This window comes from Accipiter gentilis, chromosome 29 (genome assembly GCF_929443795.1).
Source record: "Accipiter gentilis chromosome 29, bAccGen1.1, whole genome shotgun sequence".
Taxonomy (NCBI): domain Eukaryota; kingdom Metazoa; phylum Chordata; class Aves; order Accipitriformes; family Accipitridae; genus Astur; species Astur gentilis.
The window spans coordinates 20,829,606-20,901,388 of record NC_064908.1 but is presented as its reverse complement, the minus strand read 5'-3'; positions in this window follow the sequence as shown (position 1 = coordinate 20,901,388).

The following is a 71,783-nucleotide window of genomic DNA, read 5'->3' as shown; positions in this document are numbered from 1 at the left end:
TGTGCGGCAGGGCAGCGGGTGCGAGGTGTCCCCGCGAGGCGACGTGAAGCGGGGTGCCGGGAGACCACTGGCCCCGGGCCCTTTCCAAACGCCTCCATCAGGTTCCTCCCGCGGTCCCTGCCGGCCATCGCCGCTCTGACTCCCCCCTCGCTGCTCATTATCATTATTTATCTGTTACGGCTGCATCTGGAGGCCACAGGAAGGGTCAGGGAACATTCGTACAGAGAATTAGCAATAATATTTCAGGGGGGAAATATATATCTCCCGTTTTAAACGGAGCTAGGAGGGGTAAGTGGGCTCCCCGCGCCTCCCTCCACCCGGTCCATCTGTCACCCCGATGGCTCCCCCAGCACCGCGCTGCACAGGGAAACACGCTTCACACCGCCGGCGCTTTTCCTGATGCCGGTTAAATGGATGACTTAAAGTTCCGATGCTTGCATGGGCGACAATAAACACTTATGATTGGAAAGGACCCTCGAGATGCTCCCGCTCTCCGGGGGCGGTGGGCGAATGCGTGTTTCGTCAACGCAGAAGTCCCGTCGCTCTGACCCCCGGGAGCCCCGCCCAGCCGGGCCGCCGGCCTCCGCCGGCGGAGCAGGGCACGGGCCGGCGGCGCCAGGCTGGGCGAGCACCGGGCTGGAGCCAAGCGGGCGTGCGAGGGTTAATTTGGGAAGATCTGTGTTGATAATAAAGCTGCTTTTTTCCTGGCGATGATATGATCGGAGCAGGGTTGCTATGGCAACGGTGGCTCTAGAAACCCCCGACCGCTGGCGGCGGCTGCCGGGCGCTCCCAGGCCGGGATGTGCCCACTGCCCCATCCCCTGCCCGCACCGCCGTCCCCTGCCCGCACCGCCATCCCCTGCCCACACCGCCGTCCCCTGCCCGCACCGCCGTCCCCTGCCCGCACCGCCATCCCCTGCCCGCACCACTATCCCCTGCCCACACCGCCATCCCCTGCCCGCACCACTATCCCCTGCCCACACCGCCATCCCCTGCCCGCACCGCCGTCCCCTGCCCACTGCCCCATCCCCTGCCTGCACCACCGTCCCCTGCCCACACGGCCATCCCCTGCCCACTGCCCCATCCCCTGCCCACTGCCCCATCCCCTGCCCGCACCGCCATCCCCTGCCAGCACCGCCATCCCCTGCCCGCACTGCCATCCCCTGCCAGCACTGCCATCCCCTGCCCACACCGTCATCCCCTGCCCACACCACTATCCCCTGCCCACACCTCCACTCCTGCCCACCACCATCCCCTGCCTGCCGCTCCATGCTGCACCACCACCCCGTGCTGCACCACCACCCCACGCTGCACCCAGCAGCCCATCCCTCACCCACCACCCCACCCTGTTCCCACCGCCCCGTGCTGCGCCCACTGCTCCTTCCCCTGTGCACCTCCCCATCTCGCACCCACGACCCCGTCCCGCAGCACTGCCCTATCCCCTGACCACCGCCCTGGCCCCGCTCACCCCCTGGGGATGCCACCATGGGATGGGCCATGGGACAGACCCCCCCACTGCTGCCAGGGGAGGGGGCTGCTGCCGGGCTGCTCTGGGACAGGCAGCCCTGTGCCACCCCCTTCCCACCTGCCCTGCCCCTACCCCCCGGAGCTGTTCTCAGGGCATGGCCATGCCCAAGCCCCCCTTCCCCATCCCCAGGGGGTCCAGGCTTTGCCATGTCACCCACTCCACAGGCGCTGCTGGCAGGGTGCCCGCAGGGGCCTGCAGTACCCACGGCAGCCCTGGTGGCCCTCGGCGGGTGGGACCTGGCCAGGACCCCCAATCCGGCGGGGGGCTCAGCATGGCCCCACGCCCCTCGGGGCTGCCTCGAGGCCACGCTGGCCCCTGGGTCCGGCTGGTGCGGGTGCTGACACAGCACGTGACATGCTGCTCACTAAATCACGCACCCTCCTCCCTCCTTTCCCTCCCTCCCTCGCCCATTAATGAAATGAAATAAATTTTCCGTTTTTAAACATGAAGTTTTAAAAAAAAAGCTGCAGTTCTGCGCACAAGCAATTCCCACCGGGAGGGGAGAGCGAGGAGCGCGGGGCCCGTGTGCTAAATACAGAACAAAGCCTTCTGTCTGAAAATACCTACGAGGAGCTAACAAATGCTAATGACAAAATAATGTATGGGGGGTTTAACGCTGGATGCTTTTTATCAGCAAATTAGCACAGTTATTATGCTGTAAATGCATTTAACAATAATTTGTTTCAATAACTGTAGAACTGGTATTTTAAAAAATATACACCATATTTAGAGCACTTCATCCATGAAGGACCATTATTGTTTTTTTCCTCCCAAGAGAGTTATAAAGGTCTCTCTTACAAGTGAAAGAAATACAATCATCACCCTTCACAGTTCAGTTATTCTCTTTTATTTTATTCAGAGCCATTTAAAGTTTGTGTTTTTAAAGGAAAAAGAGAGACTGTCTTTAAAGGGTCAGGGCTGGAGAGGGCTTGGGGACCCGTGTGCTCTGCTCGGGTTTAAATGGGATCGCCGGGGCCGGTGGATGGGGTGAGCCGGCGGCACTGCACGAGCGGGATGCTGGCACGGGGCCTGGGGCAGCCGATGGTTGCCAGCACCTCGGGTGCTCCCGCGGGGGCTCTGCCCCCGCCGCTGCTCACCTGGGACCGCTCACCCGCAACGGCAGCTCCGGCGTGGGCTCCGTGGGAGCCCCACGTGCTGGCGGCCATCCCTGCCGGAGCCGGGTCTCCAGGGCCTGGGAGCAGGGCAGGAGCAGACAGCGGTTTCTGGGCAGGGCAGGTGGGTGCACGCTCCTGCCCACGCTTTGGCGACCTGGGACTCGCTTGCTGTGGGGCTCAAGGCAGGACGCGTGGCCGGGATCCCTGGTGAGGTCACCTCCCGCAGTGCCCCAAAGCAGGCAGGAGGCACGTCCCCTGGAAGGAGCGCATGAAGGAGCAGAGCAGCTCGGCTGCAGACATGAACATTTATGAACTGTTTGCTATAAAGAGTATTAAATGGCAACGTCAGCCTGTGGATCCCTTATTCCAGGGGCTGTGCAGGTAGGTGAGTCACCAGGATGATGCAGGCGGGATACCAGGATGTCCACTCTGCCCGCGGGAGAGCGGGATGTCCCAGCTCCTGCAGCCTCTTACGGACCGCTGAGGACGAAGAAGAAACGCTCTTCACCGTTGAGACAGTACCGCTGGCCCAGCAGCCCCCACCTCCGTCAGCGTCCTGATGCTGGCCCTCTCCCAGCGTGGCTGCACCCTACGTCCAGCAGCCGGTCACAGCCCTGATGGCCGCTCTGCCCGCTCTGCCCACTCTGCCCGCAGGCTCTGCCCGCTCTGCCCGCAGGGTGGTCTCGGCTGCCGTGCAGGCAGTGCTGCTCCACGCATGGGAGCCGCTTGTTTACAGCCCAGCTCTTCAGTCACAAACCATTAAGGAAGAGAAACAGCTACATAGACACTTGCCGAGAAATGGATTCATGTGTAAATCAGCTGCTTTTAAAATTTCACTGAGCATGAAAGTTCACCTTTAAAATCTACATAAACCACAGCTGTTCCCAGGGCATCCGAGGCGTAATCCTGTGCAGGAGAGGAAACATTTACATGTTTAACACAAGTACAGGATTGTCAGAAAGCCGAGCCTGCATCCGCACCTTTAAATCCCTTCTGGCACCCAGGGGGGGTCAGGATCCCGCTCTGGCCGCAGCACCCAGCACCCAGCACCCAGCACCCGGCAGTATCGCGGTCTCCAGAGCCACTGCTCGGCTGTGCCGCTGCCAGCCGGGAGAGCAGGCCAGCCGGCCACGTGCCACACGGACGCATGGGGAGACTGCACCATGATCTGGAAGCTGGTCAGACACGGCTGCACGGTTTGGCTTTCTGGGAGACGCGAACAGGATCCTCGTCTCCTCCAGGCTGCTGGCACCGCCAGCAGACGCAGCCCAGCCATGTGCGAGTGCTCCTCTGTTCAGCGAGGCCGTGCCGGGAATTCCCGAGAAACACAACCCTAGAAATGCACAGCGCTTGCTCAGGCCTCAGGATGAGCTTTGGCTGTGTTTCAGCCGGAGAGCCAGCTCTGTTCTTAGCTCACCCTAGCAAGCACTACTGATTTATAAAATCAAACAATAACTTTCAGGACAGTCTACTCACACCATAAACATCTGAAAGAAAATCCATCTCTTCTCCATGCAAAACCACTGATGAGTTCATGAACTGTACTGTGCAATAAATCAGTTTTGCTTGTGCAGGAGAGCTGAGGTTTTTTAGGTTCCTAATAGGCACTCTGACAATGTGATTGCTCCATATTTCTTTGTAGCTGTCACCTTTGCAGGCCTGTCAATGCTCCTAATCTTTTTTCATTGCGATGTCAAGTTTTGGTAAGTGAAGAGGTGGGAGGTGGGATGGGATGTGAGCGATACTGGGACCAGTTCTCCCAGTCACTCCTGAAGCCCTGTCCCTCCTGGTGGGAGCCCACCCATGGGCTGCTGCCCTGCAGAGGGGGCTTGGGGTGGCTGCAGCACCAGGGCAAAGCGGCATCGCTGCGTGCAGGTCCGGCACCGGAGTGTCGGGACGGCCGCCCGCCCCAAGCTCCCCTCCCTGCTCCCCATCGTCCTTCCCCTCTCCCTGCTCTACCCTCACCAAAACCATTCTCCACCTTCTACCCCTCCCACCAAACTCGCAGATGCAGAAACGCTGTTCCTGGGACAAGACAGCCAGCTCTGAACTACTAATGCATACAAGAAAACATACTTTTAATATTCAGCATCTGGATAGACAATAAAAACTGGGACAAATAATCTAGTTGAGGCAATTACCTTAGCATAAATGTATATATTATTTATAAATGGCTTTGAATATATAAATAATATTGATAAAATTTGCATGAGTAAAAAGAGACATAATTACCAAATGATGCCTCAGAGCAGAGGATCTTGCTGCCTGCTTGCTGCCCTGATTCTCATCCTGGGGGATCCTGCCCCAGCCCTCTTATGGTACTAAAAATACAACATACGCATTAAACTGAGCTAAAAAATAGAGTCTAAACCAAGTAAACCGGTTTAGAAAAGTCAGCGCTGCCCACATGGCCTGTCCGAGCAGGTTTGGCTGGGGTTTGGGTGGGATTTTAGAATTCGGCAGGGTTGCAATTCAGGACAGGCATCACAGCTCTGCAGAGGCGAAAGCCCCTCGTCCGGCAGCCCGGAGGTGCGGGGCCACGGCCCCCAGGACCGCGGGGGGGTCCCCGCCTGCTGCCAGTCCCTCGGTGCCGCTCATGCCCCGGCCTGCGGCCGCCGGCACACAGGGTTTGCCACGCGTCTGGCTCCGGCCAGTCCGGCCTGGAGCAGTTGCCTCCGTGCTGCCTCCGTGGTGATTTACTGCCCGGGCACTGCCGGGGGGACCACGGCGGCTGCGCTTACCTGTCTCGCCAGCCAGCACTTGCTCGCTGCAGCCCTATTATCCCCAGCCAGCCCCTACCTGCTGTCCCCCTTCTCTTCCTGAAAGGGCCAGGAAACACCATGGGCTTTTACCGCTTTCCAGCCTTCACTGAAACCCATGAGGAGCTTTTGTAAAGTTAAAGTCGCCAGCAAAGTGAAAACATGAACGAGAAGAAAATGAGCCAAGCCCTTTCCTGGTTTCTGAGCTGCCGCTAGATGAAGTTGTCTGAGCCTGGCGCGTCCCACACACCACACGCGGCTCTTTAATAAAATTGGCTGAGATTTGTTGATAAGCCTGAAGCAAAGTCAATGTGAAGTGTCAATCCCGCCGTTCGCGGGAGCCTTCGGGGGTCAAGCTGCTTCCTCGGTATGATCGTCGTATCAAAGATATGTCAGCCGCGTGTTAACTGTTTTCTTATGAATCGCGCTCGAGATCAGACACGAGACGCAGATAAACCAAAGCAAAGGGGCTGGAGCTCACTTGTGCTTTGCCAGCCGAGGCTCGTGTTGGTCCGTGGGGCCTCTATAGCCTCCGACCTGCGGCCGTGCCACCCAGGCCAGGGCGGCAAAGGGCAGCTGGCGGCACAGGGGCGTCCGGGGGGGGGATGAGCGGGGGGGGCTGCAGATGCTAAATCCCGTTTAGCCCCGTGGGTGCCACTGCGCGTGCCAGGCTGTTCTTTGCGGGATGAACATCTAATGGTTGTACAGTCCGCACTAAGTGAAGCTGAAAGAGAAGAAATCAAAAGAAGTGGGGTTTAATTAAGTATCAACCAAGATTTATGCAACTTTCGCTCCCCATCATAAATATTAATAAGGAGCAAGCAGTGGCTCCGTGCGGCAGGCACTGTCGAGCCATGAAGGGATGTTAATTCCAGGCTCTTTGAGATGGACTAAGCGTGACACAGAGCCTCTTTGATTTGGAATATTCCTTGGGTTTAAAAGTTAAATAACATGAAGGGGGATTTAGTGGGTAGTAAACCATTAGTGAGTCCAGGATTTAAACTCCAGTACGCATGTAGTGTATTTCACGATTGCCAAACTGATTAATGGAAGCGTTGCCGGAGGAGCTCCCTCACCAATGCCGGGTGCACGCTGCCGGCAGGGTCTGCATGGCCAGGCCGGCAGCGGCGGCACGTGGGGCTGCTGGGGCACAGGTGCCGCGGGGGGCGGTGGAGGGGACCTCCCGGGATGGGGAACAGGAGCTGGGGTACCCAGACCCTCCCCCCCATCCTGCACACCCCGCAGGCAGTGATTAAAGGTGACACAGCCAGCCTAAGTAAGGACTCGCAGAGCCCACTAAATCTCTAGCCATCCCTTAAATAAAACTTTATGCTGGCTAATAAATTTTAATGCCACTTGTCAGTGCTTGATAACTGCAATCATTTAACAGAGGAGGAGAAACCCCAGTGCTGGAGCGCGGCGGCTGTGCTGTGCACGATGCCCACGGTGCCCGTGGTGCTGCCCCTCCACGTGGCTGCTCGCCATGTCCACCCAGGGAACAAGCAAATCCTGCCAGTTGTCTTCCTCCCGACAGCAAATAGGCCCTTCCCGGCGTGTGCTGAGGAACAGACATCTTCTAGGGCTGGAAAACAACTGTGGCCCAAGGAGAGGAGCAAAGGGCTCTGCGGGTGACGTTCACACTGAAGCTTAATGACAGCAACACAGCTCGCTGTTTCACATGCACCACATCTGCTCAGATGATGTCTTGATTTTCTCTTCCCCAGACTGCGCTGCCTGGTGCAGTTATGAAGTCTGCTGGCAGCTCTGACGATCACACAGCACAAACCCGCAATTTCAATGCCGCGTTTGTGTCCAGCTGAGGTTAAGAAGTGTAAGAAGTGTGTCTGTGAGGGTGAGGACTGTCCCCTGGCATAAAATGCACAGTGTGGCTCTGGCCCTTGGCTGCAGCTGCTCAGCCACACTGCAATAATCAATAATGATAATAATTATTACAGGAGCAGCATGAATTTCCTATCAAATTAAATCACACAATGAATAATTTTCATGTTTTATTAAACAAAAGCCTCTCTCTCAAGAGGTTTGATGGTGCCACAGTGTCTTTGGTTTGCCTCAGGAGGGCATCGTGATAGACCAGAGCACAGAGCACAGGCCTGCTCTGGAGGGACGGGGGCTTCCCTCCCTGCTCCCACACTGCGCTCACGGTTTGCACAGACCCGCAGGCAGGCACAAGGACACTGCGGGACCCCTCTGGGCAGAGTTGAGCGGACCCTCCCCTCCCGCACGCCCCTGAGGTTCTGCAGGGCAGTATGGAAAGCTCAGGTGGGAAGAGGGGATTGTCCCCACGCCAGCGGCCGGAGCCGTCACCTCCAGCCAAGCCTGGAAGAGGCTCAGAGCAGGAGACCTGCTTAGCCGTGCCTGTGAAATCCGGGTCTCATTAGCATGGCTTTAAGCCGGTCTGAATTTGCATGGCTTTAACCCACTCATCCTCTGGCCATCTATTTTTAGGAAATATATCAAGCTAGGAAAAAAGTAGCCCTACATGGCCTCCAAGCTGAGCCACCAACACGTGGGTGTAGTCCCCTCTCTGAGAAGGTTTCGCAGGACTTCACAAGCCCTGTGGGCTGCAGGGGATAAACCTCATGGCTGGGTGGCCCGGTAGTAACTTGGCTCGGTCCTACACTGTACCAGCCTGGTGCTTGAGCCCAGCCACCGAGTTGGGCAAATAATTGGGTTTTTTTTTTTAATTTGCTGGTCGAATAGGGAGCGAGGAGAGTAAAAAGCAATTTATGCCATCTCAAACCAGTAATTTTCAGTGTGTCTGGGGATAGAAAATAAAAGCATTTGCTTTTGGAAGAATGAAATGTCGTGTTTGGGATTTGGGGGGGAATTGTAAGGAATAATCAAGAAAGTTTTCAATTTTCAGAAAACCGCTTTTGAGGCCCACACAAATTTGTTGGATTTCACAAAAAGATTCAGTAGTCCGGGAGCTGTGTTTTTCGTCACTAGTTCAAAACACTTTCCTGGCTTTACTCAGGACCCCGAGCCCGGTTTAACACCGGAGTTTATCCAACTGCAGCATCTCCCAGCCTCCTCCCACAGAGGCAGGAAGCCGCTGGGACCTGGCTGCTTGGCCGAGGTAGTGACTGCTGCTGGGAACGGCAAATCTCACCACAGCCCCCTTCGTAACCCTGCTGACGGATGCTCTTCCTCATGGGGTATTTCATTTTTTTGTCCGCGTTGTACGGTGCAGTAATGGTTATGGCTGAGCGGCTGCAGGGCCTGCCCAGCAAAACCAGGTGAGAGGAATCACCTCTGAAGGTGGCGCGTGGGAACAGATTCGACGGAGCTTGCTGGACAGGGAAGCGTCGTGCAGGCAGGAGATATGCGCGGAAAGGATCAGCTCGCTTTGCATAATAGCATTTCCTTCCTCCGCTCGCCTCGCGTGCCGCCGTGCAGCACGGCTGCACACTGAGATTTCATGTAATTTTGTTTTAGTGCAGAATTTAATGTTAAGTTTAAATATGTAATTATCTTTAATTGAAATTACATCCATGCTTTTCATTAACAAGATGCAAAGAGCGAGCAGTATAAGGCAGAGAGGAGCGAGAGCCAGGCTGCACGGCGCCCCGGCCCAGGTTGCAGGGCTGCCGCGGCTCTGCCCTGGGCGAGGTCCCGTCGACTCTCGCCACGAGTTTGGCGGGCGCCTTTGCCAGGGTGCCCGGCAGCGGGGGCCGGGGGGGGCGGGTCTGCGTGCGGAGCCCCCCGGCCTGGCAGACGGGCCGCGCAGCCCCGGCCGGGCCCCCGCTCCCCGCGTGTGCAGGCTGCTCCCGCGCCCCCCGCGCCCCGAGGGGGGGCCCCGGCCGGGCCCTGCCGGTGCTCCTGCCCAGACCCCCCCCCGCCCACCGCAGCCCCGCGGGGCCGGAGGAGCCCGGCCCGGCCCGGCGGAGGCGGCGGGGGCCGCCCGGCCCGGCCCGGCCCGGCCCGGCCCGGCCCGGCCGCCGACGGCAGCGCCCGGTAGCGGGGCTGGCGCGGCGGGGCCCGGCAGCCGGGCCGGGCCGGGGTCCGCGGCGCGGAGCCGCCCCTGGGCGCGGGGCAGCGCGGAGCGTCGGTTCTGGTCACCAGGGGGTAGCATTGGTTCGGCGCTGCCGCTCCCGCCGCTGCGGCGGCAACACGCACACAATGGCTCCGGCGGCGCGGGGGTCTCGGGCGCGTCGAGCGAGCGGAGATGCCGGTTTCCTCCTGCGAGCAGCCACGGCCCGGTGCGTTTCCGTAAGGGGACGTAAAATCGCATTTAGAAGCGACCGCAGCCCCCTCTGTCACGTTGCATGGAAAAAAGCATCCGTTTTTAGATTTAGTCCTCTTCAGAGCTTAAGGTCAGTGATTCAAGGGGACGTTAAACTAATACAGCGAGACAACGTTGTTACAGTTGTCTGGTGGCTCTTCCGAAAACCTATCGGTCCTTTCAAATTCTCCTACTTCATTTAGAGCCGCTCCTCAGCCGGCTTTGTTCCCCCGAGGGGCTCACCAGCACACCTCAGCCCGCGCCTCTTGAAAACCAGACTGATCCGTGATGTATTCTGCATCTTTACGGTTCTGATGGGATAATCCGGTCGAAGGGGCACGCAGGTGAACCGGCCCCGGTCCCGGCGGAGGGGCTCCCGGTCCTGGCTGTTATTACTTAGGAGCCCCGGTCGCTGTGAAGAAAAGGCTTGTCGGAGCCATATCTCAGCAGCCGGCACTTGCCGCAGACCTTGGTTCAGGCTGGGAAAAGCATTCTACATTTTTGATGTAATGTTTCCTAATGTTTCACCCAACAACCCATAAATTTCACAAGAACAAGCCTATAAAGGGTTTGTTTGAGGAGAAAAGGACAGATTGCTACAGGCTGTAACTCTGCAGAGTGAGAGGCCTTTAAAGAAGCTCTTGACAAACAGCAAAAGAAGTAGTATACGTGCACAGGACCGTTCGTCAGGGAACGGAGCCTGCCCACCAGGCACGTGGGCTGGATCCTGCCCTCCCCGCTCGAGGCCGGAGCGGAAGGCAGAGCCCCGTCCTGGCTGCTCCTCCAAACCTGCCTCCTCTCACCGGGCTGCTGCTCCGCATGGCACGGGGACAGATCCTCGGTCTGCACCAGTGCCCCCATGGTGGTGGCAGCGCTCGGATAATGCACCTCCCGGGGACAAAGAGGGCAGCGCAAAAATGGCACAAACGCTTCAGAGGAGCTTTCCGAGTAGACAGGCAGAGCACAGCACGTTGCTGGGGCAATTGAACTGAGGACACTTCTTACCCCACCTAATCAGCTAAATTTAAATTTCTCTAAATAATTATTTTAAAAGCGAAGAGGAAGACCTTTCTGTGTGTGAATGATTACATTGCTCACTGACCGTGCTCCATGAACTCAGGTCTTTGTTGCCACCAAAGCAGTTTCTGTACCTTTTGCATGCACGGTTCCTACGGATTTATACTAAATGCTCTTCAGACTTGTTAGTAACAGTCAGCAAGACAATCAGCACATGCTAAAGTCTTGCTCTGACAGTGCAATCAATTAAATATCAATTAATCAGTTAATCAGTATAGAGGATACACAGAACAACGCCAGTGATGGCTAGCTTCTAACCCTGAATGTTTCGTGCCAGTTCCACATATGTAGCTTGACAGGTACGTTATTTTTTTGAGAGAGAATTTCAGACAGTGGGGTTTCCAATCTGCGGGGCAGAGTTGGACCAGCGCTGCAAATGCTTTCCCATGTGTACTCATTAGAACAGCTAAATAACTCCCTTCCTCCACCTCACCTGTGTTTGCATCTTCTGCCATGGTCATTTTCAGCCAATATCCTTGCAAGTGAAATTTAGTAATGCTCCTGAAAAGCGCTTTTTAAACTAAAATGCTCAAATATTCTCATAGCTGCATAACAGATCATCAGTGTGAAGTTGACACTCGGATGCATAATTATAATGCCGTGTCCTTGTTGTTACCTGTGCGAGGCAGGAGGAATGAGAAACAAACCATGCGTCCTGCATAACTCAACACCCGTCAGGAATTCCCACTGCTGACCTCAAGCTTTCCTGTCCTGTAGAGCCAAGGCTTTATCAATGCAGAAAATCACAGAGAACTTGGAGACAAAAAGTGTTCAAGAATTTAGGAATTTGCTTCTAAATAGGAAGAAACTAAATTTGCCATGGAAGCTGTCACAAATTCCTCTTCCAGCTGTGGAGAGAGGAAAGATGCCAAGATCCTGGCGTACCAAATCTTGGCACTTTCCAGGACTCTAGCTGATACGTGTTTCTCACAGGCTCTGCACAGCTGAAAGGATCTGGCAGTCTCCGTCACAGCCACCCCAGCACCCTGCTGCCCGTTCCCTCTTGGGGACACGCTCTGGCCCTGGGAGCAGCCGCCCCATGGGTCGGCGCTGGGTCTCCTCCGCCTCTTGTGCTGGAGATGGCTCCTCCTGCCCTGGGGACCCTGGCGTCAGTGGCTGTGTGAAACGGTTCCTCAGCACTGACATTTGTGGCACTGGTGCTTTGGTCCTGGGGGAGTTGCTTGAATGGTTCTCTTTCTAGAGCACTCCTTCTTACTCTTCCTTCCTTCCTGACCGTTCGCACTAGAAAGTCTCTCCATCTGCATCCTTTCGCCCTGCGAACCCCCGAACACTTCTCACGGTAAAGCCAGGACAGGTGGCCCCAGAGACCTTTTCACCTCAGGCATGTCCTGCCTGTGCCTTAACCTGATTTGGATGTGTCTGTGATGTGAGTGATACACCTACCCAGAGCCTGAGACCTCCAGAAGCCACTGCTCGTTTCCATAGACCCCCATAAATGGATAACTGGCTCTTTTAATCTTGTTACTAAATTGTAATGGAATTATCCCTCTAATCCTTTGGAGCAAGAGCAGAACTCAGCCACCAATATAAAATTAAAAAAAAAAAACCCTACAGTAATCATAGATTTTAAAAGTATTTATTTTGTGCTGCTCTCAGATAGGCTGTATATAAAATTTTATTTCAGAGGAATAATGCCATGTAGTGCACTTTGTGGCTGCACTGTGATTAAGTCCTTTTTAATCTGCTGCGTATGTTGAGGTGCAGCGCTTTCCCAGCACAGCTCCCTCCATGCCAGACTCTCTATTAATGGGGTTACCGGCTTATCGGAAAGAGGCAGAATTACCCAGCTACAGGAGGTTTTTACTCTGATCTGCTTAGAAACCCGGGCCATTTCAGGGCAGGGAGGGCTCAGGGATGGTAAGCCTGTTTCTTCCTCAGGACCATGTGCCCCTCACTGCTCTATTTTCTTGCAAGGAACTTTCTAGCTGGTAAATCTGTTTAGAGTGATTGGTTCCTGCTGCTGCTCTGTCTGTCTGTCTGTCTGCCTCACCACGGGCAGTAACTGGCCGCTGCCAGGACGGGCAGCTAACACTGCTGACTGTGGGATGGGGAAACAAAGACGGAGCCAGCAGACAGGTCAGCAAGTGCCTGGTAGCTGAGATTGCCTGGACACAGTCAGAGCGAGCACAGCAAAAGCATGTTTGATAGAAGAAATCATTGGCAGGAAGAAATCATAGGATGGGGAAGTGCAGTTGGCTCTGGAGCCCGGGGTACCTGGTGCCATCAGGAAAAGGCAGCTGGTGCTGCCACGGTGCAGTGCACGGAGCCACCCTGCTTGTAACCCCGCTGCAGCATCCTCCTCCTCGCCAGCATTTTGCAGTAACAGGTCCTGTTCACTCCTTTTCAACCACAGCTCCCAAATCTTGACTCCGAGAGGTGGTGGTGAAGTGGGGATGGGGACTAGGGCAGTGGAGGCTGCCATCAGGACAAGCAAAAACATGGCAAGAAGGGCTTTTTTTCATGCAGCGCAATCCCGATGTCGTGGGGGCACGAGGAAAATCATCTGGCCGATGCAAAAGCATCCTCTGGAAACAGATGGGGTTACAGACAGAAACATGTCCCTGCCTGCGCGGGCACGGGGGCTCGTAGCAGCGTTTGTGCGATGTGAAGGGAGAAACGTCGGTGTGAGGGACCTCAAGTCCTGGTTTGCTCTGCGCCTGGCATGTGGGGTGAGGTAGGGAGTGAGAAAGGAGTAGGTTAGGGATGTGCTAGCGTCTTGTCACAAAGCATTTGCTGACCTTTCTGTAAATATTTCTCAGAAAAGGCTAAATGCCTGGGTCAGTTCAGAGGGTGCTGTGCTGTGATCAGCACTTTGCCTGGGGCCACGGCCACGGCTGCCTTTGACAAATAGCAGTTGACCCGAGCCACTGCGGGCGCAGGCAGCCGCGCGGCACGGGGGCAAGCCTGGCCCGGCAGCACGCTGCCGGCTTAAACACCATTGTGTGTGCCTGCTGCCTGCCGCTTTGGAGGGTCTGTTTCTAACGGCCATAACTTTGTGTAGTGGGCAGATGATGTTTTAGGGAAACTAATACAATTTAGTCCTTAATAAAGTGAACGCTGCAGAACACAAGACATTTATGAAATGCCACTTCTCACGTGATGACTTTGCCTGGATTTTCTAACCCCAAATTAAAGAGGCCTTATCCATTCACATTGCAAACACCAGATCTGAAATGGAAAGAGTAATTTCATGGAATTTGATATCATCTGACTTAAAACAACATTACACGAGGGCAAAAAAAGGGTTTCACAGGGATGATTTTAAATGTGAAGTGTATTCCTTCTTTTTTTGTCATTTGACAGCAGAAGCTCCTGCATGGAAATTAAAGCTTGGAGATTCATACAGTGAATTCTCATAGACCAGACTCCTGCAAGCACTACGCTGCTAAATACAAACAGCTGGAGAAACACCCCACAAACACCGTCTATCAGAAGGATGTACTGCGGCCGGCACAGCATTTTGTCAGTTCTACCAGTCCACGAAAAATCTGCCCTGGTTTCTTACCTCAGTTTAACTTTGGATCACATTGGACCAGCTTGCACTGCTGAAAATGAAGCCGATGTAATGGAACCTGGTAACAAATCTTCACGACAGCGTTTGAGCACAGGAGGCTGCACTAGGCTGGAGTTGGGCTGGAGCAGAGCGCCTGCGCAGAGCAGCCCTGGGTCCTGTGCAGGCTGCTCTGGCCCCATCTGCGAGAGAGCAGTCCGGGGGGAGGCGAGGGAAAGACTTGCTGCACAGCGAGCCTTCAACATGCTTTCCTTTCCATGCCAAGTACCTGGCATGCCAGTGCTTTCCTGAGCTATTTTCTGCTCCCACTCCAATCCAAATGCTGTCTGTGACTGTGCACGACTGCTCCCTGCTCGCGCTCACCTCCGGCACAATTACTGCCTGCTAACATCCACCTCCTGCTTCCCAGAGATGCAGACACAGAGAGGGAATTTGCTAAAGGTGGTGTCAGAAGTTCAACATCCCTATGGCATCTGAAATGCCTGAGAAATGCTCCGGAGGTTGGCACGAGCGTCAAGGATTCGGCGTGCCTCCCCAGTCTGACACAGGAGGCTCCGTGAGCGAGTTTGCACAGTGGTTGTTCCATTACGCGTGTGCACAGGAATGTGTGTGCATGTGTGCGTGGGAATGCCTTAGGCCCCCAGCCTGCAAAGATTTATGTACGTGCTTAACTCTTAGCAGATGAGAAATCCCACTGAGACTATGCATGTGCTACAGGTTAAAGACAGGCATAAAGCTTTGAGGAGTCTAAATCTTAGATTATAAAGATTATAAATTTTAGGAGGACAAGGACGGCCTCTGTCTATACAGCAGCAGTGTCCTGCAGAGGAGAGACAGCTTCCGCCTGCTGTTGTACCACCTCACGTTCATCCACCGTGTCGGTACCAGCACGGCAGGACCGCACCGGCGCGGCCCCTGTGGGTGCCAAGCATGGCTGGGGGAGGGTCTGGGCAGGCTGGTGGTCACGGTGTGGGCGTCAGGGGAATACACTTCTCAATGCACTAGCTTCAACAACTCAAGGGAAGGGAATGCAATGGGAAACAGATGATACATCCATTCCTTTTCCAGCACTGGAGCTCCTACACTCATAAACGGGACCGTGGAGCGAGTCGCAGGCTGCTGGCAACACTCGCCCAGGTCCGGGGGCTCCTGGTGGGCATTGGCCCCTCTCCTGCTGCCTCAGCAAGACCGCGGGGAGCTGATGTGGCAAGAACTGAACGCAAAAAATGGGGACGCGCCTGAGCTTTGCCAGAGCAGCTGTGTTCAGGTGGGGCTGGTGCTGGGCGGCAGAGCTCGCTGTGCACGGCTGGGGCTCTGGAGGTCCCTGCTGGCCACCAGCAACCCAGCCCCATCACAGGGAATGCCGCGGCACGCAGGTGGCACCAGCCATCCGGTTTTGCTTGGTATAATTTCAGAAAGACAGGGCAAGAGGAAACTATTTCTTCCTACTCTGTATTTTTAATTCATATTTTCACAGCTCTGCCTGTCCTAAATCCCAAGCAGATGGTGTAACTCAGCCCGTCTCCTCCAGCAAGGATGATCCCCGGGGCCTCCCTGCAGAGAGTGTACATTTCAAAGGATAATTCCACAAGCACTTCTTACCCAGATCCGGAGCCTTCTGAGCATCCATATACTTCATCACTCTTCACACAGACCTGCCCCTGCCTTGCACCAGCTCCCACTGGGGTTTCCTTTTCTCTTTTAAAAGGTAAGCAGAGTCACAAGCTTCGATGCGGCCGTGGAAGCAAAGGTAGGTGTGAAATGCAAGAAACAAAAGTAAAAAACAAAAAGGAAAACAAAAAGAGAAAAGAAGGAAAATCCCTGTATGACTTGTCTGATTTGTGCTACAAAGATGGGAACCGTCCCCCCACCTTCCAAGCGTGGAGGTGACCCCAACCTCGGGCAAAGCGGGGCCGAGGGAAGCCCTTTACAAAGCAGCCCCTTCCCTGCACCCGCAGCACCTTTTTGTGCTCGTGAAGCATTTCTGCTCTAACAAATCCCCTTTGATAATTGTGTTGCAAAAGCCTCACTCTGAATATTTAATAGAATTATTGCTAGTTATCAGCACAAGTAGGTGATAAATCACAAGCCGCCTTTACCCAACACCAGGCAGAGGCATTAGGGGGTTTCAATCACGTTTCCCACCCTGCCCCCATATCAGAATGACCATGAATTAAAAAGAAAAACAAACAAACAACCTGCCCCCACCTCCCCGGGTTTCAGCCCCTTAAAAAATAAAAAGCTAAGGAAGCTCTCATAGGCTCTGGCCTGGGCCCAGCTGTCCCCAGGTGCCACGAGCCCAACTTTGCGGTGCCCTCGACCCCCTCTGGCGCTGCCTCCCCGGCAGAGCCCTCTGGCTCTGCCCCCCTCCGCCGTGTGTGAATGAGGTGATCTTTTAGCTGCCCTTTGTCTTGGAAAAAAATTAATTCTCATTTGCATTACCTCGACTAAATGTCACCCACCGATATTTTGTTAGACATTAGCAATGCTGGCAGAGAGGGGCACGGGATAATTGCGTTCTGCCTAGCGGTGGGATTTACATAATTTCAGACAGCAATTAAAGAATCCCTGGGAATTTTTTTTTTCTCTTCCAACCTCTCCTACAAAGAAAGTGTTCGTTTACATTAAGCGCTCAGCTCCTCGCTGTTCATTTGCATAAAATTAAAGGTTTTTGTGTTCTGGAACAGCAGGGTAACATTTAAAATTCCGTTTCAAAAAGCTCACCTTAGAATAATAAAATGTTAATATCATTTCTCGGGCTGGAGAAGGTTGCCAGCTGCCTTTCACTTCAAACTTTTATCCAATACTAACTGTTTGGGTGGGTGATATTATTAATATTTTTTTTTTTGTTAAGATATAAACTTTCTTGAAAAAGTGCAGGGATGTAAATGTGCCTGCTGATGGGTCTCTGCAGGGCTACTCCAGAGCAGAATGTTTGTTTACTCCATAGTTTTTTAATTAAAAAATCATGCAAAAGAGCAGCAGTGGAATATTACAGGCTTTAATGTGCCGTCATACTCCAGACTATGAGAGGAAATGCAATTTGGATCAAACCCCTTTCATTTGCTTTCATGGAAATGGAAGCGGCACTCCAACGCGAGTCTGTAACACGAGTTAACTTCCTCTCTGAGACTGCATTGCCCTGCCCAGAGCAGGGCCCAGCGCCCGCGCAGGCAGGGAGGCAGGAGGTCCAGGCAGCAAAGGTGGCACCGTGGACGACAGCCGAGACCCAACCCCTCGCTTCCAGGGCTGGCGGGGTGCCCCCCAGGCCCCCTCCCTCCCGCAGGCTCACCCAGAGCTCCGGGTTGTTGAAGGGCTGGCGAGGAGCAGCTCTTGGTGCTCGGGTGCCCACCCAGCCGCCCGCTCCCACCCCCCTCGGCACAGGCACCACGGGCAGGGACCCGCAGCCCCTCGCTAACAGCCGCTGCTCCTGCCGGGAAGGGAGCGGAGAGCAGTCCCGCAGCTGCTGAGGAGGAGGACGGCAGCTCAGGGGGGCTCTGCGCCACGTCGCCTGCGGGAAGGGGCCGGGAGCAGAGGCCGGAGGCTGTCCGACCTGACACTTTCCCAGCCATCAGCTGCCTTTATTCTGAGCACTCTATCAGCACTGAATAATAAAAAATGACATTTCCATTTGAGGACGACAGTGTTGAGGTCTCTGAATGACCTTTCTCATATCACCAGGGTCTCTCGTGCCTGGGAAGAGTTGTCAGCAACGTCGCCCGTCCCATGCACTAAGGACAGAGCCGCCGGCAAGAGCCTCCCTGGCAGGGGAGGGCAGGCTCTGCGGCAGAGGACAGGCTCTGCAGGGCTCTCCCACCGCGGCCAGGCAGGGAACATCCCGCAGGGCTGGCAGCCACCAGCAGGCACATCCCCTTGCACAAGCCCTGGAGACGTGGAGCCTCTCCCCTGCCCCGTGACAACTCCAGAGTAGAGGTGGTCCCAGTGCAGGCAGGGGGACCGTGGCTGGGGGGGTGCAGGTCACCCATCCTGCATGGCCGTGGGCTGGCACAGGCTCTGCCAGAGGAACAGCGGTGGTGCTGGTGCCGGGAGGTGGGACATGAGCGGAGGCAGCTCTCATCAGAGATGCAGATTCACCCCCAGGGCAGCAGCACGCTGTCACCTGCATGGTCCCATGGTGGCTTCAGCAGAGGAGCGATGGCAGCAGAGAGAAGCCTCAGTAAATCATGTGCATGATGCACCCCATGTGGCAAACTGCACCGCTTGCAAGACAGGAGCAGCGCTGCTGGGACATGAGGACGAGGGGACAGTGGTGCTGTGTGACTTTCGCCGCAAGATGAGGTGGCAAATGTCCCACAGTAAGGATGGGACCCGGTCACAGCAGATCAGGAGCACCTGGGGGGCTCCGAGTGCCCAGGGAGGGAGGCTTGGGGCAGCAGGTCCCATGCTGGCTGGAAATTCAGGTCAGGAGGAGAGCCTGGCCGAAGTCCAGCCTCTCTGCCGGCTATGTTGGCCAGGGATGGCAAAGCACGGGTGCCATGCTTGGCTGGCATGGCCACAGGGACCCACAGGCTGGAAGCCCCTGGGAAAGGGGCTCCGGAGACATACATCTGTGTGGTTCCTCTGTGCCAGGCGATGGGGCAGTGAGGATTCGGCAGTGATCCCTCCGACAGCCGCATCCAGCTGTCACAAAGATGCACGACGTGCTGGAGCACGTGGTGCAGCTGGCAGCACCGCAGCCCGTGCCGTGCCAGGAGCGCGCAGCGAGGCCGGCCCGCGCCAAACACGTCCAGCGACCGAGCGAGCCAACGCGGGCCGGGAGCGCGGCCACGCCGTGGGCCTGGCAGCCACGTCTGCCTGACACGTGGTGACAGAAGGGGCCGGTGGGCTGCAGGGCCGACCCTGCCCCGGAGGAGCGGCACCGGAGAGTCCTGCAGGCCAGCGGGGCAGGCGAGGGTCCTGCGTGGCTGCCGGAGGCTGCAGCCAAACCCAGGGCAGGGTGCGCCCTGTTTTAAGGCAGCGTGCCAAAAGCACCCTCTCAGCCCCTGCCCCGACCCCGCGGGTGCCAGCCCGGGCACAGGACCGCAGAGGGCGAGGGGCGTCAGGCTGCCCTGCCCAAGCACTCATGGGGTGAGGGGGTCCCCGCCGCACCCACGCTCACCGTTCCCCGCCTTTGGCAACCTCACGCCGCTCACCGGCGCCGACGCTGCTCCTCTGCGGCCGCCGGCGGCCGCCAGCCCTCGCCCCCTCCCGCCAGCGTCCCTCCCCACCACCCCCATTGCCGCCGCACCTCGCAGCCATCGCTGGGGGCTTCCCTCACAAAGGGCTTCATGAAGCAGCTGAGGCAGAAGGAGATCTTCCACCTGGCAGTCCTCTTATCTGCCACCATTTGGGGCTGCTGTAGGATTGTTGCAAAAAGTGTTTCATTAAAAACGAATCCGAATCCCAGCCGTTCTGTTATCTGACTGGTTCACAGGCAGGAGAACACCGCACACAGTCTACAGTCCCTGGTGCCCATGTTTGATTCCTGCTTTAGTCTCCAGGCCACTGAAACTCCTACCTGCCTGCCAGCAAGTGGCGTTTTTTCTTAATGATTTGCACAGGGAATCTAAGCCTTTGCAGCTACATCGGACACGAGCACAGGACAGACTCAGGCTTGTAAGCATCCAGCTCGCCAGCGACCTGTTATGAATGTTTTCCAAACTGTTTTGTGTCTCTGGGAAGTGAGAATTATCATTGTATCCCTGTAAAAATGAATATAAATTAGGATCGGCATGCTGCATACTTCACATGAGAAGCTCACGAGTAAAACATATGCCAGTCTGGTGTCAGCGAGCATCTTCATCACCCGTGTTGCCTCGTCTGCCAGGACATGTCTCCGTTCTCCAGGGTTTTCTGTGCTCTCCACACGCTCCTCCTGGGAAGTTTTAAAAGCCAACACACAACATGACTGTATTGTGGGCAAGCAAAGCAATGAGCAGGCAGCAAAGCAGAGGATGAAGAATAAAATCTTTTACCTGGGAAAAAGTAGACTGACCTACCCGCTCTGTGAATGCCCAGAGCAAGCGGCAGCAGAGCTGGGAGCTGCCGGGCAGAGGTCCCCAAAGAGCAGGGTACCACACTCCCAAGGAGACAGGGACCATGCACCCGCTTCTCCTCTACCACCCCAGCCCCTATGACTGAAAGGATGGGATGCTTTAATTTATAAAGCAAAAAAATTTGCATTTTTCTTTTGTTGTGCTTTTAATACACTGAATATTTTTCCACATCTGTTGTGTTGGGACTAGCAGGACTGACATTTTTCTGCTCAAAACGACCTGTTAAGACTGCTGTCCCACAACACAGATGTGTTTGTTAGCATGCATCACCCGGCCTTCCTACTCGTGGGACCCCAGAGCATCACACACGAACATGGTACATGTGCAGAAGCACCAGACATGCCGCCAATGTGCCGGGCTCATGGACGCCAATAGGCACATGTGGACCACGAGAAAGCTCAATGCTGAGGAGCGAGCTGTGGGTTTGTGAGCTGATCAAAACCCAGGGCTCCATCCTTATGGGAAACATTAACCCTTCAGAAGCCATTTGCTGTCTGGATGAAAATAAAACAAACTTTAAAAATGGAAATGAAAACGATTTGCTTGGGAATTTCTCTTAGGAAAAAGTCATGAATTCATTTTAAAATTTTTCACTTCAAAATTTGTTTTCATTACTTTTACATTATTTTATGACATCAATAGTAGCGCATAATGTGACCTGTCATATCATGTCAAGTCATGTCATAATATGCATAATAGTAGAAGAAGTGCATAATATTACATGTCATATTGACATAATCAGAATATTCTATTATTATTGACTTTGTCAAACTAATCACAACACAGGAAATACTTTCTCTAGAAAATAAGATCAAGAAGGTGCAACCTATAACAAATAATAGTTATTTCCCTTTGCAACTGTATTCTTATGTTTCCAATGTATTTGTGTAAAAATATTTAGACTGGTATATTACATCACCTTATGTACTGCTAATATAATTCCATGAAATAATGTAATAAGAAAAATTAGAACAGTCCAAGTAAAATTTTCAGTTTGAAACTATTTCAAGTTTTCATAATAAACAATTCCTCAGAACAAAAATTAAGAAATCTTTCTATATATGAGACTTAAAAGTTCCCATTATAAAACACCTAACATTAAATTAGCTTTGTAAATGGAACCCTTTCAGCAAAAAGTCCCCAGTAGCTCGGCAGTGTTTGCAGAGGAGCAGTGCCGGCAGTGCTGCCCTGCAGGGTTTGAAGCACCGCATCACGCTCATCTGTGCAACAGCCGTGCACCAACGTGCTCACACCCGCTTGCGTACGCACGGCCATACCCGCTTCGTCAGAGCTGCCCCCCTCCACACTTGGGCTCACACTGAGCCCGCTGGGATTTCTAATTGACTTGACATGTTATAAATTGCCTAACTTGGTTGTGATTGCTGTGAAGAATGGTACTTTAAAGGACTCAATATCTGTATATCTCCCTTTGATAAACATTGGCTTGCTGAGCTTAGATCTTATTTATTTACCCTTGGAGCAGGTTCATTACTATGTATTAGGTAGATATGACATATTTATGGAAATATGGGGACTCTTTGTGGAATATATTAAGATTAAATAAATCATTGACTATGTGGTCAAGAACTACAGCAATCCTGATGAATGATTCCATGATTTTTTTTTGATCCTTGTATAATTTTAAGAGCCATCCCCTTTGTCTTCCTGGACTCCTGCAGGATTTCCCACACTGGGAAATGCAAGACACACACCTTTGCTTGGGAAGAAAGCCACGTGGCCTATGCCCTGCATGAAGGGCTGGGGGAAAGGTGCCTGGGAGACCCCCAGCACGTCCAGATACCGAAACCCAGCCCCCAGGAACCTGCTTAGCAAGCTGAGAAATGGTTCCGATTTCGTTATCCCACGTCATCCCATTCACTGTAATCTGCCGCATGCAGCCATTAGCCAATGAATTTACATATTTAATGGCACATTTTCACAAATTAGTGGTAATTACATTTAAAACAGCTATTTTGATACAAATCAATGAGAGCCACGGCTAATGACATAAACGCTATTTCACATGTCCCTTGGCCTCTTTACAAACATCGGAGGAGATGCAGAGCACAAACTGCACAGTAGCAGCCGACAAACTCAAAGCAAAAGGCTTTTCTGGTGGGCTTAAACCGGCCAGGCTTAAACAGAACAGAGCTACCATGAAGCCTTCACAGCTGCCCTTAGCCCTGTGGTGCTGGAGTTCTTCTCCCCCCTTTTTTCCCCAAACCTGCTTGCGTTTTAACAGTTCGTGTTTGGTAATGGTGACGCCAGCCGCAGCAGAAGAGCAGCATTAGCGTGTTAAGACCCGAAGGGCCCCTGCTCCGGCCGTCCCCGTGCAGGCAGGGCACCGCGCCAGCCCCGGCAGAGCCTGAGCCCCGATGCAAACACCCGCCCCATGGGCGCCCACGGCACACGTGTGGGGCCAGAGCTCGCGGGGAGCTCGCCAGGGCTGGTCCCCACCGCGGGGAGCACCGCACGCATGCATGGGAGCACCTCAGGCTCTTCCTCCCGCATCAGGTACATTTGTTTTGCAGCACATTTGCTCCCCTGAATCGTCTGCTCCCCACGCTGTCCTCCCAGGTTGCCGGTGGGCCCGCAGGGGTACGAGGCAGCAGGCACAGGGCTGAACACAGCAGCGGCTGGAATACCTCTGCAGGGCATGCGCCATGTTTTTCCTTTTGGCTCAGGACAACTCATAAAAGCCTGTAAATACCAGGGGATTCTTAAGGATAGTTAAGTAGCAAACTATCTGTTGATAATAAAATTTGCTTGCTTCTCACAGATACCCAATTTGCCTACTATCCAAAGAAAGGAATTGGGTGTCTGCTTCCTAAATTGTTTTAATCTCTGGCAAAGAGTGCTTCTGGCAGAGTCCCTCAGCTGGAAAATAGGAAATGAGTTAGAAACAATAGACAAACGTGAATAATACAGAGCTTAAGATGTCTGATCTCGATCTTGAGAAGTGAAGTTTAAATAGATTCCTCAATTCACTTGCGTGTGACCGCACTGGGAAGGAGAGCGCCCTTCCTGGGAGGAGCAGGGATGCTGCATCAGGTCTGGCAGCAATGCACGCTCCCACCCGGCTACCCAGCACAGGGGCAAGAGGGGACATGGTGCCACTTTGTCAGGCGCAGGCAGATGCCCTCGCTACTGAGGACTGATGCGGTACCGTGGGCTTTGACAGCTCGCCCAGCCTTTAACACAAGCGATCTTTTCTCTTAGCCTTCCCTTCCGAGGCATTTACACGCACCCCGCTGCCCTGACCCCCCAGGTACGGGCCACACGCGGCGCTGCCAGCGAGGGTCCGTGTGAGCTGCTGTACCTCCGATACACCCACCTGGGCGCTGGGTGCCCCCACCCCTCACCTGCCCTCCGCACGGTCCCCCCCCGCCTGCTTGTGCTCCTGCCACCTGCACATCTCTGCTGTCAGGCTGCACCTTTGCTTTATCTTTACAAAAAATGTTCAATAGATCTTCAAACATTTTTCCACAATAGCCTTAAAGGATTTCAAGAAATCTTAAAACCCTGGGGAAAAAATAACCTTCTGCTTATCTCCCGGCAGAGCCGCTCTTTCTTTTGTAACCCTGTTAATAACATTCACATCACTGTGACACTAATTGAACTTTTCTATGCAAAGAGGCCCCTGGGCAAAAAGTCGCCCCCCGCACACCAGGCTAACTCCTGCGGTAGCCTCCTCCCCAGGCTGGAGCTGGTCCCGCACCCCCGGGCTCGGGGCCCTATGGAGACCGCACCGCGCCGGCCAAACTCGCCTCTGGAAAACGTCCCTGTGCCTTCTCCTGTCGCAGGGCAGAGAGATCCTACAGAGCTGGCATGCGATTTTTGGAACAGATACTGTATTTTTTCTTCTTAATCACAATCTTTTCTGCAAGGACAGTGCTCTCGGCGTCGCACACGAGTGCTGCAAGTGCTGCCCTCAACACTAAAGGAAATGCTCTTTTCCATCGCACTAAGTGAAACAATTCAAACCGGGAAAATCTTGATAAAAGTTTAATTAGGAAAACGGACTCCATCTGTAACATATCCTCATTCTCCCCATGTATTAACCCTTTTGCCATAAATCTGCCACCCTTGAAGAAACCTGCCTTCCTCACAAAACCTACTCAGGGTTCACATTATTTTAATCAGTTAGAGGGGTTTAATACATTATTGATTTTTAGGAGAATTGAAAAAGCTCCCGTATTAAGTCCAGGTTGCTTATTCTTTCTGTATATGACATTCAGGTACTTGTGAAAAATTATACCAATTATGAAATCAGCCATTTACTGCTTCAAAGTGCAATCAGTTGTCACACTGGAAAGCACTTGCTCCTGAATATTATTAGTTGGGCTATGTGCACAGGAAAGTGCTGAGAGGAAAGACTTTAACCAAAGGGCAATTGCATGAAATTTACTTAGAAATAGCTATTTATCACCCTTGGATTTCCTACTGTTCAAATCCACTGCAGACACTTTATGGAATGAAACAGCCATCTCACCAACGTAACTCAGCCAACTGAGGGGGCTTTTTCCTCACTGACATTAAATGAAAAATTTAGAAGTCATTGTAACAGCTTAAAGATGCATTATCCTTTTTGATGTGCAATTTTAGCTTCATATCAAAAGCCATATAAAATAACCCCCGCACAAACACAAAAAAGGAACTTTTAAAAGTTTTATGACATGTAGTTCATCTTACCTTTTATGCATCTAACAGGCACCGCTTCTCCTGCTGTTCTCAGAGACCATTGCATGATTACCACTATGGGGGAGAAAATATTGCCATAGCAGCAGCAAAACCAGCCGAAGGAAGGATTAGTCTCTGGAGCCTGGGAAATGGAGGGGGAGAAGCTGAGCACCACAATGCCAGCAAATTCCTCCGAAGCCAGAGCGCAGTGGAATTGCAGGAGAGCTGCCCATTAGAGAAGCCTTCAGTTGTGTCACAAACTGCCACCATTAATGGGTTTTGCTGCAGGCAATGAAGTGAAAGAGAACATAAATTAAAGAGGGTACATTCAAGAGAAATTTCTAGCTCAGTAAAGATGTCTTGTCCGCTTGTTTTCCAGAGTGGACAAGAATTTTAGAAGGTAAGGTCAACTTCTTCTCAAAGTAGGAATGGAGCTGGTCAGCCTGGGAGGGCTGGCACAGCACCATTAACATGCAGGACTAACATGTTTGATTACTGATAGATGTGACCGCTGCTCTTTACCTCTCCAGGCGGCAGTGCACAGCGCAGGGTGAGCACAGCCGCCTCCCACACTTTGTGTGCAAGGTGACAATTCTTCCTCTTCCAGTTTCTCCGGGTAAAATACACAATAGGAATGGAACAACGGGGCTATTTCCATGTTGGAAGCATGGTCAGGTGGACAGTGGTGAGTCTGGACAGAGACCCACTCACCATGGGAATACAAATAGTGTTCCCATAGGAAAATGGGAAAGCAGCTCCTGACCCACAGGGTCTTGAAGACCTAAACAAGGAGCGCACTGAAGCTCCCATACCTTTGAATATGGTTGGCTTGTCCACAGCAGCAATGCCCAAACCAGCCCAAGGCTTAGGACACAACGCAACATGCTTCCCACCTGCAGGTCTCTCCCGGCTCATCTCTGGAGAGGGTCAAATCTAGGGATGAAGGAAGCACCAAACGAGAAGAAGTCTCATCCTCCTCTATACAGCCATCAGATCTCCTGTCAGGTGGGTTAGGGACCTGCTGGTCCCACTGGGGAGGGCTGCGCACCCACCGTTTGTTATCAGAGATGGGCTGGATGAGCCAAGGGACCACAGGGATCGCTTCTGCTGCCCAGGTCAGCACACACATCGCCTCGCTGCAGCTCGCCAAGACAAATCCAAACAGGCTTCCTGCAAGCATGCATGCTCCTGGCGAGGGAAGTCTGTCTCCATGCATTTCAAAAGCAGCTGAACCTGGTCCCCAAAGCATTCATCTCTGCTTCCTATGGGGCCTGGCATGTGCCACCTTTGCTTAAGCAGCCAAACATAACATAAACTTTGTCTGTGATTGTATTTGCCGCAGTCAAAGCCCAAGAGAGGCTTGGGAAAGGCTCTTGGGCAATCAAAGCCCAAGAGAGGCTAGAAAAGAGGCAACTTCAAAATTATTCTATTCTAGAATTTCAGGTCCAAATCAAGAAAGGGGAGAGGAGGTGCCGAAATGAGCTGCCTTTCTGATATCCTTCAGTGTGGCATGGGTGCCTCAGATATCTAAGACACAGCATGTTACAAAATGCACCAACAATAGTCTTAACATGTGACGGCAACCAAGATCTAATAGCCTGCTTTATAGCACAGAAATAATGCAAAAACAGAACACTTACTATATTTTAACTTAGCAAAAGGATTGTTATAATACCATTTAATTTAATAAATAGTAAAGTATTTATAAATGAACCATTTCATAAAGTGTTACCAATTTCTCCATACACAATAATATGATTTGCACAAACGTTTGTCCTTGAGGCAATAGAAATTTTCTTTGCAAATCAATCCTTACAAGGATTGTAATTAGTATCTGTTAAGGCAGCTAGCAGTACCTGTAGCTGTATTTCTCCCATAAAAGCCCTGATTGCTGCAAGCTCTCACACAAAGCTAACGACACAGAAGGAAAATGCACACGTCGCCTAGACTATTCATTTTAATCAGGCAAGAGTGATTTTTTGTGGCCCATTTGATATGACTTTTACACAAGATACAACCTCGCTCCACAGGGGCTGGCGGAAAAGGTCAACACTGCTGTATAAAAATACATTTAAAGAAGGAGTTTAGAAAAGCGAAAACTACAGATAAGGACCAGCAATGTTCAGGCAGGGCTGCAGGTGTTACATCCATCCAGTGATTTCTGAGAAATTTATAAATCTACTAGTTTGTTTTAAATGCTCAGAAATTAACAAGTCAGGGGCTTATTTTCTGTTAGCTTCTTTCCTTAGCGATGGGATGCAGAGGAGAATTGCTGCGTGATGGTACACGTTTGAGTTTAGGTACCATCGCTTCAGAAAAGATTTTACACCCAAAAGCAAGTCCAGCACAAACTCCTGCACCCTGCCCGGCTGGGCGGGGAGGGCAGAGACCCCACAGCCTCGGCGAGAGGTATTCAGGGCTGCTGGGTCCCAGTGCCAGCGCGGATGCTTGTGCCCTGCAAGGTGACTGAGCCAGGTGGCTGCTGGCCGAGGAACACGGTCCCCGCAGGGGCCCCCCACCTCCTGAGGGGGGATCAGCTCTCAGGCTATCTCTGGCCAGCACCGGTGAGTGAGGGTGCCGGCCAGGAACCTGCAGGAGCAGACTTTGCCCGATACCTTGTGTTGAAGCACAACCACATTCATGCACAGCTCGAGGTCCCCAGAGGATCTGGATTATGACGGGGAGCAGGACACGAGGGTCACCGTGCTCGGGGGTGCGAGTGTCCTGGGAGCACGGCTGTGGGCAGGAGAGCAACCCGTACCCAGCCCATTTGTGTGCTCTCGCTGGAGCAGCACACAGCCTTGCCAGCTCCCTCATGCTTAAATCAATGTTTTCCAGACCCTGTCATTATTACATGCTGTTCCAAAGCAACATTTTGCTGGGTGCAGTTTAGCTAATATTGCTCTTGATGATTAGTGCCAGTGCAAAATAAAATTAGCGACCCTCCTGTGGCCAGAAGGAACAACACAAGCCATCCCCACAGAGCCAGAGCTGCTCTGAACAGCAGCACACAACAAAGGCAGCCCTGCACTGTACGCCGTCTCCTGCTTCCCCTGGTAATTAAACTCCCATGCCAGGGCTCTGCAAGCAGGCTGGCAAGGACAACCTGCCCGGGAATCCCTCCCACCCAGGACCCAGAGAGACAGACGCCACCATCCAGCAGTCTCTGCTCTGGGGCATCCCACCCGCAGGCGCCCCCACCTCTGCCGATGGCTGCCACGGGACGCTGGCACTCCTCGGCACAGCCAGGGCCTTGCCGGTGGGCAGCTCTGAACCGAGCCAGATGTGGGAACAGGAGCCCTTTGATTCCTTGAACACAGGCGTGAGGCAGGGGTGTCCGCTCTGTCAGGGCGTTCGCCTGGAGCACCCCAGTGCTTTCAGCTGCACTCTAAGTGTGCCACCAAACAGCGCGGCAGGAGCTGGATTATTCTGTGAACAAGGTCTAAAATTCCAGCTTTAGGTCCAAGTTTCGGCATTAATCATGCCATTCATCATCATTATCCACAGTCACTCCACTCACTGGCCCAAAGGCAGCAGCAGGAGCAGGGGCTGACGCACTTTGTTCCCTTCTCCCTCCAAAGGAAGAGGCCAGGCATCAGTAAGATCATTGATCTGGAGTGTTCGCCCGTCCTCTTGAGCAAGGAGGAGGTTAATTTGTCACAGGATGGAGGAAACCCAGTCTTTAAATTCCCTGCTTGCTCCTAATTAAACAAAAACCTACTATGTTTGCTAAGCCTCACTTTGAGGACCCAACTGCAGTGGCTTGGTAGCAGAGTACAGGCAGCCTGTCTTGCAGGCAAAGACCCATAACATGGGACCAAGCTGACCCCCCCTTCACTCCCCACTGCAAAAACACCTGGGACAAGAGCTGCCGGACCTGCGGCTCCAACCCCACAGCAGATCCGCTGGACCCTCACACTCTCCAAAAAGCATTAGTCTGCATAGAAAAGTATATGTACAGGGAGACAGTACTTTAGGAATGACATCTCTTCTGTCCACAGAGAAAATGCAGCCCCAAGCCCAGCACTCGCCAGGGTCTTCTGGCTCCTGAGTGACAAAGCAGTGGTTGCCCCATGTGGGATAGGGACCGGCAGGCATGCAGAGTGCCAGGACATTAATGCTGCTGCCAGGAGTGCTACCCACCATGCCACCAGCTTATGCAGGGTCTTTAAACTAGATGCCTTCTGCTCACGTGGCCCCATGAGTGCTGGACAGGAGGGTGCTGCAGCATATGCTGGGTGCTACAAGGGCAAGGCAGGCCCATGTCATGGACTCATGCTGCAGAAAAACAAAGCATGGTGAGGTTTCGGGTGCCAGCTGGGGCCCCAACACCACATAGCTGCTTCAAACACTTCTGCCAGACAGCCCAGCTCAGCCTGGCTGGCTGTCGCTCAAGGCTGCTCCGAGGGCAGAGCGATGTCTCTCACGCAGAGAGCGATGCTGAAGATGCAGCTGGCGAGCCAAACCATTGCCCAGGCATCCTCATGCAGCCCCTTTGGGGGCCAAGGGAGCATCCCGAGCCCGACACCCACCGTGCAGTGGGGAACAGGGCACCGGCCAGCCCTGCACCCACCTCCCACTGGCAACCCACAGCTGCAGGAGCTGCCGTGCCAAGTCCATCACAAACCTGGCTGTGAGGCTGCCTGGAGATCTCCTTGGCATGCTCCAAGAGGTGTGAGTGGAAGATTAATCTTAATAATTACTGTCCTCAGCTTGCCTGGCCCTGTCCAAGCTCAGGCCTCCCCTGGACATGAAACGTGCACGGGTCTCCCCCCATGCAGGGCTGTGCTGGGGAGGCTGTGCCCAGCCTGCAGAGAAAACCTACACCCTGACTGCCAGGCTCAGCAGCACCTTGAGGCTTTTCCCCTCCTGTCCACAAAGTAAATGAAGTGGGGAGAGTAATACAGTGCGCTCTCGCCGAGACCGACAAGCCTGTGCCTCTCCTGGAGCCGCTGTGCTGGTATTAAACAGACAAGACAAGCTTGCAGTCAGTTATCGGCCAAAAAAATAATGAAGGAACAAGTCGGCAGAGCAAAGCCAAGTCACTCGGACCAGCCAAGTGGAGAATTTAATTTCTCGCAGGTTCCCCAGCAGCAAAGCGTCTCCACGCCGTGGCCCTGCACGCGCCGACAGCTCTGACCCAGCGGCTGCAGCCGCTCCATCGCCCACGGGGCTGGGGGGAGTGGGTGCACGCCCCGGGGCCAGGGGAGCCACTGGGGAAGGGGCTGCCCCGTTCTCATTTTCTAGAGCAGGGCTCGGTCATCACGGGAGACGGCTCTGCCTGACACAGGGTAACATTTACCCACCGCTGCAGAGCCGGCAGTCTGGGCTAAGGACGCAAAGCAGCACAGGGGAGCCCAGGGCTCTACGAGCGCTTTCAGCCCAGCAGCAAAACAGCCGAGGGCAGGGAGGTCCCAGCAGACGCCTGGCTCTGCGCCCACAGCGGTGTGGAGGGGCTCCAGCACCACGGGTCCCACCAGAGCAGCCATGCAGCAACCAGGGTGCATCAAGGAGCTGGGAGCCCAATGCTGCCAGGCAGGGAAAACCTGGTGTCCTGGTCCTGAAGCCACCAGCATTTCTCCAGTTTGCAGGGAATTGAACTGTAAAGAGATCCTGATGCCAACAGAGCTGCCTGGACCAATTTTGGCCTCCTTCCATTTGTAGTCCCTTTCCATCCATTTGCTTCCAAAAGAACACTTCTGGGAAGTCATCCCTGGTGTCAGTGCTCTGTACTCAGTGTCACAGACCAGTCTGGAAAAACAGCCAGTGGTCTGGGACAGCCCCAACAATGCAGAAGTAGAGGGAATAAATCAGCTGCCAGAGAGGGTAAAAACATGCTGTCTCCTGCTGCAGGTTAGTACAGAGTTACCCATCTCCTTAGTTACTCATCCTAGGGGCAGAAATATGGGGCTGAGCTATAAACCAGCTGGGAATTGGCTTCAGCCTCTCCCCCTGTTCCAGCATGTGCTAGAGAATTTTTCTGGGGTTTTTTTGCATCACATTATCACAAGCGCAGTCTCGATGAGACAAAAACCTACAAAACTACATATCATGCAGTGACCATCAGGGTAGCACAGCTTGGCCAAATACATACGTCTCTGGGCTGATGTACAAATTTCAGACTCATTTCTGGAAGCATTTTTAAGTTCATTTTTGTGAAAGGGGAAGAGGCAAGATGCTCCAAGCCTAATAGATCTTTTAAAAAATATAGCTGAGGAGCATTAAACCGAAGCTTGTAACAATTCAACTAACAAAGGGCAAGGCTTGCATGGGAGCAGCTCATCAGGCTCTCCCCGGGACCAGGCACCCCAGCCCACCCTGGGGGGCTTCCGCAGACCTGTGCCCCAGCACTGCGAGCTGCTGGATGGCATTTCACAGCAGCATGGTTTCCCAGAGGTCATCCTCCCTGCTTCTGCCAAGCTGGGACAGAGCGCTCCTGCCCACCAGCACCGATGAAACCACCCGCAGCCGCGGCAGCAGCGCAAGGAGCTGCGGACAACCGGCCCAGCCGCCGGCGGATTCCCGGGGTGCTGACGCCAGGACGCTGCTCCCCACGCCACGGAGGAGCTCAGCTCTTTGCAGCGCTGCTGACGGCACCTGGGCAAAGCAACACACTAACAAATAGGCTGAACCAGCCGGTTTCTGCCTGGGAGAAATCATGCAACAATTTTCAGCTCCACACAAACATTTACAGCCAAGTTATAAACTCCTGTAAAATGCTGACAGACCCTCCACTACAGCAGTGCTAGCAGGTGCCCCATAATGAATGTGTTGAATGACCTACCAGGCAAAGTTATTGAGGCAAAAAGCACCACGGTCATTCAACAAACAATTAAAGAGTGTCCTGGTGGGGACAGCATACTAACAAGGGACAGAGCCCAGAAGAGCTGAGTAAGCATCCTGCCTTCCCCCCCAAATTCCTCCTCTTTCCAGCCTGGGCTCTGATCTATAGCATGACTCACTGGAGCTCCAATAAAGCTTCAGAGATTGTTATGCTAAATGAGAAAAAAAGTAATTGCCTTTCCCCCATCTAGAACTCCAGATATATAACTTGGAGAAATATAATTAGCTGCTAACTTCAAAGATGCATTGGAATTTTTGTAATGGGCATTGAGACCCTGTATTAAAAAAAACTAAAAGAAAAATGATACACTCCTTGTAAATGGAATAAGACTTAAAGGTTTTAATTAGGATTCTCTATGCATCTGCAGCTAGGAAAACAGGAAAAATACCCTTGTAGTATCTTACCATTTGAAAAACACATATTGGGTAAGAAGCTTTCTGCAAAAATAATTAAGAAGAGTGAGATATTTTTGTCTTATGAACAATAATCATCTATTATTAAAAATAAACTGTTCTTTTTACTCTATTTAAAATTAAATTATTTCAAACAAAAAGAGACCTTTGCAACAAGGACCTGGGGCACCCACTTATTTGGAGTGGGAACAGGGCACCAGTCACACAGCATCCAGGCCAGTTACAAGGAAAACAGGAAACACAATCTGCAAAAAAGAAAACACACCTGCCTGCAATGCTCCTTTGAATCCCCCCCTTAACTGCAAGGTGGGCACCTGGGGCTTTCTCAGACCCTCTTGCTTACCCCTGGGACTCCCACAGGCTTTCCCACATGACATAGTCTTCCCCCCCCCCCCCCCCCCCCCCAAATTGCCTGTGCATTATAAAGCCAGTTACCCACTGGCACAGTAAGAGCTACAGAAATGGGTTATTTCAGCCAGCTGGGAAAGGAGATCAGAGACCCCTCATTCTCCTTGATAGGAAACCAGAACAAGCCCCATAAAGGGCTCACCACATCTGCCTCAGGGCATGGCTTAGCTGCTCAGGAGAACACACATCCCTTGGTGTGATACACCAGGCACCTCCTGTTACTTGAACTACCTGCACCCTACAAATGCCACAGAGCCATAGCTGGGAGGAGACTTGATGTCTTCCAGACTACACTGCCACAAGACAAGGTGAAACCCATGCTATATAGGTGCTAAACAGAAAAAGCAGTAAGTATTTAATATTCTTTACTGTTTAAACCTCTGTTCACCAGAGAGCATCTTGTATCTGCTTCATAGTGGTATCTCCGTACCCAGAAAGCCTTATAACCAAGAAAAAAGCTTCCAAGCATTAAAAAAATGCTAATTTCCAGCCTATCTTCTTCCAGTGCTGCAACCACTGAGCAGGAGCTGGCAGGACCCCAAAGCAAAGAGCCCAACTTCTAACAGCACCAAGCCCACACCCCACCCAAGGGTGGGTGATGCTTATGAACAGCCCCAGGTGTCTCCAGGACCCTCTTATATCAGAGGCCCCACACCAACGCGGGGGCGGCGGGGACCGGGCTGCCTATAAATGTGGGGCTCTGAGAGCCCCCTCCTCTATTTATTGGGTGGTGCTGAGGTCAGGCTGTGCTGGAGGCTTCTCTGCACTGGTATGTCATGGAAGAAAACTGTAGTATTTTGGGGGGGTCTGTGTTTTTATCTTGCTTCTGGGGGGTTACAGTGGCTATATGGTGTTTAGTACATGCCTTTTTTTTTTTTGTTGCTGCTCTCTGTGCTGTGTGGAAAAAGCTCAACTGATCTCCTAGAGAAATAATAAAGTTCAGTCTAATCTAGACTTTGGCTCTTATGTGAGCTTGAAGTACATTGTAAAACAAAGTTAGTATAAAAGGTGAATGTAGCTGGCATTTTTTGAGATCTGTGTTTGGGGCAACTTTCAAGAGAAATGAAAGTCACCTGTGTTTAGGGAAGAAAAAGACTCAGCTTTCTTGTGTCTGTATGGAAAGTGTTCAGTCTCTGAAGTCCTCTATTGCTACAGTCCTGCTTCCTCTTGCAGTGTGCGGAGACCAAACTATAGAACAAAACTTGTTTTCTTGTCCTGCTTGACTTTTAATAAATCCTTTCCCTTTTAGTCTCTGTGTAGGCTAATTCTTGATTTACTGCCTAGGCTTTAGTAGCTGGAGCACATCAGCCATCTGAGCACTAGCTGGCTTGACTCAAGGAGCAGAGAAGCACTGATATTCTTCCTGACTTGGGGATGAAGCTCTGAAACACTGACCTGCACAGATTTTCTGTGTCTATATCAGGAGAAGCAGAGGATGCTTCTGTTACTTGGCTTATTCATGAACAGGCTGGGGTAGCTGGAGAGCGCTGAAGCTTTGTTTGGGGTCTCTGTTCCCAGCAGTAACTGCAGACCTGGAAAAGGGACTCAGTCTTGGGGGAGCAGCTAAGCTCATTAGCTGGTGAGGGAGGGGACGCTTGTGAGAGAGCTCACCTGTGTGCATCTGAGAGGAAACAGAACAGCAAATTCCTCTCAGCTCATTATAAAGCTGCCAGCTCAATAACAAATTGGCATTGGGAAGCCAAACCATGGGAGCTGAAGCCTTCAAAGTTCAAAATGTTCTTACTGTGGGGAGCTTGCAAGAGATGGGCATGCTCTCCCTGTGTTGTCCTGCCCTGGGGCAGCCCCAGCACCCATGTGGAAGAGGCTGAGCTGCTGCAGGAAGGGTCTCTGTCGGGCGAGTGCTCTGCTGCGCTCCTGCAACCCTGGCAGGACCACAGGGGTTCTTGTGCTAATGGATGGCTTATTCTTTGATGCTGTGGATTATAATTTATCTTGTGTTTGGCCACTTGTTGGACTGGGCCTTGATGAATTGTTGATAAACTGTGATACAGGCTGTTGCCTTTAATGAATTTTTGTGGTGCAGGCTGACCATTTGAGCTCCTGCAGGCAGGGATGAGGCTGTGCTGAGAGAAAGAAGGACTGGGAATATTCATGGGGAAAAGGGAGATTGCTGTTTTTAGCAAGGCTAAGCTGCTTTTTCATTTTTTAAGGAGAATTCCAGGTACACATTTTCTACTATGAAATAATGAATTCCTGCTTGATGTGTTCCTTGCGTAATACTAACCAGGAGCTCATCTCTAATCTGAGCTACACAGGAGCTCATCACCACATAGCTGAGAAATCCTTTATTGTATATGCATGGGCAAGCACATTATAAATACAGAACTTGGCAATAACTCCCAGCCTGCCTGACAGCCCGTAGAGGGGCCGGGCACTGCACTGCGTGAAGGCAGCTCTCACCTCTGGGGCAGCCCTAAGCTGGGGGGGACTCCTGATGGCTCTCCCCATCCTGGGGCAGCGTGGCTCAGACCATTTTCTGCACAAACCTGTTCTGGTTCAGAGCTCTACACTTGCCTGTTAAAGAGCAAAAGGAAGAAGAGGGTTTATTTTATAAGAGATCCTTGTGCTAGCTCTTAAACATTGTCATACTGCTTGTTCACATGCATCTCAAACTTGAGACTTCTCTGGTCTGGCTCTTTGGCTGTAGTTCACCTGGATGGCCGTGGCTCCACAGAGCACTGCTGTTTGGAGCACCTCTATCTCTGTTTCTCACCCACATGCTGCGGTGGCCCATCTTTGCCCTTTCTGTGCTGCTCACCTTTAGGGAGCAATGTAGCATCACAACACAGTGCTGCCCACGAAGCCCTTTGGACACCCTGACCCCAGTCTGGTTCCCACCGCTTCTAGCAGAGCTGTCAGCCTGCTGGCACTGCTGAACAAGCTGCTGGAAGCGCAGGGACTGACTGCTGGGTGCCTGTAGACTCAAGCGTAATTGCAAGCCCTAATGCATCTGTTAGGCTTGCTCTGCCACCACCATGCCTGTGCAAGGTGTCAAACTTGTGTTAGCTATTGGAGATGCGGTGGAGTCGGGGAGCCACGCGGGGCCTGGGACAAATGGGGTGACAGTGTCCGGGCTCTCGGAAGTGCTCTGTACATCTGTTTTTTCCTCCACTAACCAGGGTATGACAACACAAGCAGATGCTGAATTGTGGGTGGGTGGTTAGGAGGGACGGGCTGGCACAAGGGCTCTGCTGCCCTGGGACAGTGGAGCTTCCCAAGCCAGCCTCTGCTTTTAATACTTATATGGCTCTGTTTGGTATTAAGTGGTTTTGTTTATATTGGTCTTAATTGCACTTGATTAGCCGACCTCTTTTGTGATTTCTGGCCTCATCACCTGTATGGAGGGCCCTGGAGGTGGAGCAAGGCAGGGGTCAGTGGCTGCTGCTGCTGCTCTGGTGGCAGTCGGGCTCCTTTGATCGATGTGAGGATGAGAGCAGGAGAAGGGTCCAGATTGCTCCACCTAGTCCCCATTGTGTTCTACAGTTCCCTCTGAAACTGGAATGATGGATCCATGCCAGAGCTGGATGAGGTGAGCGATAGCATGTGGGGCGGCTGGTGATGCTGCAGGGCGGCAATGCCTCCGGGTGGCCTTCGGCCAGCGAGGTGGACACCCGCCCCGGCAGCTGTGGCTCGGGACCCTTGCACAGCACTTCCAGAAATGACTTCTAAATGTGGCTGTTTCTGCCCAGTCCAATGAGCCGAGTGGCTCCCTGAAGGAGGTCTCGCACGGCCGCGGTGGGAAGCTGGTCCCCAGCAGTGCTGGCGAGGAGCTGCTGCCCATCTGTGTGCCTGGTGCGGAGGACGCAATACGGAGCACTGGTAATACAATTTATTTCCACTAGTGAGTGAATTGCCCATAATTCATGACAAGTAGAGCCTCGAGTGATGATGAAGGTCAGCCCATCAGATCTGGAAATAAATTGTATCCTATTACAGCCTCCTATTAGGGGTCTATTTATAGCAGGGGTTTGCAAACTCCTGGAAGTTTGGAGGGGGTTTTGGTGGGATTTTTGTTTGGCTAGTGTGGGTATGAGGACACGAAAAAATCTGATGTAAAACAAGCACCTGTGCTGCTGGTATAAACCAGGACCTGTCACAGAGCAACCTGCCTGGGGCAGAGAGATGCTGTGGCCTGAACTGACTGGGGGGGATTTGTGGGGTCTCAGGGCAGGAGACACTGCTTGGCCAGCCAAGGGGCAGGGATGGGTAGACAGAAACGTGGCTATTTTGGTGAGGCTTGCTATCTGCTCTAGAAAATACTGTTATGCTTTTATACTGGCAGCACGACTTATTTCTGCAGACAGAAAAGCAGTGCCTTTCTCCTGTATTTACCCCTTCTATTTACCATGCCACCGTAATCCCCAATTGATAGATAATGTGCAGGATGTGGTTTGCCATGGAAACAGAGCCCTAGTTCTTTACGTTTTTTAAAAGATTAATATTTCTCAGCTTGGTTTCATTATTCTGATATTAAAAATCATTAGTTATGTACCATTTCACAACGTTCACAGGCCACAATATGCCCTTTTGGGCACGAGCTTTCCTATAGGCAAAATAAAGCAAGCCTCCTGGGACTGGCAGGGCATGGTAAAAGCATCTCGTGGTACCTCGGCTGCAAAGTCTCCTCTCTCCAGCACCTCTGGCTGTCACTGCAGACGGTGTGACACATCGGTGTTTCTGACAATACTCTGGATGAGACAAAAATGGAGCTGCTTCTAAAATCTCACACATGAGTATGCAAGTTCACTTGCCTCTCATTTGAATCCCAGATATATAGGCAGTAAGCTGTAGAGATCATCTTTCAAAGCCCATTAAATGCAAGAGAATTGCACCACTGGCAAATGAGAGAAGTTACAGATTTTAATGTTGTCCTCTATCTCCTTGAAAAATATTTGAACTTCTGAAAGATTTGGGACAGAGGAAAACTGCTGTGAATTAAATTGCCTTATTCTGTTGAAGAACATGGTTTTGGGAAAAAAAGTGGGACTGCTTGCTAGGAAGTGAAACTGCTGTTCTTTCAACAAATGACTGCTCTAATCTAGATGCCTATGGAGGGGAAGTGTATTTAATTGTACAGGAGTCCCAACTATGCACTCAGGGGTAGATGTGGAACTATATATAATTACTTGCTTAGGTTAAGAGATATGATTCACTCATGCTGGAATATGGCTAGAAGTTTAGTTCCTTAAAGGCAAAAATAAGAAAAACAGCTGTCTTTTAAACCTCATAAATCTGTACAGTAAAAGGTTTGGCTAAAAACATATTTTATTGTTTTTGCTGTCAGAAACACAAAGAATTAAGGGCCATGTGACTTGGTAATTGCTGTGGACTTTTTTCTGACAATAAACATTAAACTTAAAACTGTATTAAAATCATTTGACAATTTTTATGCTTTAACAGCTGAGAGTGAATAATGTTTTTTGCATATAAAATACTTTCTCTTGTCAGCCTATAAAACTGTCAGAAATAAATTCATCAAAAAAGATTATATAATTAAAAGTCACTTCTTTTCTTTCTCTAGTTTAGTTGGAATTATTTGTTTGTCACTTTTTCAGAACTAAATTACTGCATTCAGAGACAACTTTCTTTGTTAAGACTATTATGAAATGTATGATTCTTACAAAAGGAGCCCAACTTTCTCCTCTAATGTATCAATTCAATATCACTTTTCAGAAAATACTTTTAGATAGTACTGTTTCTAAAAAGCTATTTTATTCTGAAGACGAACAGGAGCAGTAATGGAAAGCATCCAAATGTAGAAATGGTATTTTTATTATTGGGCTGCATATAATTTATGGAAAATTGCTGAATTAATTTTTTAGCAAGGTAAATTGTTAGCACTTCAAATTGCAAATTCTCTCTTGAAGTGAGAGCCATACAGGTGTTTAAAAGCTAAAGTAGCAGTATTGATTTTTATCTTATGGTAATCAGGAGAGGGTGTCAGCCTCCTGTGACAAAGCTGGGGTGCGATTTGGTAATGACACCTGCCCTGTGGCAGTGGTGGAGGAGCCCGGTGCCGGCAGGCTGACGGAAGGGGTGTTTTGCAGGTGTGGGGTCTTGCAGAGGAAAGTCCTCACAGGTGTGGTCCTTGGCATTCATCCCCCACGGAGGGGTGTGTGGGGAATGCCTTGACCTGTGAGCTGACCCCGTCATCTTGGGAGACTCGCCGTCTTTTGGGAGGGGTGGGGGGTGCTGGTGTTAGCAGGGGGAGGGAGCCCCTTCCCCCCTTCCCGCAGGAAGGGGCGTTTTGACAGCGCAGACTCTTTTAACAAATTGCCTTGGCTCTTCAGTGATGAGAAACTGTGAACTTATCAGAGCTGGGTGGATTTGGGGGTGACTGGATTTTCAAGGCTAGAGAGTGATAATGGTTTATTGATCTGTTGTCAAGTTATTGGAGCCTTAATGGAGGCAATAAACCAATAGTGCACATTGCTGTCACATGGCTGCATAAGCTAGGAGAGTAATTAAGCAAGCCTTCCTTGGCATGCAAAGGAGGAGGCTTGTGGTGGCCACCTCCATGGTGAACCTGGGGCAATGGAGCCTTTCGCCTTGCCAGCCCTGTGCCTGGGCAGGGACGCTTCATGCGGACTGCAGGATGGACAGCAGGTTCCCCTCTTCCCTGGGGCTCTGCCGACAGCACCCAGGTACCTGGTAGGTGCAGTGGTGTGGGTGCGTGGGGGTCCTGTCTTGTGCTGCAGCGAGATTTGCTGCTGGGAATGTCATGGCTCTTCTGAAACGTGCAGGTGTGAAATACTGCACTGCTGGGAGAACATGTCCTGCAGGTCCCGTTATTGGCTCCCAAGGAGTATTTGGCTGCATTTGTAGGGTTTTAGTGCTCTGCAGACAAAATGGGCCCTTGCTCAGAAGCCCTAGTAGACATAAGCACCTGCAAAGGTGCTGCTGTAAGTGGGAGCAGAAGGTTAAAGGGATGCTGAGCATTGCATAGGGCTGGGGGTTTGCTGGCTTGGTGCTGTGTTTCTGATCTGATAAATCATGAAATATGGATTTATTGCAAGTGATGATTTAATAAACGGTGCAGGGGGTTCATGCTAGGATGCACTGCAACTGCTGTTTTCCCTAGTTTCAATAGGTCCCATTTGCCCAGGAGCTGGGAGGCAAGGCTGATCTGCTGGAAGTATTATCTCTTGATATGGTAATTATTATCTGTGATTAATCCTGCTCATGCTGAAGAACCGTGGAAGCCTTTTCCAGAGGGTTCATCTTCATGTTTGCTTCTGCTGTTCATGCATAATATGAATTGACATGAGCTATTGTTGAAGGGAGATAGACAGAGGTGTCTGTACCAAAGAGGTTTTTAATAACAGGCTGGGATGACTAGAAATGTCCTGGCAGAAGACTAGATCCCATGAGGCTGTGGGTTGGGGTGTGTTGAGGCTGTGGGGTTCAGCTGCTCTTCAGGGTGCCTGTGCTGCAGCTGCCCTGTGATAAGGGTTAGTGAAGTCCAGCTTTCCTTTCCCTTCATCCTACTGCCCACCCGGCACTCGTGCTCCGAGAGCAGCATTTCTACCACAGCCATTGCCGTGCTGGGCTGTCTCCCTGCGCCCGCGAGCATCTGTACCCGTCCTGCTGTGGGAGGGGTTACAGCCCTCCCTTGGGAAGGGAGGTCTGCATCCCTAACCGTTTTGCTCTTGTGGGCAGGTGTCATTGCAAAATAACTCCAAGGGCAAGATCTGTCCTTTGGAAACTGGTGCTATGCCAGGGAGACCGTGCTGTAGTTCTGCAGCAGGTGTTTGCTGCGATGCTTCCATGGAGAGAGAATGAGACTGGGAGCAAAGCGAGGGATTTGGTTTCAGACCCTCTGTGGCAGGGTCAGGGGTCCTGGCCCAGCCTGAGGAACCACCGGCCACAGCTCTGGAACTTGGCCCAGGGTTGAGCTCCCTGTCTCTGGGAGTGTCTACCTGCAACCCTCTGTGGCCAGCCAGAAAATCCTTCTGCTGGCAAGACATAAATACTTATTTGTGAAAAGCTGGAAATACCTGTGAAATTCTCTGAACCCTCAATAGCTCCACAGTCATCATTTAAGCAAGTTCATGCTCCATTAAAAACAGTTATTTAATACAATAATCATTCAATTAAAAACCTCTTGAAGCGGCTGCCAGAGCCTATTTGTATCAATACAATATTTTAATTGTAAAAGGGCTAAATACAGACCCGCCAACTGTGATTGTCAAGAAAATGTTACTGAAATGAGTGTTTAGAATCAGGGAGGCTCTGGCATCGGAGCAAGTCCTTGGGCAAGAATTGGGGGCAGCTGCACTGGACAAGGAGCATCCTTACAGCCACCCCAAGCTGGGAAGATGCTGGTCAAGGCAGAGCCTGCCTCCCCGGTAGCGAAGGACTTGGGACAGAAGTCTGGCTTCTCATGTAGGTAAAACACTGGTCTTTACATGGAGGCTGTGTTGTGCAGGAACAGCCTGGGCTCTGGGATGGTGATGGGTGGGACAAGCAAGTCAGACCAGCTGCTGTTGTCGCCTTACAGTCAAAATTGTCTGGTGGAGCTGGGGTGCTTGGTGAATGTGTTTCCTAATGCTGAGGATGCCCAGAGCAGTGAAGGGGTATTCCCTGCTATCCCTTCTGTGAGGACATCTAAAGGCAAAAAAAAAAAAAAAAAAGGCAAGCACCTGCCTGCAGGGCCCCTGTCCTGCCTTGCCAGTCCTGACCAGCTTTCTGTGCTTTGCCTAAAGAGGCAATGACAGCTGTTTCCAGGTGCAGAAGCTCCAAGATTCAAAATAACTATGCTTTGATGAGACGTAGCAAAGAGGAAGGAAGGGAGAATCGGTCCAAATTTCTGCTGTATTGCTCTCTATGCTTGATGGGCTTTGCGGAAGCTCCCTGATGACAAAAATCACAGCCTCAGTTGGTCAGGGATCTCAGTGCAGTGGGGGAGAAAAGCTGGAAACCTCTGTGTGGGATTCCTGCCGGCATGTTCGTAGTCCCACACCCTGCATTTTGCCTCATTACATAGGTGCCATCACATAAATATTCCAGTCACTATCGCTTACTGTCAGACCCAATTTAGAAAAGTACCTGTCTGTTACAAATATTTTATAGTACTTGAATATGCAATTTATGTAACATGCCCAGCAAAAGAAATCCATTATATGGTTTTGTCTGATTGAAATTCTGGCATCGTAACAGTAGGAAAAAAATTAAATTATTCTAGAAAGTTGCAGTCCATTATGAAGACCTAACTGCTCCTCTCTAAGAAAGAGCCAACGGTCCCTCAGCAGTGCCAGTGCCGCGATACGAGCACTGTGTACCATGGCTTCATTTCCACATTGCCCAAGGAAAACTGGGCTTCCCTGAGAAAATGGGGCGTTTCTTCTTTCCCACCACTGTTCTCTGCAGTCCTGTCCCCCACCCCAGTCCTGGTTACTCCGCAGCAGTAACTGGCGATGTTCTCGTGATGCGAGGACTTTCCCTGGTGCCAGCCTTCTGCCAACCTGTTGGACCCAGCTGCCTGTTTGCCTTTGTGCAGACCTGCCCGGGTTCAGCCCTGATCCATGGAAGGGCTTTGCTCTGGGAGAAAACCTCATTTGTACCATTCGGGGCCAAGCGTGATCAACCAAAACCCGCTGGGCAAGTGGGTTCCTTTCTGCCTCTGCCCTTCCCACAGATGCTGGCTGTTCAATAACAACCTGCTGTAGGTAGCTTCTCTTTCCCAGCTGGGGTTGAGGATGGTCTTGCCCAGTTTTGTTCTGCGCTTTCAGAGGCATTGGGACCTGTCCAGGGGGGGAGAAAAACCTGGGCAGGTCAGTACCCCGGTGTGCTGGGGTGTGCAGGGTCAGCTAACCCCTGCGGAGAGGGCAGGTGGGCAGAGCGGCTTTTAACTCCAGGAGCTGAGCATCCCGCTTTCACAGCTTTGCAGGGCGAGGGGAAGGACCCTGGTTGTCTCCCACCTCCCACCCTTCCCCTATGCCGAGCAGCTGGAAATTAAGGGCAGCTAATGGTCCTGCTGGTCTTACACAGGCTGCCATTGAATTCCCATTACTTGTATCTCTGGCTTCAGGTTCATTTACATTTTGCAAAGTTGCCTCTCTTTTACCTTGCTCTGATTAGGTCTGTCTGAAGTAAATTACTGAGTTCATTGATCTGAACAGTTTTATTTCAATTGGGATGAAACATACCCAGTGTGTGGCCTTGGAAGTAACCATATATCCAGTGCACCGGTGATGTACCCACCAAGCCCCGCTGAGAGGCTCGGTCCAGTATGCAAATGCTTCCGAGCTGCTGATGGAAGGAGGTTGAACAGCAATTCTCTGTGTTGCTGTCAGAGATGCTGCGGTGTTGGATAGTTCAGGAACATGGTATTGCTCATGCGCAATACCAAAGCCTTTGCCTGGCTTAGCAACAACCACACCAGCTCAGAAAGGGGCTGCAGCTCTGATGTCTGGGCTGAGAAAGCAGTGTGCTAAAACTGAAACAGGTTAAACCTCTTGACAACACCAGAACCACTTGTGTGGCAGGAAGAGATGTCGTAGGTTAACTGGGGTTGGAAGGGACTTTGGGGCATCTCTAGTCTGACCTCCTGCCGAAAGCAGGGCTGGTGCGGGGGCAGAGCTGGTTGCTCAGGGCTCTGTCCTGGCCCGTGGATGCCGTGTCCTGCTCGGGCTGTAAGGAGAACAAGCCAGCACCGAGGGCACCTGGTAGCAGGTACGCACCGGCGCTCTCTAGTTGGGGTGGGCAGCTGCAGGGGTTAGCTATTGGAAACCTTTGTTTTCCTCACTTGAGCTAAAAAGCTGTGGGGCTCCTGCTCCTGCCAGAGGGGGGCTTAACGGTGGGATCAGCCCAAGCCCTTCCGCAAATGCATTCCCTCAGGCACTGCAGCCCTGCAGCTTTCGCCTGGGAGCATCTCTTCAGCCGTGAGAAGGTGCAGTGCTACAGAAGGCATTTGAAATTGATGTCCACTCCTGCAGTGAAACATGTCTTCAAGTGTGTTTTGGGAGGAAAAACCAGGTCAGAGTACAGCAGAGAGTATTTATTTCCTCTGGGAATTTGTGTGTTACTTGTGGTATATTTTATGGATAGAGTCGGTCCCATATGTCTTGGGGAAGGCGTTTGGCTAAGCAATGTGTTAACAGTTAGTGTGCTAAGGAGCCATTGTTTGGGTACTTTAGTTTTGACATTTAAATGCATTTTTCAAATACAGTGAGATGAACGTGATGTCACTGGGGAGCCGCGAAGGACTCTCAAGCATAAAAGCAGACGGCTGGGTTTTAATCTTTAACAGCACACTAGCCTCCTATCCCTGAAGGTCCCTTCAGTAGAAGCTGTGTTGTGCTTTAGGTACCCAGAATATCAGGTTTTTTATCCACTTATGACACTCTATATGAAAGAAAAATGTGTGTAATGCAAAAGTGATTTTTAATGCCACTCAGACCTTATTTTGTTTGACCATGGGAAATCTAGAGACTAAAGATCTTTGCAGGCTTTGGCAACAGGCAATGGGTCAAACATAAAATGGGCCTGGACTCAAATTTTTATTCTTATTGATGTATGACTTGTACACAATATGAGGGTTTTATGGTTTGACTCTGCAAAACATTAACCAGTAGAACGTGAGTACCCTAGGAGGAAAGTTGTAAGGAAACTGTGTGTTATTGATAACCGAGGGCAGGGATGGAGATCCCACATTTGGAAATAACATGAAACAGTTTTAAAGAAGATTATTTCTTTAATTGCACAAGTACAGACAGAACTGGAGCATGCTTCCCTTTTAACAGGAACAAAGTGACTCCTGAATCCAAATGACTCAATTACCCTGTGCCTTTGGAATATATTTCTTACAAGTTAAGGCAGACAATTTTGAATTTTAGCTCCACCTTTTTAGAACTGTGGTGCATTATTCTGTGTATAAGAGCTGGAGTGAGCACTATTCTGTGCATAAGAACTGGAGAGAATGATCCCCTGATTTTTCTTACAGGTGGGTCAGAACCATCCCCGAGCTTTTGCCCCTCTCGGACGCTGGTTGCTTGTACAGTGAGGTCTCCAAGGTGTTTCTGTGAACTGAGGGTGGCTCATACCCCAGGAAAGCCAGAGAAAGCCCCCATAAGGGCTATTGCACAGGCATGTAAATGCATGGGAACCCTGTAACGTACTCAAGTATTAGTATGTAAAAAAGATAGGGTTAGGTTTATAAATATTTAGGAAGTATTTGTTACTAACACTTGAACACACTGGATTTCTCGTTCGCATGCATGCTGTCAGCAGCCCTCAGTGGGGGTTTCTCGGGCTGTCCCCAGCTTGCAGAGATGGGTATTGGGGCTGGGGGCTGGGAGGGAGGGGACAGGCAGGAGGATGTTCCCAGGTCTTCCACCAGCCAAAGGCTGGCTTTTATTTTCCAACAGGAAAATAAGTCCCCCATGACTGGCCTGGGCTCGGGGATGCCTGGCAGCGGGCGGGAGCCTGGTCCCCCCCCCCCCCCCGGGTGGCCAGGCAGAGCCAGCCCTGGGACGGCTGGAGGGCAGGCACGCACGCCTGCTCCAAACCCCTGAGAAAATACCTGTGGGCGAACTGCTCCAAGGGATCAGCTGGGGAGTTCCGAGTGAGGAAAATGCTGGGGATGGGCCTGTAAGCCTGGTCTTTACCCTCACTTTTAATCAGCAGAAGGAACAGGAGAATCGTATCTTTGGTGTAACTCAGTGGAGTTCAATGGTTACCCCAGAGACAATTTGTCCTTGTGTCTCGTATTCTACTGAGAATACCCAGTGCTTTCATTTTTAAATATTAATGAAGATCAGGAATTTTTCCACTAGGGAGAATTCATTGTGGAAATGTAGAAGTATCTCCTAAAGTTAACCCTTTGAAAACTGCAAATGCAGCTGTTTGTCTATTCGGCAGGGCACGGAGGTATTTGCAAGCGTTCAGGGGATTTTCCTGCATGAACAGAGCTTGTGTTAACATTGTGCTGTATTTGTATCTGAGGGGGAATGGGGATTGACCGGAGAGACCCAAAGGCTGACTCCTCCAGGTCAGGCTTCCCCGGCGGGCTGGCCCTGCTCGGAGCAGGGGAGCAGCAATAGTGTCACCGCGGTGCACGATGTGCCTGCAGCCTTGTGCCTGCAGCAGGGTGTGAGAACCTGCCCGACGCCAGGACGCGCTCCTCTCCTCTGCATCCCAGGCCAGACAAAGGCTTACAAAGATGAGCGTGAGCTTAGATTATTCTGGTACCCCACACAGATGACAATGTTTTATTTATTTCAATGAGTTTCTTTACGTTGACATTTTTTCCATTTTGGAAACATCTGTAGACTGGTTTTCAGAGGGTTTTATCTTCGGGGAAAGATTACAGATAAACATGAACAGGCTTTTAATTACAAGATACTGATTGTTGGTTTACACAGCAATATTTGTTCAGTAAATTGCTAATTAATGCAAAGAAAGCACCATGTGACTTCAAATATTTGCTTTCATTTACACTACAAAAATATTTTGTTTTTCACAATGATGACAATAAATGAGATTTGTGAGGACAGGCAGGACAATGATGTAGAGGGGGAATTGTGCAGTGATGCTGTTGGTAGAGTTTGAAGGTCTGAACCTGCCCCATCTCTCCTGGAAATTCACATTAACTTTTTTGTTGCACCTTGTCTCTGAAAACTGCAAAACCATCTTGGTACGATTCCTACATGTTGGTGTATTTGCCCTAATCTTGGCAAGTGTTTTGGGTACTCATGGTCATGCCCTGAGGCAACGCTTCTGCGTGGTGGCCCCTGCCCTGTGCAGGGGAGGGGACAGCCTGTGCGGATGGTCCCAGCCTTTCGCCTCTGGCCAGACATGGGATGTGACTTGGGAACTTTTTACAAATGAAGCGGCTCCATTCAGGTGAGACTGCTCACACTTGCCACACTTGCGGATTTTGGTGTGGGAATTTGGATTAGCAGAGATGTCAGGTAACTAGTGCCGCTCTTTGGGCAAGAGCATTAGGGTTTTTCTGCTTTCCATGATAAGTCCTTTAGTTTTCTTATGATTCCTCTCATCAGAAAAAACTTGGGTAATTCTGGCAGCATTGTGACAGTAATAACCCGTGTCTTACCTGTGTGCAGGCAACTGCTGCCTCACTCTTGAGAGAACAGAATTAGATGAAATTCCAGAAGTGCTTTTAAAGCTCCAAGTGACTGAGTGTCACCTCAGTCCCGAGCAGCCAGCACATGACTCCAGCAGAATCAATTTCCACACAGGCTGCTGCCAATTAGCTAAAAAGTACTGGTAAATATTCAGAAGTAAGAAAATGTTATTAGAATAGACCTTTCCAACAACTATGGAGATGTGTTTGATCGTGAGGACAGATGACAAAGCAGTCCTGAAGTGTGTGAGAAGTTTATGATAACAATAGCCACAGCAAGAAGTTCTAGAAGGTGTATCTGGCTTTGCTTAGTTGACCTGCAGCTGCCCTGTTGATAGAGTAATTTACAGACATGCTGAAAAAGCTGGATTTATACCCTGATCATAGGAGAGAAATGCTAGTACATAAAATTGGTAGTACCTTTTGCAGTATATACCTAAATCTTTAATTTTTATAGCAGCTACGAGAAAAATAAGCTTGCATACGGTGCACACAGCATAAACTGACCGTAAATCCTCACCCTGCAGAGAGCCATGGAGAGGAGCCTGTTGATCCCCTGTCCAGGCTGTTTGCAAAAGTGCTGTAGCTGATGGCTCTCTCAGCAAGTCAGAGCTGGAGCCACCGGCTTTCTCTCAACTTTCCTTGACAGAACTGAAAAACTGGAAATACTAGTCTTGGTTTTGCTGAAGCAAAAATGGGAAACAGACCCTTGGTTTGGGATCAACCCGGAATGTCGCATTCAGCTGAGCAGGAGCTGTTGGGTCTCTGAGGATTTACAGGGTGTTTCTGTCTCTCCCTTTTGTAGGACAAAATAAATAATGTCCATTTTCAAACAGAGTCCAATTTAACTGTCTAAATGAAGTTAAATTTTTTCAGTGCTTTAGCTACTTTTAAAGGCAGAAATTATTCACAGAGTTTAGGTCTTCCTGACCAGTGTCCATCTCTGACTCATCAGTAAATTCCTTATTTGTTGAAGAAACTAACTAAATTAATTATCTGAAAAGAAAATAAATTTCCAGGCCATCTGGCTAGCTACTCATTTTCATTGCATCTTGAGCCTGGCAGCAGAATAATAATCTAACTGCTCTTTCAAGAGACTTCAGAATTGGGGATAGGGCTGTAGTGACTTGTACAGATTGCATTAGACCTTAAACACTTCAAAAAAAAAAAAAAAAAAAAAAGGTAAAAATAACTATTTAAGGTCCAAAAAGAGTTTCTGAATGAGTGTGGAGAATTGGATGAGGACAGAGAAAGATGGAAATGAATTAAAAATATGGTAAATGTGTCAAAGAACGGGATTTGGGTTCTTTCCTTTTTTTTCTGCAATTCTTCCCGATTCTCAGCCCTTGCAAGAAGCTTCTACCAGGCTTAATTACCTCCAAGGCAGCGGGCAGATGTGGCTCTTGGGTGCTGCTCTCTGTCTGCGCAGAGCGGCGCTGCTCCTTGGCTGCGACGGAGCCATCCCCGCCGTGCTGGGTGTAAACCAAACCAGCACGAGCCCTTGGCTTCAGGAAAGTACTTTCCAAGGAAATTCAAGAAACACTTGGAATGCCTCTGTCTATTGAAGAGTGACATTTAGTGTTGTACTTTGAAATATGTTTAAAGTACCACACAGCGTAAAGACCCTAAGGGGACCCATGAGCCAAATGAGATTTCCATGTCAGCACCAGCCACGACCTTTCCTTTACTGCATCTGCTTAAATACAGAAAACATGGTTTTGTTATAAAGTCAAGTCAAAACAGGGATTCAGAGTAAAATATAATATATACTTAGGGCTGCCCTCAGGGACCTTTTTAATGGTTTCATATAAAACAATATTCTGTTTACTGTAAGATATTTCTCTGCTGAGCGCACCCTGCCCTCTGCTCACAGCTCCGAGGTTCCCAGCGAGGTCTCCTGCCGCAGCAGCCCGGCACGGCTCTCCGGCAGCCCCTCTGCCCGTGGCAGCCGGTGGGCAACGTGCAGGAAGGCGCTTGGCTACTTCTGACGGCAGACCTGGTTCTGTGCCTGGTTTTATTGTTAAATTTTCATCAGTCACAGAGGTCAGCAGGACATGCCGTGGTGGAAGGAGGCTCAGGAAGGCCGGCAGCTCTGCTCCCAGGGGGTTGTGGAGGGTCTCTGTGCAATTGCCACCCCGGCACTGGGCCGGGCACCGTGCCCGGCTGCCTGTGGGACAGGGTGCGATTCCAGCCCGGGCTCATGGAAAACACCTGCAGACCTAAAATGGGAAGCTGCCTGTTGCACAAGCTGCTGCCCTGGGGTCTCTGCAGGAGGTTTCCTGATGTTTTAGGAGCAGAGAGGCTTAGCAGCATCCTCAGGTGTGATGCAGCCAGTGCCCACAGGTCTCTCCCCTGCCTGGGGGGGACATTTGCCAGCCCCCTGGCATCTGCAGCAATTTCTGCTGCTCAGATCGGGCTTGCTCCCCAGGTTAATACCAGAGAAAACCGTTTTTGGGGAAAGACAGCTTCTTCTGAAGCTGAAGTTTGTCAGCCACAATGGGAGAGGTAAGTCGCTGCCTTTTACAAACTAAAGCAAACAAAGTGCTAATTGTAAAATGTTTGAGCTTGGTGTCCATAAAATTACTTAGTAAGCACTTTGCCTGAGGCACAAAAGACTGGTACAAAGTCTGTTCCAGGCCATTGAATTCCTGTCAAAAGAAATCCCACACCCATTAATTACCATATGACAGGTGCAGTGCTTAAAAAGAGGAGCACCAGGCCACTCGGGCTCCTCCATGATTAATGCCACAGTGGCTGTCGCAGGCTGGGGACTGCGGGATGGAGACAAACCTTCCCGTTCAGTGTTCCTTGTGAGCCAGCCTGGCTGGGAATCTGACGGGGCTTGTGCTCTTGGGAGACAAGACCCCAGAGGGTAAGGCTTGGGTCAGTGAAGGCTGTCTAATGACTCTGGTCTTCCGCAGAGCAGCGGAGATGCTGTTTTGCCTCCCAAACACCTGCTTCCCTCCTCCTGGACCGCGTATCCGAGCAGCAGCTCTGAGCGCAGCCTGCACGGGTGGCCTGAATTTTCCATGTGTGAAGCTTGCCGTGAGGGTGATGGCAGAAGTCTTTTAGGTTTCTACACTGAGAAGTCAACACAAGGTATAGAAAGAGAAGCCACCTGTGTTAAAGGACAGAAAAAGTAGATTTTTCTGAGGTTGCTGCTCTCCCTCCTGGCAGCGAGCTGCTGCCTGGCCCTGTATTAGGTATTCCAGCAGCTGCTGGGTGCTTGGGAATGTTTGTGATGCCTCCCAATTAAAAAACACTTTAGTGGAATGACTCTTTGTCAAAAAAACCATGTACCTGCTATGCATTATTCAGCATTATCTTGTTTAAAAAAACAAACAAACAAAAAGTCACGCAGCCAGAGAGAAATGACACCATGTCAGAGGAGTGGCTGCCTGTGCATCATGCATAACGAAGGGCAGCCCCTCCATGGGTGCAGCTGCAAGCCAGCGGAAACCTTCTGGCCAGCCTCTTTGGAGGCAGCACAGCTAGTGGTCTTCAGCAGAGGAGCCTAAAATCAGACTTTTAAATCCATCTTAACCACTTATGTAAGAATCTGATATTCAAACATGCTTCATGTTCTCCACATCCTGCAGAGGAGTCTTGGGGTGCTCAAAGTGAGCCCGGGCTGTGAGGTGAGGAATGAGCAGGGAGGTTTGGAGCTGCCCGAGTTAACGGAGTGCTGTTCCTGCAGCTCCACAGACACCGGTTACAGCTCCCTGGGCTCGATGGCTCTGGCTGGTCTCTCACTGCTGGGGTGCAGGGGTGGCTCTGCCCTGCCCAGAGCCTGGGCTGCTCTGTTGGGCGCAGGGGTGTCCGAGGGCTGTAGGCTCCGTCTGGTCCAGTCCCTTCTCGGGAACTACCTGGAAAATCAGGGTGTGCTTCCCCATGGGTTTTATGGAGGTGTTAATACTGAAAATGGCCATAGATGTGCTGCTTCTGTTATTGATGCTGTAGTGCATGAGTCTTGCTAATTTCTGTAATCCGCTAATCAACCGACATTTGTGTGAAGATGCATGCCTGCTCTTAAAAGCAGCTAGTTAGAGGTGGGTATGTTGTGAAATGTGTTAAAGTTCAGTAAATGATGCATTTAGCTACATGGAGTTTACACATCATGAATGATTTATTAATTTATAAATACTCCAAGCTCCACATACATACTCTTCTGGTTGTTTAGTTTCTTGTAATTTATTGGTTCATTATTATTTAATATGCAAGTTGTGTCATCCAAGAAGTTAAAAAAATATTTTTTCCATCTGCTTTGTTCACACTCTTCAAAGACCAGAGGAAGCAGAGACTTGAGGTGCAGCATCCCCGCGGCAGGGCTGGGGTCTGGGCAGCCCCAGCTCTGCCCTCGCTGGCCCAGGGTTCCCTCTGGCTCGCTGAAGAGAGGGCCCAGCGTGCCCCGTGGGTTTTCCAAGTCCTGCTGGAAGGCAGCAGGAGAGCAGGCTGGGGGCAGAATGGCTGTGGCAGGGCTCGTGTGTGCAGTGCCTCCCGGGGGGCTTTGCACCCCTGACCTTTTGGAGAGGAACCAAAGCAAGAGATTGTCCCGCTCCTGCCGGGGACGTGTCTGGCTTCAGGTTGTTCTTTTCCACTCTCAGCCTTGAATCCCTTTACCCAAAGACTGATCCGGTTTCTTCCGGGCAGTCTCAGGCCACGGAGCAGCTGCAGAATGCTGCTGGGTTGGGGACCGGTGTGCTACCAAGTGACCAACCCAGCAACCCCCACCCGGGCACCTCTTCTCTTTCTGTGCCCCTTCTGGCAGCTTTCGGCTCTGTCCGCTCCATGCTCCTCGTTGGAGCTAATTAGTAAACAGAGCTGACTTTAGTTGAGATGGAGTCAGAGACTCTCATCCTACTTAGGGGTGAAATTCACCCTTTGGAGCTGGATGGGAGAACAGAACTTTTGTGTGAGAGGATTTATTCTCGCGTTTCCCTTTCCTAATAAATCTTTGCTTTATGTCCACTTAGAAATGGTCAGGAGCACCTGGAGTCATCCAAGCACAAGCCAGGTGGTAAAAGCACCACAAAAAGCACTCTGGATAGGAAGGGTGGAGGGACAAGGCAGAGTTTGGACCTTGTGCCCTGCCCCCCCGCCCCGGGACCAGTGTCCCTGCCGGTGCTGCCAGGAGGGGACCGTGGTGCTGTAGCCATTGCAGCCAAGTGGAGAGGAACTGACACTGGCAATTCTTTCATGTACTGTTAGTGAACAGCCATCAGAAGACATTGACACTAACTGTGGGCCTTTTAAGAGTGTAATGTATTAGCAACTTGTCTCCTTGAAAGCTAATGACAAATGCCTTGTTTAAAAGGAAGATCAAAACATCAAGAAAAATTAGATTAAATGGTTATGAAACTCCCAGTGGAGGACGCATTTCTCAGAAGTATTCCCTGTTGAACCTTGGAAATCTGTAATTATTTCCCCTGCTTACTGCATTAGGGCTGGGAAAGTGTTTGCATCGCTTCAGCATGGAACTGCAACCACACTCCATACGGCACAGCAAGCCCTGGCCAAACGCAGCAGGGAGAAGCAGCGCGCTGGTGATGGGGCTCTTCGCACGGGGGTGAGCGGGGCGGTGGTTGGGCACAGGCGATGCGGGTGGCAGCCGGCTGTTTGTAGCAGGCAGGAGCGATGCACGGTGCCGGCGGCGGGAGGGTCGGCAGACTGGGCAGGCGCCGCGGCGCTTGGGGACGGAGCTGCGGTGGAGGCACAGGCTGCTCCGGGACGGCGGTGTGCAGTCGGAGACGGGCATGGTCCCTGCTGCTCCTCAGCTGCTCCGCTGAGAGCAAAACCCCAAGTCTGTTGAGTAGCTCGGGCCCCATCCATTAAAATGGCATTTTACATCCAACTCCGTGTGAGGGGATGTTTGAGTGGGCAGCTCGCTGGTCCTGCTCTATCCGCAGAAGTTGCCATGGCTTTTTGCTGCCTCTGAGCAAAGAGCGCATTGCCCTGTAGTGCTTGGGAAAGGGCTATTCAATAAATAATGAATCAAAGATGGCAAGGACCCATTTGGATGGGGTTTGCTGGATGTGCAGAGGTCTAGGCTGCTCCTAACCAGAGCTGCCCAGATTTCTGTGGTGCAGCGCTTGAATCCACAGTAATGTTTGTGCCTGGATTTAAATGTGGTCAGTGCCGCTAAAGCCTTTATTTCAAAGTAGGCAGAGCACTACTTTGTCAGAGTTTGTCAGAATGTCATCTTTGCTAGAGCAAAGGCAATTAAAATGGTACATTCCAGACCTCATCCAAATAGGATCATTTATATATTTTTAATGAATTTCACTATTGACACACAGACATTGGATCTCGCTTGTAGTAGCATGCAACTAAGAGTCCCCAACCAAACCTCAGAGGACTGACCTATCATCTTTTCAGTTACAAATTAGTTTAACATTTAAGAAAATGAAGCCATTTTCCTTCTAATTTTTTGTTAAACAGATGCGTAGTTCACTGCTGCAAGTTACTGCCGTAACCACGTAGTTTAATACTGAGCTTTTGCACAGAAGTTTGGTGGTGTAACAAGATGGCAAATCCCTTTCCCTTGCAGAGGACTGGTGGGATGAGGGTCTGTCTTGCTGAGTGCTGTCGGTCTGCTCTGGGAAGGGGATGGAGAGATCTGTACTAGCTCTGTTTTGTTTGTAATCAAAGCCAGCTGAATTAGGCTCTTTCTCTCCTATTTCTATGTACCAGTTTGAAGAGCTCAGATGAAAAGTGTTGCATTACACCAGCACCAATAAGTCACACTATCTATGTTGTGACACACAGAATGTTATTAATTGTCAATCACAAACCACCAGGCTTGTCAAGATGTTCTCTTCTGAACAGGCTGCTTTAGACCTGAAGTGATTTTTAATCAAATGTTAATAACACAGCATCTGTCAGTGGACCATTGGCATCATACAATAATAAAAAGTTAACATATGACATGGCAAATTCTAATGTTTTCATTTTTACTTCTTTCCAATTATCTGTGGAATTTCTGCCAGAATGAGAAGTGTGCTGACATTATTACATGCAAAACGCACTGCTGAAAGATGAACATGTCTATTAAAGTCTGCGTTCCCCATCACGCGAGCTCCCAAAAGCACCTTTTAATCTCTACTCTCGAGGCCTTGCTGCCAGAGCTCTCCCGTGCCCGGGAGCGGGGATTGCTGGTCACTGCTCCTCTGGTCCCTGCCTCGCCTTGCTGGAGCCATGGGGAGGGCTCCCTGCCTCCCTTCTTGTGCCTGCCCCACCACCTCCAAAGAGGAACAACCTGGGACGTGAAGCCACAGGTCCCCTCTTGGCTCTGCAAGCATCCCAGCAAGCCCAAAGGGAGACCGGCAGGAGCATGGAAGAGCCCTCACGTGCCTCCCCCTTTGCTGTGGCCAGGGATGCTCCGAGATGTCGGGGCAGCTCCTCCGCCTCCCCGCTTGCCACATTCCCCGCAGGGCCCAGGATTTGGGTGAATGTGTTGCTGCGTCGCCCCCACTCTGTGGGGTGGGCATCTGGGCAGGCTGGGGCGGGCAGCCTTCCCCCACCCTCAGCCACAGAGCGAGCGGGAGCTGGGGCAGGAGCTTCCCTCTCCTGGTGCCCGCGCGCGCCTTTTGCAGTGCGTTGTTAGCGCTAATAACTCTCAGCAGTGTGTTGATGCAGCTTGAGAAGGGCTGCGCTTTTCTCAAATATTCCTAAGATGCCGGGGCTCGCGGCGCTCCAGCCGTGCTCGTTAGTGCGCTCCCTCCGGCTCCGTCCGGGCTGGAGGACGGAGGCACCAAGTGTCTGGCACTCAGGAAAGTTTGGCTGCAGAAAAGCGAGGGAGGAAAAAAGTTGCTCCGCAGGGCTGGGATGGAGATGGAGGGGGGGGATCCTGGGGCGCGGGGCTGGGAGCACTGGTTGCCCGCAGAGCCCAGGACCTGCCGGGGAGCGCAGGGACGGCCGCACCGTGGGTCCCCTGGGGCTGGGCCAGCCCTCGCGGTCCTCGCCTGCGGCAGCATCCTTCCGGGGCGTGTGGAGTTGCAAAAGCTTTGAAACCCTAACAAGAGAGCTCTGTATGGCGGGGAGCGTGATTATTATTAATGGTTTGTGTTACAGGATAAGCGGTGCATAACAGATCTGCTGCAATATCAAGTCTTCCATCAGAAATTCATCATTTTGAGGACTTTGTCAAAAGTAGGCTGTGTATGCAGTGTATACAAATCTGTATGAGCATAAAGCTATATGGAAGTTCCGAGCACCTGTATATTTAAAATACACTCAATTTCCTTTTCTAAATGCATTGTTTTCACTTGAATACTTCATAACATTCAATGGATTGCAGTTGCTTCGTCTATAGATTCAATTTGTGTCTCTGGACAGAGTTTGAATGGATTTATTATATTGAAATGCAATTTTGCAGACATAACCTTATATCTGACCCGTCATTACTTATAATGCTAAACTTTGATATGTTAATTCTGCCTTCTGTTTTTATATATTTTACGACACTTGGCTTAAACATTTTTAATCTACATATTGGTTTAAGTCCACCTAAATTATTGTTGCTTCCAGGGACAATGTGCACACGAGATCTGGCAATTCATTATGCTAGCCCCGCTTAAATGAATTTCAAAAATTTAATAAAGTTCTCCCCCCTCCTTCCATTGTGTTCAAAAGCTTCAGCATAAACACCAGTCCAGTGTTATCAAATCACAGAAGAAGAATAAGGTTAACCTCAAACAGCCCAGCCGTACCGCAGACCTAGAGAAATGTCGCCTTTGATTAACGCTCCCCTCTAAAGCACCACGTGCCTTCCCTCTGCTGCTGCTGCTGCTAGCAGGGATATCGATTTGCTCCCAAACCGTCCCTCCTGCCGGCATCCTCCCTCTGCCGACTGACCCCGGGGTGTCGCCGCGGAGGAGCCGGAGCGCCGTGGCCGTGGGTGCCACGAGTGCCGGGCTGATGTCGAGGGCCGAGTCAGCCCGGGCGGAGCGGGATGCCAACGCTGGTCAGCCGCTGGTGAGAGGCGTCGCGGCGGTGGCACCGCTGGCAGCGATCCTGTGCCGTGCCTTGCCCCGGGAGCGGAGGGATGGTGCTGCTGCCTTTGGTGCCTGCAGGCTGCCGGGAGGAGCGGCCGTGGCTGCCGAGGGAGGCGACCCCTTGCCCGCCTCCTGCTCTGAATGTTCAGCAGGTTTGCAAGAGGAGCCAGGGAGCACCTGTGAGAGCTGGGACTTGGGAGAGCACCCCGGGGCCGTTGGGTGGGCTCAGCATCGGCCCCGCTGGGAGCGATGCCCGCAGCCCGGGCAGAGCGCGGGGAGAGGCTGTCCTCCGTCCCCCGGCTGCGCCCGTCCCCCTGCCCGGTCGCGTCCCTCCGTCCTTTGGCCTTTTTCCTGCAACAATGTCATGAATTTTTCATCCTTGATGAACTTCAAAGTCTTTTAATGACTCTTCATGAAAAAACAGAGGGGCCAAAAGTTGAGCAAAGGGAGATGATTAAAGGACCTTATTAAAAGCAACCTTGTAGAATTCTCCACATGAAAGAGAGCGCCATTATGAGGGCTTATCCTTATAAATGACACTTCGCTTTTGCGAACATGCCGAAACCTGATTAGAGTGACAAGCACTGAGTGATACTGCAAACCTGTTAATAACATGAAAATTAGAAGAGGCTCATGCAAAGAAGGGAGATTAATTTAGCCCGAGTACATCTCGCGCAAATTGCAAAGTTGTGAATATGTTCTCAGATAATGAGCCTTCGCAGTCATCAGCTCACTTGTCATTTTCTGTAATTAATGTTAAGGAAGACTCCTTCCTGATGGTTCGTATTACTCATATACCAAGAAAATTTCTTCAGAGAAATAATTTACATTTATTATCATCGGTCTGTTTGTGTGGTTTATTTCGCTGTGGAGTAATTTATTGCAGCACCGTTTCACTTGCCTTGATTAGTCGCTCGTCAGCCTGAAATGTAATTTTTTTTTCCTGATGGCAACGTCTGAAAATTGACAGTGGTGCAATACTCTTTTTAATCTGAGGATGTGTTTTCTTAACTTGAATAAACTTTTGGGTTGGAAACTGAAGCTACTTCACAAGTTGAATTACTGTTAGAAACTCAAAGCACTTTGCTAATTCAGGTTCTCGGGCTGCATGCTAGACTCACCAGCGCACTCCTGTGTATGCTTGTCTATGTGTATATACCATATACAAAACACTTTCTTCCAGGGAGAAGCTAGTTACTGGTTTATGGCTTCAACAAGCCTGCAGTCGTGTGTAACGTGCTCATTACCCATACTCTCAGACTTCGGTTCAGATCTGTAGCCAACAAAAGCATTATCAAGTCTTATCATTGTTCAACTCTTCTTTCAACGTTTCAACTCTTCAACTCTTATTTTTTATTTGTTTTATTACCAACTTCTTAGTTTTTCCTTATCTTAAAAAAACAATTTCGTTTTCTGACAGATGCAGCCGTTAAATTTTGCTGCACGTTCTTCTTGACCACCCACTTGGCCATACCAGTGCAGATGCTCTTGTCAGAGCCCCCATCCCTTGCAAATCCAGCACTGGATGAGCACGCACGACGCCAAACAGCGAGCACAGCTCTTCCAGAAGCCTCCTGCCGCTGCCGGGACAGCCAGGGAGCTGGAGGAGCTCCGCTGCCTTCTTGGGTATCCAGGTGCAAGCGGCTGCCCCTTTGCTCCCGTCAGCGCTGCGGCCGCTGCCGTTCCTGCCGTGGGCTGCCCGCGTTTGCCTCCGAGGGGACCTGGACCCTCCACGCGTGCATGCGGCATGCTTACCCCGCTAACCGGGTAATGGCATCGCGTGCGAGCCAGTGCAAAGCGCCACAGGGAGGAATTTTTCAGCAAATTCCAGGTGAATATCAGGCGTTTCACTGAATTCACACCACTTTCCATTTTCTCATCCCGGACAGGGGCTTGCTGTCTTTCCCGTGCATCCTTGTGGCTCCGGGGCGTGCGGTTTGTTTGCCTGGCGAGAGCCCGGGCAGCGCTGACTCTGCCGGGCGGCACTGTGCCCAGCACGGCTGCTCCTGCCAGCGGCCCATCTTGGGGCTGGGTGCCGCACGGCTTCCCCGTGCCTCCCGGCTATTCCTTCGGCAGCGCCTGCCCTGGCTCCAGGAGCCGTTTCTGGATCTGAGGAGTAAAACTACAAAATCCTTTTTCTCCCAAACGACACAAACACATAAGCAGTTAAAGTGAATTACTGACCTCTGAGCTGCAAATGAACCAAACATTACTGATTAGGGTTTTTAGGCAGAGATAATGATTTTTTTTATTGGAGGCCTTCATTCTGAACAAGCCTCACGGAACACTATCTGTAGGCAGTGACTGCCTGTGCCAGTTAATGGTAATCCATATTTATAAAACTATAGTCCATCAAAGTGGTATGAATATTTTAAAAGCCATGGACAAATCAAATTGTCTTTGTCAAATTGCACGCTCTCCACATTGAATATATTTTATGATTCTTCCTAGTACAAGAACCAACGGGTTCCCTGCACTAGCTGAAAGCTGCCTGCCTAATTTTTGCTTCTGTAAACAGGCAAGTCTCTCTGCTGTTTTAAAGAACTCAATGAGCTGTGGAGATTGACATTTAAGCCATAAAATTGTACTTTATTTGATGAAGTTAACAAATAATGTATGAAGTAGATTTATTTGATGTCTCTGCGAGAACTATTTGGTTCATCCTTATAGAAACAAATTGACTATTTTTGAAGGACTTTTTAAGATGCGGGCAACACACTGAAAAGCGAAAGCCAGGGTTGCTCGGGAAGATCGCAAACAGGAGAATGAGCTCAGGGGACCCCAGGCGCTGGCAGAGGCTGCGCCACGCAGGGCCAGCACGCTGCTGTGGAAAGGAACAAACCCAGACAAGTGAAAGAGGACACTAATCGGGTTGTAATTCCTGGTGGGCATCCGTCAAGCTTCTCTCATCCTCCACGTGATCCAAACCTCCTATGTCATCAGTAGGCACAAGCCCTTCCACCCCAGCAGCCCCTGCTCCGGGGAGCATCGCAGCGCGTCCCCCTCCAAGCCCTGCTGCCCGGATCAGCCCCAGGAGCCTGGTGAGGGTCTCTGAGCAGCTTCTGTCCCTCCAACAGCTGCTGAAATCAGAAGACTGCTCTGAAACTCTCTCTCATTCTGTCACGTGTATGTTTTAACCTATTTCAGCTGTCATGCAGATGACTGGAATACGTTCACGATCCTGCAAAACCTGTGATAACTGAGGGCTTGCACTACGTGCTTCGTGGCCAGTGGGACGTGTGCTTCCCTGCTGGCCCCAGCCCTCCGAGAGGAGGTGAAGGGCAGGGTGGGGAGATGCCGTGTCCACACAGAGGGATCCAGCACCGCTCCTCAGCGCTGGTTCAGGGCTGTCCATTGTCTCTTACCGGAGAAACGCTCCAAGCCGTGTATCTGTGCAAAGAACGTGCATGGTGCTACCTGAGACTTGTACCTGCAGATAAGGTTTTTAAATGCTACTGGATCACAAACATTTCAAAACTTAGAAACATTTCTAAAACGTTTCACTTTGCTGGCATCAATGCACACAGTACCCTTGCAGATCTGTAAGACGGACACATCCCTTCTGCACAGCGCTTGCAAACAAATAAAGGCCTTTGCAGGCTGGGGGCTGGCAGCAAGCGAGAGGTGGGGAGGTTGTTCCCCAACCCCACTGCCTTAATATGCATCGGAACGGCAACACCAATGGCAGCCACAAATCACGCTGCAGACAGAGGCAAGTGTCGAACGCGGTGCATGCTAACAAATCAAGTAGGGAGCAGCAAGGTAAAGCGGGAGTGCACGAGTGGGGACACGATGATGAAATCCTGGTAGTGATCGTATTGCAAGTGTCATCCCAGGAAATAAAATGCTGGCATCGAGGCAGGCCTCACCTCTTCTGTCTGAATTTAACGGCAAAAAGTTTTGCCACATCTATCTTGTGATGTCAGAGAGACAGGCTGATAGCACAGAGACAGCTGAGACAGCGCTAGGTTTAGCAGACAAATAAATTTGAGAATCATCTGCATAGAAATGGAAAGCTACTCCATGCTGATGAATAATATAACCCAGTGGCAGCATATAAACACAAAATAACAACGGGCCCAATATAGAGCCCTGGGGAACCTTGGAAACAACTTCACTAATGGAAGATGAAAAATCACCCATCGAAACAAAATGCTGTCTATTTGATAAATAAGATTTGAACCGACTGAGAGCAGTATCGGATAAGCCAAACAAGCTGCTCATGTGACGATCCAAGGGGATACCTTGAATTGCAGCATCAAGTGACAAAGACCTAACAGTGTGAGAACAGATCCCAAATTAGGGCTAAAATATGAGTCTTTTCGGCTCCCTCTTGCTGTCCCAGCTGGGCTTGGCCGCTTCCCACTCAGCCAGCCTTGCCGAGCCGCAGGAAAGGAGCCCCGTGCCGGTGGCACCAGCAGCAGTCCCGGCACCACAAGCCGGACCCCCGCTGCCCGGGTGGCGCGGCTGCTGCACGCATGGAGGGGGGGGCTGCCCACGCCACTCCCGGGGAGCACCGTGGCCGTGGGAGCTCTGCCGACTTCTGGCTTCGAGAGGTGAGCAGGGAGCCGCGGCCAGAAGAGCCCTGGACTGTGAGCAGACCGTCACTGCCTGCCCAAACAGCAGATGGGAGCTCACGTGCTGAGAAAGAAAAACTTTCCCTTCTCACGGACGCCTCTGCTTTTCTATAGTTTGGCCTGTGTTCCTGTGCTATAGGTAGAAATATGGTCCTGGATCAGGGATCTCTCCTTTGCTCATTCCTCTTTTGAATTTGAAATTGTTCTCTCCAATTTTGTGGCAACACTAAATAACTTGAAACTCAGGTGAGAGCCCTCAAACTGCAAAAGCAGCAAATGAAAAGCTCTGGGAAGCCTTTGCAGGCACGTTTTAAGCAGTGATGCAGAGTATGTCACTGCAAGTCTGAAGCATTCTACTGAACGGTTAAGAAGAAAAGAAAATGAGTCACTCTGAGCTCCCGCAGTTACTGCTGTCAGAAAGGTTTGCAAGCTCTCTGCTTCCAGGTGCTGCCCCGCTCGCCGCCTTGCCGCTGCTCTGTTCTGCTCGTGCGCCTTCGTGGTGTGTGGCACCCGGTCTGTCCTACACCAGCACTGGTCCCAGTAGTTATTTTCATGTTCTACGATGGAAATTATTATGTCGTAAGACAATTCCTGCAGAAAATAAAACGTTTGTCAATAAAAAATGCAATTTACCAAAAGAACGATTCCATCGGTTCACATGCAAACCAGAGATCGTGGTGAATGATTTAAGAGCAAACCCTGCTGAAACGCTGTCACCGTCACCAGCCAGCAGCACCCGGCGGTGGCTTGTGCTGCCACTTCAGCAGGAGGAGGGGATCAGCCCTGCCTTCAAGAGCCTTGTCCCACCCGGGGGGCTCCAGGGCCGGGGTCTGGTCTTCAGCTCTTCAACAGCTAGGGCAGCCTCCCCCAAGGGTTTTAGGGGTGCCTGGGCTTTATCCTCGATAGCTCCAGGCCTCTCAGCAGAGTGAGAAATGCCCATCAGCAGCCATGACGCCGTGGCTTGGGAATGGGATGGGATGGGATGGTGATGGCGATAGAGATGGGGATGGAGTGAGGCCAAACTGGGCTCACCGGAGCAGCAGCACCGGTGACATCCTCACGCCAGCATGGTGTTTCCTGAGTCTCCAGACTCCCCTCTGTACTGGACCCTGTCCTACACTTCATGCCTGTCATGGCTTTGGGGTTGCTTTTAGTGTTTGCTGTAAAAAATGAGAGCTGCCAATTTAAAGAAGAAAAAAAGTCACTGGATGAGTCAAGCCCTTGGTGTTTTCCATTGCATCACCACTGCCATGGTCCCTGGCCCAGTGAGGTGGACTGCTTATAAACAATTACATTGTTTGAAAATATATTAATAATTCTGTCAGATGCATTAACATCGCCCATTGGTTTCTAACAAATTGACACCTTTTTAGCTGAAAGAAATCCTTATTAGTTTTCATTTTGATGGCTTTTCCTGGAATAACTATAAATTATGTTTATTTCACATAATTCCTCCTGTCAGTAGTTATAAATAACTAGTTCATATGGAAATTATGATTCAGGCCTGTATATGCGTGTACCTTAAACATCGAACTGCAGCAGCGAGGGGGTAATGAATTGCCCGAGTTTTCATTGATGGACCTTTCTAATTTAAAGAGTGACTAAAAATGTATTTGCCAACAGTCTTCCTATCTTGGTTTTTACCACTTTAAATACCAACAGCTCTATTGTATCAGTCTTTTTTATATAGCATTTTTCATACAGTGTATCTCAAAGCACTTTACAGGGCAATTAATTACCTGGAGGAGAGTGACGGGATGCAGGCAGCGATGACGGCCATTATGCAGTCAGCAGCGTTCCCCACGCCGCGCTCCGCATTTGCATTGCTGTCATTTAATTTGTGGTGGTATTAATGGGAAGAGAGAGGGGGAGCAGGGTGGGAGAAGTGCCGGCGTGGCCGCCAGCAGCTCTCCTGTCTCCACTCCTCCATGATGGGCTGTGCAACGCGGCTCACCACCGAGGAGGGACCGTCCTGGTGTGGGACGAAGGCAGAGGAGGAGGAGGCTTGGCGTTGGGGTCCCCAGCTCAGCGGGGAGGCTGCAGGGCAGGCGTAGGTGCCCACCCCATCTCTGACTCTTCAGGGCAAAGCTCACCGCAAGGATGCTGCCTGTCAGCAGGACTCAGATTCCTCCATTGTTGGAGGAAATTCTGATGGTTCCCATTTTTTTTTCAAAGTCAGAACAAAATGAAACATTTTGAAACCTCCCTATACAACAAAAACGGCTCTTTGGTTTTGCTGAAATGCTGACACTCTTCCATTTTCCTTTTGGAGTATAGCTTTTCCATTATTATTATAAGCATATAAAATATAAGTCTATTTTTTTATGGTAGTAGAGAACACTCAACATCAAGATCTGTAATTTCAATGTAAATACATTTGTTTTCTGCCTTAGTCAACTCATTGTTCAGTGACTTTCCTTCAGGGTTTTAAAAATAAAACAAAGAAAAAGAGTATTTGAACAACAACAATTAAATCTCTGCAGGAATACTGTGTAGCAACATTTAAGTATAGGCATAATATAACTAGAAATTATGTTTTAAGAAAAATTCCTGACATTCTTAACCACCTTCAAAACAAGTCTTTCACTGTGGAAAAAAAAAAAGTTAATAACTTTGCATACTCACAAACATAAGCTTGATTAAAACAATTTCTAGTATGTAAAAAAGGTACCCTGAAATTTGTGCCTTCCCAATTCTTTCAAGTGCCCTTTCCTGCCACTGCAGCACCATTTAGCCGAGCTGCGTAAAATACACCCAATCAATATCAGCATCACTCAAATTTTAAAACATTGGAGGAGTTTCTTGAGATTTTTGTCCATATGTTTTCATTACAGTTGACTGGATAATTCATAACAAATTGTTTAGACAACACAATTCATCTGTTCCCCCCCCACACACATCTCCTGTCTACAAGTAGGCAAAGTGATCCTTCATATTTTTTTTTTAACTCCAGGATTTCTTCAGAAAATAACTCTCTCTGAACCAAAAATGTCATGGTTCTGATGACCAAGGCAAGGGATAACCTATCCTTTATTAACTAGCTTGCTAGTTGTTAAAAGTGAACTTGCTTTGGGGCACATATTGACCTGATGAAGGGACTGTGTCCCCAGAGCTTGTCTGCTTTGTCAACAATACCATTTTGTTTAAGACCTCTACCTTTGGGCTTCTCTTTTTAGGACTAAAACTAGCATTTTTGCAAAGATGTCCACCATTCAAAATTTAATTTCAGTAAGTATTTCATCATTCAAGCTTAAATTATTCTTTTTGAGTAAAGAGAACTCAAAACAAGTGGAATCAAAGCAAACTTTTGCGTTGAAACCAGGAAACCTTTCATACCCCATTTGTCCAGGAGCCTTTCACCCTCTGGACTTTGCTGACTTCCCAAGCTGGCTGTGGTGAGGTGCTGAGATCTTTCCGAGCAAAAATCATCATAAAAACATCAGGAACTGACTGGGGGAGGGCAATTCCAATTGTTTGCCAACTGACTCCAGAAATGAATTCATCTCATGACAAAGCTGACGGCTATCATAGATGCAAAAGAGGCCAATTCTCAGGAGTGGGCCAGGAAAGCTAAAGCTTGAAGGAAGGGGAGACCCCTGCCGTGCTGAAGGTCACTGATGACCTGGCTTGCAGCAGCAACCAGTCAGGGTGGCCGGCAGGTCTGCGGAGAGCCTGCACCACGCAGCCTCCAGCAATGGCTCAAATGGATGACTTAATGGCAACTGCTGGGATGGCCGATTAGGCAAGGGCTCTGACGCCGTGTTGCAGCAGTTAATTAAGTGGCCAGAACGATGGGGGACGTGGAGGTGCTGATGACGGGACAGAGGGTGAAGGAGAGCTGTCCAGACTGCAGCGGGCGGCCGGGGCACCTCGGCCACGGACGGGTGCCCGAGCACAGGTCGGTGCTGCTGGGGGGTCCCCAGCAAAGCGAGCACCCCGGGGCGGCTGCAGAGCTCTTGGGTTCACTGAGCTCCTGCATTCAAATTGGCCGCTGACAACCGAGGTGTGTGGGCTCAGCATGCAGCAGCTATTCCACTGTCCTGATCTCTCTCAGAAGCACCAGCTGTTGTTTCATCTATCTTTGTGGCCAGCAATCTGCTACCTGAATTGATAGATATCATCCTTCTAAAAATAGCAACAGCAGATTTCAACCTGTCCATGGTAAGAAAACGGTATGGGTAATAAAAGTGTCCCACTGAGCCTCGGCACCCCCCAGCACAAACCCCACCGCTCCCGCCCCGGCACAGCGGCCACGCGGGCGCACCGTGCCCGGCGCAGCGAGGCAGCGAGGCCGGGGCGGCGGCGACCACCCCGTCATCTCCCGCTGTGAGACGAGCTTTGGGCTTCCCTTGGGGTTCATCTGAGCACTCGGCAAAACAGGACTGCCAGGCTGCCTGTCCTCCGCCCTCCGTTTGCCCGGCGCTCCCCGGCCCCGCTGCTGCCGCTGCCACTGCTGTCGGCGTGGTGCCCTCGCTGGGGGCTGGTTGTGCAGCAGAAGGCGCCGGTGGAAACAGCTCCGGAGTTTGGAAAGCTGTCACGTTCACTTTGTGCAAATCAGGGGTTTGCACAGAAATCAAACGGCGATGGATTGGCTAACTCAGTTCAATCGATCCCTCCGCACACGCAATATTCCCTATCGTACGCACCAGCCTTGCTTCCCACAACCATTTGAGCAGCGGGAAATGTGGGAGAGATGCTCCAAATCCAAGTTTGGGGCAGCCTTCACGTGCCTCCGGCGACCTGCCTTCCCTTGCCCGGGGCACATCACAAACTCCTTGCCCAAAGCAAATGGTTTGTTTAGCAGCCAGCGAAGCCCAGGTCAGATGGAAAAAACTCAATCCCGCTCTCAGCGGGTTGCGCCGGCCTCAGCCGCAGCACAACAGCCCCGGCGGCACGCAGGGAGCCCTCCCGGGCTGCCAAACACCCTCCCCACCTGAGCCACCCCCTGTGCCCCTGCAAGCACCGGTGCCCTTGGGACGAGCTCCCGCGAGGTGACGTGCTCTCCCCGATGGACCCGCTCTTCCCGACCTGGCTCCCGCTCCGCATGAAGAACGCACACAGAAATCTGCAGTGGGTGGAAAACAAAGGGATCCTGCACTTGGAGCCATATGGATCGCACGTATATACAATACACAATAAACAACACATCTTTCAGTCTGGGTCTGTTTGAAACCTTCCGACATATGTTCTGCTAACAGTTTAACAAATTGATTGCTAATGTTATCCTGCTCTGAAATCTGGCATAATGTGCAGGAGGGGAAAAAAAAACAAAACAAAAGCATTCCTACCTCAACAGAAATTCACAAGAAAAGCTATTAGAAAAGGCTTCAGGATGCCTGACAGGAGAGAATTTCATGCCAATTTGTGTGCTCGTTGGAAAAATCATTTATTAAAAAGAAGATATACCTTCATGTTAGTGAGATGAGGGTGTAAAACTGAGCTGGGTCTCCCACTGCTTCAGCTCTATAACTCAAGTTATATTCATCAGAGGCATATATTTAAATCATAGCTTACTTTGCTTTGTGTTCTGAAATTTATTAGCCTACTACTTAAATGTTTTATTCATTAGGCCATGTAAATAATGCATGGTTGTTTCCATGGCAATTTAACCCCTTCTCTCCGGGACGCCCGCAGATTTCCCATCTCGTGTGCCTGCTTAATTGCCACGGTCAGATTTGCCATTTTCACTGCGTTGAGGCCATGGCCATTTTTTTCCTTTTTGTGGCAAATTCATTAGGAGGAAACTTTTCCATTGACAAATAAGATGCGTTCAGGCTTGAAGAGGGAGGGGAAGGAACCGTTTGCCAGGTCATTTACCAGAGTTTGGGCATAGCTAATGTTTCCAGTTTCTGCTCTTCGCAGGGTTCCTGCTGCACCGCTAGTCCCCGTGCTGTGGCAGCGGTGGGTCCTGGCCCAACGTGGGTCCTTCTCCTCCTGGGTCCCCAGGACACCCTGGGGACCAAGGTCCCACAGGGAGGAGGCATCGGTCTGCTCCGAGTGCACATGGAGAGGCCAGCGCTGAGGACGAGGCTCTTCGGCAGTGCCCAGGACCCGGCTTGCTGGGGGGGGGACGGGGCTCTGGCCGAGGGACCCATCAGCCTGGCCCCCCAGGTGGGGGTCCTCCATGGGCAGGGCCAGCGGCACCGCTTGGTCCCACAGGCGACAGGTCTCAGGCCCTGGGTCTCTGGCCGTGCGGGTGCCTGCGATGGAGATGCCGGTAGCCGACAGGAGAGTTCAGTGGCCACCACCAGCTCACAACCGCAGGGCGGGTGCGACCCCTCCTCACTGTTCTGCGCACTAAATAGCGACGCTCGCTCTCTAATGCATGTTAAACAGTTGGTTAGGATGCAGGAGTCTAATTTATGTACTATTTAAAACTATTATACACACACTACTCCAAGAATGAGGCTTGCAGTCCCACCTTACTCCGTCTCATTTAGTAGCAGGTAACACTCCCCAAAACACATTTCTAAAAACCAAAAAAGAGCCCCCAGATCCACTAAACAGGGAGGAAGGGCATGAACTGCCTTGTTTCTGTGTCCTTTGGCTTTCATTAACTGGCTGTAACCTATCCTCCAAAACCTCTTACACTAAACAGGACATCCTCTTCAGTTTACAATGATAAAAACTCCCCACGGTTGTCTCTGGAGTGGTGCACTTGCAGTTACACAGACCTCTTTATAGGCAGCAGTAACAGCCTGATTTAATTTACACTAGCAATACACTTGGAGCCTGTTCTTCCCTTTCCCTCTGCCTTTCCCCGGCCGAGCTGCCCCCAGATTTGACCTGGGAAGTGTCTCCCAGGACCAGGGATGCTGCATCCCTGCATCCACTGCATCCCCGCTGTTCCCGCAGCGCTGCTGCACAGCTGGGCACCCGCCGCCACTCCACAGGCAGAGTCTCCAATCCACCGACCCTGTGCTTAAGGAATAGGTGTCATCTGCCCGGTGTCAGCCCGAGGAGCCCCACGGGAGCAGCCTGCATGGCTGGCCCTGTGCTCCTGCTGCCCAGCCTTTCATCTGAACCAGAACCTGCAGGTGACAAAGCAGAGATTTGTGGGCATTTCAGAAACAGGAGGAGAATTTAAAATAATCTGCATGTGTTTGGCCATAGTCTGAAACCAATTAGGTGCAATTCAGTAAAGACAAGCACAGAGTAGTTCTACATGGAAGAGGAAAAATCAAACACAAATGCAGAGTGTGGATTGCTGCTTGAGTCAGCAGAAGACGGGGAGGATCCAGGGTTTGCAATAACCACTGCATCTGTCAGCAATGTGATGCTCTGCTACAGATCCCGTGCTAGGATGCAGGAAGAACGTATCACACATTTCTAGCCTGAGAGAAAATTCAGCTTTACTCCTTACAGGGGAGGGCTCAGCTTTCCCTTTTGGGAAGCAACAGAAAATGGAAGAGAATCCAGAGGCAATGCAAACCCAACAGGTTTAGAAAATGTAATGCATGATGGAAAACTGGTGGGGCTGGAATTAGTGTAGAGCAGAGAAGCTCTACCCATTAAAGTCTGTTAGTACGCAAAAGTTTGAGACAAAAACGATAGTTGTCCTTTTTTCTTGTATAACAGGAAGGGCAGAAATATTGTGCTGACATTGCAGGAAGGAAAATCTAGGTGGGATAAACCATAAGCAAGTTATACTCTAGAGCAGATAACAGCCTACGGATGGTCACTGGAGAGTTTTACAGACTGGTTAGAGAAACACCTGCAAGGAATCATCCAGGACTATGTGATCCTGACCCATTGCAGAGAGATGGATTAGGTGATCTTTTGAGGCCAGTTCCAGTCCTACATGTCTAAAATTCTTTGCATAAAAATAATAATGAATGCCCCCAGCTCAGGAAGACAGCTAGTTAATGTCCTACAAATGTGAAGGTGCATGAAGTAGAGGGCTTCCAGCTCAGCCGGGACTTCTTCAGACAGCCTTTGTTCCACAGGTCAGCAGCAGCAGACAAGCAATGGCTACTATTGCTGCTCAGCTGGAAGAACATCTGGAGGGAAGCTAGGGCGTGATCTCCAATTCCATCATTTGTGATCATCATTCCAGCACTGCCTGCCTGGTGACACAGTGACACCTTCCTTCCCAGAATTCAGGGGTCCAGAATCACCCTTTGTTTTTCTGCCAAAATGCAATGTAAGCCCATAAAGCAAACTTCCCAGGAGCGGGGGATAACTACGGGCAGCTTTGGCATGCATGTTTGAGCTACAGGCACCGAATGGATTCAGTCCCATTATTTCAGATCTGATTATTTTTAAAACGTAACTATCCTACAAGAATCTTTTCCATATAAAATACAGCCAGGAACCAGGTAGAGGTTAGGAGAGAGAAATCATTGAGCTCCACAGATCTGAATAGCTGAGATCAATCACCATGAGCCATGGAGATGAGATTTGGGACAACATCTCCGCACAGGCCTTCAGAGGCTTGTAGATCTGCCCAGCCGTGCTCTTGTCCGTGATGGATGGTAGGAGAGATCTGCTTTTCCTCAGAATTGGCTTTGACTTAATTCACTCTCGGCATGGAAGGAGGAAAACAAAGGATGAACAATCAGATTTCCCATTTAGCACCTGGCTCTTCCATTGCCGAGCTCCTCCCGAGCACCGCGGCTCTGCTGTGGCCGTGCTGCCGCAGCGGCAGACGTAACCTCTGTGTTATCGGTGCCCGCAGCGAGGCCACCCGCAGCCCCGCGGGCAGGTGGGCGGGCAGGCAGGCAGGCAGGCCGGTGCCGCGGCGGTGGGAGGGCAGCGGGCTGCCGGTGCCGCAGCGGTCGGAGGGCAGCGGGCTGCCGGACTGCAGGAGCTGCACCGATAGCCCGTCCGGCTGCGCGGGGCGTGCTGAGCTCTGCCAGCCAGCCTTGCATCTGCGAGGTCCCCTGAGGTACCACGGGGAAACCACCATCCCTCTTCTCCGGCATCCCATATGTTTTCTCTCTTGATAGTTTCAGGAAGGGTTCACACCTTGCGACCCCTCGCAGTGCTCTAATCCTCCACGGTGCCCACCGTAGTTAACAGGCTGGCGGCTTCCATGCCCCGGTGCTTGCTTTCTTCCTAACGCGGTCTGCCCAGAAACCCATTTATCTCTGTCTCTGGTTCCCTCCAACTGCTGCTAATTTTTGTTGCTCTTCTACGAGCTGCCTCCCGCCGCCAGCGCCGTCCCTCGGTGCCTCGGGGCTGGGGTGAGCTGGTCCCGCAGCGGGGCAGCCCCTGCCCGGGGGCTGCGAGTGCCCGTAGGTGCAGGTGCAGCACCAGTGTCGGTGTCCCTTCGGTGGGAGCAGAGAGGTGAAACGTCGGGCTGTCACTTGCGCTGAGAGGGAGGCAAGCTGTGTGTCATCAGAAAGCCTAGCGAATTCATTGATCTTCCTGAGAACATCAATCTGTCTTTCTAATACCACAATCAGGTGCCTCGCAGAACAATTTGCTGAGTGACAACACTCACAAAAACGTGTTCACTTCCCTCCCGGCTCCCCACAACCAGAAATATCCTCGACGGCATTCGCTGGGAGCTCAGGGCTGGGGACCCTCCCTCTGCCTGGTTTCAAAGCTGCTCAGAGCACGAAGGTTTAACATTGGGGGTGAGTCGTTGGCCTCTGTTCTATGTAGAATGGACCCCGAAGGGCAACGCCAGCGGAGAGGAGCCGTCGTGACAACAGCCGATGCCACCTGCAAACAGCATGAGGGTCCCGCTGCTGCTCGTGCAAGTGCTGAGCACGTCTATGTGCACTAACGCTTGCACATGCTGGCCCACAGCCAGGCTTCCATGAAACATGGTAGGCTAAATACAGCTAAGGAAAAGTGCCAACTGAGTTTATTATATTGCAACGTCTGCTCCTCCAGTCTGTCATTTACTTTCTTACCCGCTATTTTCTGTAGAAGTAAGCATGTATTAAGTTTGCAGGACATAACAAACCTTGTGATGCCGGGCTGCCAAGGCTACTATTAGCCGGAGAACTCCAGCAGCACACAGTGTAATTCATGTGATTCAAATGGATGTATTTTATTAACAAGGCCGTGCTGATTGCCTGTTAAGTAGCTCTATGTTAATAACCCACTGCAGATGCCCTTCTTGGGGAGCCATGTTGTACTTCCACAGCTGCTCCTCCAAGCTTGAGCACCCAAAGACGCCATCTCCCCTCTGTCGCGTCCGCCTTAGAAAGCTCCGCAACACTCCCCAGGCCACCGTTGCGTCGGGCTGAGCCTCCGACACCCTCGTATCTGTCAGGAAAACGGATCTGTTTGATTCCTGCCGTGCACCCCCTGGTCCCTCTGCTGTAGCCGTTGTGCCGGGACAGTCCCCAGCCCTGCGTGACGTCCCTTGCTAGGGAGAGGGGAACGGGACTTCCACCCCCTCCAGCGTACCCAAGGCAGGCAGTGGCAGGCTTTCCTTTCTAGCCGTGAACCCCAGGGAGCAACTTATCGCTGAACAATTCTTAGAGGGTTTTGAAAAACAAGCAGCCGCACAAAGGGTTAACAGTTTATTATATTTTTTCTGAGTGATTTTATCACTGTCGTTAGAACATTCATTGAACTAAGTGAGAAATCCATCAAGACGTGACAGCAATGTGCAGACTAATGGCTGTTAGATGGTAATAATTTTTAATATGATTTTTATTTCACTTAATTTCATATGTGCTTGACAAAAGGTCCCGTGTCACTAGGGAGCTATGTGGAACTGGGAATACGCTGATGTGAAGGTCTATTAAACCAAGTGTTTGAAGTATTTTTAAGTCCCAACTTCAGAATTCCAGAGACAACTCCGGCATTTTAGCCTTTTTTGGCAAGAAGTGACTGAGACAGCAGGAAAACACAGAGTGCCAGCTCCAAGGGGCAGACCATCCTTACGCGTACACTGTGTATTTCTCAGCTCAAACTCATTTCTCCAGGGCTTCTCTTAAACGACTGATGCAAAGACTACCTGACTGCTGTACGCTGGTAGCAGCTCCTCTTGTCCGGACACCCGCGCGACATGTTCTGGGTTAGGAGGTGTGGGACAGGGCCAGCCCGGTGAAGGACGAGTCCCTAAACCCTGGGAGCAGCTCTGCCCAGTGGTCACCTCTGTGACTCTTCCTGCTGCAGCAAGTTGTAGAATATCATATTAGTAAAGAAGTTTGTGATCAGCTGCTGACAGGCACCGCTGCAAATGCATAATTAATATTAGTGCCAATAAATCCTGTCATAGTCTCAAGGAACAGAAATAGGAAAGGCAACTACTGAAGCACTACAGTGTCATCCTCTAAAACTGCACATCAGAGCTACTGCAATTGAGATCTAAACCCAACTTCACCAGCTGTAATCCTGATAGAGCAGAACCACACGTCTTCTTTCGCATGTCTCAACATGCCTTTATCTTGTCCATCTCAAAGGTTAGGAATTTGAAGTAAACCCTGATCTCCAAAGAGGACATTCCCTTGACAAAGTGTTCTGTTGTCTAGTGAATATGGAGCC